The 71,552-nt window shown below is 39.9% G+C and overlaps 3 protein-coding genes across 6 annotated transcripts in view; 2 read left to right on the top strand and 1 right to left on the bottom strand.

Annotated features, from left to right (window-relative positions):
* Positions 1-12,588: 12,588 nt before the first annotated feature.
* On the top strand, positions 12,589-31,480 carry STX16 (syntaxin 16). 3 transcript variants are annotated; one of them, XM_027850608.1, is made up of 9 exons: positions 12,589-12,763; positions 16,928-16,939; positions 19,484-19,591; positions 21,687-21,827; positions 22,453-22,615; positions 23,759-23,850; positions 24,724-24,867; positions 25,792-25,872; positions 28,350-31,480. In XM_027850608.1, the coding sequence occupies exons 1-9, from the start codon at positions 12,683-12,685 to the stop codon at positions 28,452-28,454; spliced, it is 927 nt and encodes a 308-aa protein (XP_027706409.1). In that variant the 5' UTR covers positions 12,589-12,682; the 3' UTR covers positions 28,455-31,480. The 3 variants fall into 3 exon arrangements, with proteins under 3 accessions (XP_027706409.1, XP_027706401.1, XP_027706418.1); XM_027850600.1 differs by having other exon boundaries at positions 12,589-12,820; XM_027850617.1 differs by lacking the exon at positions 16,928-16,939.
* Positions 31,481-44,232: 12,752 nt separating this feature from the next.
* Positions 44,233-69,108, top strand: NPEPL1 (aminopeptidase like 1). Of its 2 annotated transcripts, none has more exons than XM_027850583.1 (12): positions 44,233-44,397; positions 45,914-46,099; positions 47,446-47,613; positions 49,293-49,382; positions 50,456-50,537; positions 52,007-52,149; positions 52,756-52,833; positions 63,939-64,039; positions 65,268-65,391; positions 65,751-65,927; positions 67,156-67,266; positions 68,218-69,108. In XM_027850583.1, the coding sequence occupies exons 1-12, from the start codon at positions 44,248-44,250 to the stop codon at positions 68,371-68,373; spliced, it is 1,566 nt and encodes a 521-aa protein (XP_027706384.1). In that variant the 5' UTR covers positions 44,233-44,247; the 3' UTR covers positions 68,374-69,108. The 2 variants fall into 2 exon arrangements, with proteins under 2 accessions (XP_027706384.1, XP_027706391.1); XM_027850590.1 differs by lacking the exon at positions 44,233-44,397 and adding an exon at positions 44,865-44,996.
* Positions 69,109-70,897: 1,789 nt separating this feature from the next.
* LOC114034761 (piezo-type mechanosensitive ion channel component 2-like) overlaps positions 70,898-71,552 on the bottom strand; it is a 161,539-nt gene continuing 160,884 nt past the window's right edge. Inside the window, exon 47 of the mRNA XM_027850563.1 lies at positions 70,898-71,552. This exon is cut by the window's right edge and continues 310 nt beyond it. The gene's annotated coding sequence lies outside the window, so the exon portion shown is untranslated.

Below are 71,552 nucleotides of genomic sequence, written 5' to 3'. Positions count from 1 at the left end.
AATTTCAGTTGAGCATAGAGGTCAGAAGTCAGATTTTAAAGGGTTGGGGAGTGAGATGGAAATGGAGGAAATGAATGTAGATAGCTTTTTTAGGAGTTTTGCTGAGAAAAAGGAGAGATATATGGTGATAGCTTAATGGGATAGGAGGATTTAGTAAAGTTTTGTTTAAGAATGGGAGAGACTTGGGCTTATTTGAAAGCAGTATGGAGAGAACCAATAGATAAGGAAAGGTTGGAGATTAGAAAGGAAAAAAATAGAGACAACTGAGGTTGCAATCTGCTAGAGAAGTAGGGAGAGGATGAAATCAAGGGCCCATGATGAGAGGCTGGTCTTGGCAAGAAGGGCCACTTCATTGTGAGATTCTGGGGGAAAAAAGGAGGAGAGAGTTGAAGATTATTTTATCTAGGGGTTTTGAGATAAGAAGAGGAGAAGGCAAGACATGATAAGAGCCTGAACTAAGGTGGTAGATGCATGAATGGAGAGGAGTTGGAAGAGAAACAAGTTGTGGAGATAGAAGTGGCAAGGTTTGGCAACTGTTTTGATATGTAGGGTGAGAGAGAGTGAAGAATCGAGGTTAATGTCAAGGTTATGAACTCGGGAACTGGAAAAATAGTGGGTTTTTAAAATAGAATTAGAGAAAATTGATTTGACAGGAAATAGGGAAGGTAGATTTTGGAGGAATGATAACGAATTCTGTTTTGGACATGTTGAGTTTGATATGTCTTTGGGACATTCAGTTTGAAACATTCAACAGTATACTGAATGGCCTCAATTTTGTCAAAGGCCATTCAGTAAGAGTTAAAGTGCTGAGGTTGGGGACACAGGGAGGGAGATACAGGGAAAGAAGCCTGAGGAAAGGAGATTCAGAAAACTTTTGTGGGGAGAAAGTCAGGGAACCAATTAAAGAAGAATAAAAAGAAAATGCTACAGTGCGGGCCTAGTTGAAGTTGGATAACATAAATTTATAATGTACCAAGTCAGCACAGATGTATAGTATCCTTCAGCTCTTTTTAGTAAGTCTACAAACTTTTTTAACTTAACATCACATCACTTTCAAGTAAAAAATTTTTGCATACCTACAGATATATATATGCATATGTATACTTATTTTCAAATTATATACATTATATATTGTTATATTTTAAATCATATATATTATATTACTGTACTAATAGCTGTATATCATAAAATGCATTCAAAATAGAAATTAGAAAGCAGGAGATGGAGGTGAAATAATATTTGATTCTAGAGTCAACAGAGATCCATTGGAGTTTATTGAGTAGGGTACTGAGATGGTCACTTTAGGAAAAATCATTTAGGAGCTGTATGGAAGACAGATTGGAGGTTGGAGAAACTTGGGCAGGGAAACCTATTAAAAGGCTGTTGGAAAGTCCAAATGAGAGAGGAGGAGGACTGGTACTAGAGTGATGGCTGTGGATGCAAATATTAGGGGGCAGATTAGAGAGATGTTGTGAAGGTAGAAATGGTAAGATGTGACAATTAATTAGATATGTGACATGAAGGAGAATGACAAATCAAGGATAATACCAAGGTTGAAAACTGGGTGGCTAGAAGAATGTCTATGACCATTTGGGGGGGGGGTTAGGCATTGGGGTTAAGCAACTTGCCCAGTGTCACACAGCTAGTAAGTATTATGTGTCTGAGGCTGAATCTGAACTCAGATCCTCCTGATTCCAAGGCCAGAGTTCTATCCACTGCGCCACCTAGCTGCACCTAGAAGGATGTCAGTAACTCAACTGAAATAGGGAGGTTTGGGATGTGGGTGGATTGGGTGATAGAGGACAGAAGATAATAAGTTCTGTTTTGCACTTGTGTTTGAGCTGCCTGCAGGACATCCCATTCTAAATATCTAATTGGCAGTTCATGATGTGGAACTATAGTTTGGGGAAGAGGCTGGACCTGAATAAGACAGATGTCTGCATGGAGATGATAATTAAATCTGTGGGAGATAATGAAATTACCAAGTGAGAGAGTGTAAAGAGAGAAGAGAGAGAATTTAGGACAGTAAGGATATAGACTATGATCCTACAAAGGACATTTATAAAGTGTGGCTAAACAGATATAAGAAATCAAGAGTGAACAGTGTAACAACAACACAAGGTGGACAGAATATCTGAGAGGATGGCCAACAATGTCAAATGCCACAGAAAGGTGAAGGAAGATTAAGATGAAGAAAACATTATCTTCTTCAGTAATTAAGATGTAGTGAATCTGTCGCCCACATGCAGCATGGGGGTGTCATCGTATGACTCAAAGGGAAGCAAAATAGACATCTTTAACCTCTTCTCCAAGACATCATTAGCCACTCTTCTTCAAGAGACACTTTAATTCCTTCCAGGAGAAAAAGCAGGAAGTTGGGGCCAGACTGTAACTCTGCTCTCCCCAGAGAAAGGGGTACCAGGCTAGAATGATATTTATCTACTCTCTTAAATGCTATTAGTCTAGAGGATAAAGTTTTCAAGGTCAAACTAAATTTCTAATTACTATTCATTAATGGGAAAAGAGACACCCTAAGTTCTATATACAAGGCTTGCCCTCCTTCCCACCAAATATCAGTTCTACAATGAACATACACATAGCAAATAACAAAGAAACCCATTTATCCAAGTTGATCACAAAAAATAAATCAAAAGAAGTATACACAGAAGAATATATACTAGACAATACAGTGTGAAGGAACTCTCCCATTGGGAACAAGGTAATTCAATTCAACCAAGAGGAAGTCTCAATTCTCATCCAACAGGAAATTCCCTGAAGTCTCTAGTGTAGTAAGCTGGGGAGAGGGACATGACAGAGACTATTAGCTCCTGTCATGTAAGCTTCTTCCCAGAATCTTATTCTCCCTTCAGCAACGTGAAGTGGGGTTGGCATTGTCCATCCTCTCTCTCTAAGCTGGCAGCCAAAAGAGCTCAAAGAGACTGAGGTTCTTCTTTCCCCTGTTCTCAATAACTCTGCCCCACCCCTACATGACAGAGCATTGGTTGCCACCAATGAAGACAGAACCCCTACCAACAGGCTTTGGAACTCACATTATAAAGTAATAATTGATAACTTTAAAGAAGGCAGTTCCAATTGAGTGAAGAGTCAAGGATAAGGAGGAACCTAGGAGACCAGCAGGCTGGTGGTACTCTCCATGAAAATAAGGAAGTTTGGAAGAGTGGCGGGTTTGGGTGCCACGTCTCACCAAGTTCTATCACCTATTCCTGGACTACCTTCCCACTATGGTGGAACAGACCACCCCACATACATGCCACCTAGCTTGGCGACTGGCAGGATCTGAGGAGTGCTAGCCATACCTGCAGATGCTGCTCCTCCTTCTCACTCCATCCAGAGTCTGCTCCTCAGGGGAGGGGCATCTATCCCCACCTCATTTCCCCATTCTTTTCTGCCCTTTGTTTCCACTGGATATCCAGGTCAAGGAAGTGTTGGCACATTCTCTCCTCTCCACTGCCACTTTCATACCTTCCCTCACTCAGCACTTAGATCTTTCACTCTAGATCAGAGGTAGGGAACCTGCTGCCTCAAGGCCACATATGGCCTTCTAGATCCTCAAGTGTGGCCTTTTGACTGAATCCAAACTTCACAGAACAAATCCCCTTAATAAAAGGATTTGTTCTGTAAAACTTGGACTCAGTCAAAGGGCCACACTAAAGGACCTAGAAGGCCAGAGGTTCCCCACCCCTGCTCTATATCCTTGTGTTTTTGGTCCTCTATGGGCTTTCTCTTGCCTAATAAGTTCAGTGCGTGGATCAATATTTTGTGTTCTAACTACTCTAATTAACTTCTGTAATAATAATAATAATAATAATAATAATACTGATAATAACAACTAGTATTTTAAATGACACTTTATGATTACAAAGTACTTTACAAATTATCTAATTTTATCCTCATAACAATACTGTTAGATGTTATTGTTATTATAATTTTATAGATATGGAAGCTGAGGCTAAGAGAGATTAAGTGACTTGCACAGACACAGTCACACAGCTACTAAATGTCTGAGACAGGATTTGAATTCAGATCTTTCCTGAATCCAGATCTACTCCTCTCTCCTCTGTACCACCTGACTGTGTAACTGCCCTTCTACCACTCTGGCCTCCCAGTTTCTCAACTTCCTCAGCTACCATAAGTGCTGACTCTAGTCTACCTCAACCCTGCACAGGAGTGGCAATACCAAGGACATCTCCTAACAGAATTTTGCCCAGATGCCAGAATTCCTAGTTATGGGGGCAGGGTAGTATAGAATATGGCACTGGACCTGGAGTCAGGAAGACCTGGGTTCAAATCTTACCTCAGAAACTTACCAGCTGTGTGATCCTGTGTAAGTCACTTCACTTTTCTTGGCCACAGTTTCCTCAACTGTAATGAAGGGATTGGGCTCCAAGGGCTTAAAGGCACTTGCCACTTTTATATCAATGATCCTATTATTTAGCTCTGAATCCAACTGCCTCCAGTTTCCAGATAAGGAAACTAAAACTCAGTAAAGAGAAAGGATTTACCCATTGTCACATAGCAAATTTGTAACAGATATGAGTTTTCAACCCAATTCTCCAAATTTTCAGTCCTAAGATCATAACATGACATAGATCATAGAGCTAAAAGGGACCACAGAGACTATATAGCCCAAACTCCTTGTCTTATAAATTAGGAACTGAGGCCATAGGGCAACTGAGTGGCACAGTGAATAAGGCACCAGGCTCAGAGTCAGGAAGACCTGAGTTCAAATCCAGTCTCAGATATTTACTACTCAGATATTCACCTGACCTCTGTTTGCCTCAGTTTCCTCATCTGTAAAATGGAGATAAAAATAGCACCTACCTCCCAGGATTGTTGTGAGGATCAAATGAGATAATATTTGTAAAGCACTTAGCACAGTACCTGGTACATAGTAAGCTCTATACAAATGTTAGCTATCACCATAATCGTCATCATTATCATCTAAGGTCACACAGGCATTAGGAGGCAGAGCTGGGATACAAACCCAGAGCTTCTGACTTGCTTTTTCCACTGCACCGTAAAAATTTCCTGATGATGTCACTGGTGACTATAGATAACAATAACAATGATGATGGAACAAATAGATCATCCCCAGATAATTTCATGTGTCAATGGGCAAAATGTTGGAAAGGGGACCACTGAAATACTTTAGACTTGAAGACTATGATGTTATACTCTCCCAGCCCCAAAATGAGTCACAATGAAATGGTTTAAATGTAAAACATATGCGGCTGCTATTTCAGTCTGATGGAAATATATATGTGGTCATGTGGGGCTGATTTTAAATCTTTAGGCTATGAGGAAATGTTGGGGATTTCCCCATCATTAATTAGGGACACGGACACAAAATTTGTTTATTTGTCACAAAGAAATGTCATTAATTTCCTAAATGTGGGAAAGAGATTGCACTGGGATTCCTATTTATTTTGACCTGCAAGAATGAAAATCGTTATAAAAAATACACTGAATCCCTTTTTCCCAAATGAGTCCATTCCTCACAGTTAGGGAGATCTAACCTACTCCTGTCCATACCCACACTTCCATCTCCCAGGCTCAGCCCTGTCCAGTCTCTGGGACTGACCAAGTCTTCCCCACAGGCCTACAGCTATGTTAGCCCAGCATTAATTGTTCTTGTTTCTAGTTTTGGTTCAATTAACCAATCAACAAACATTTATTAAATGACTATTAGGCGCTACGTACTGTATGAGGTGCTAGGGGTACAAGTGCAAAAAAAAAAGAAAGAAACAATCCCTACTCGAAATGAGACTACATGTTAATGGAGGAGGCAACAAGTGTGTATAAAAATACATACAGCATAAATACAATGTAGTGTGGAAGGGGGATGCACTAGCAGCTGGGGGTGATCAGGAAAGGCTTCTGCAGAAGGTGGTTCTTAAACTGTACCTTAAGGGAAGAGAGAGATTCCATGACAGGAAGGAGGGAGTGCATTCCTGGCATGGGTGGGGGAGAAGAAGAGGGGCAGCCAAGACAAAGGCACAGAGATGGAGATAAGGGTGTCATGTGTGAGGAAGAGAGAAAAGTTTGGCACAATTAGAAAGTGTGAGAGAGGAGTATCATCCAATGAGACTGGAAAGATGGGTTAGGGTCAGATTATAAAGGATGAAATGAAATGAAACAAAATGAAATGAAATGGAGGGATGTGAGGCTCTTATTCACCAGTCACTCTGCCAAAACCAGAGCCTACCAAGCTCTAGAGAGTTAGGTGATGCAGTGGAGAGATCACTGGGCCTGGAGTCAGCACTTAACCTTTGTCTGCCTCAGTTTGCCCCAATGTAAAATAGGAGTAATAACAGCACCTACCTCCCAGGGTGGTTGTAACAATCAAATGAGATAATATTTGTAAAGAGCTTAGCACAGTGCCTAGCACATTGTAGCTACTTAATAAATGCTTCTTTCCTTTCTTTCTTTCTCCCTTCCTTCTTTCCTTGGCCATAGGGTTACAGGGGTAGGGGAGGAAGACAAGTGATACATTACATCAAGAGCTTGATTTGTAGTCAAGAAGACACGAGTTCAAATCATGCCTCAATCTCTTATCAGTTATGTGACCTTGGGCAAGTCACCTAACCTCCGTCTACTTCAGTTTGGTTCTCTGTAAAACTGGAATAATAAGAGCAACTTCTGCCCAGGGTTATTGTGAGAATCAAATTACATATTTGTAAAGTGATTTGCAAACTTTACAGGGTTATGTAAATGCTAGCTATTCCATAAGTGCTAGCAATTATTATCAATACTTGGTTTCAATGGCTTTTACAGCTAAAGACAAAAAATACCTTACAAAGATAATGAAGATCCAAATGGAAGATGGACATGGTTGGCTATGCTTACTAAATCATATCAATCTTATTTCAATCCCATCCACCAATTATGAAAGATTTGCGTTGATATTTGATTAGCAAATTTCCACCTTCTACAATGTCAGTCAGTTGTTCTTACATGCTAATCACAAGATACTGTATTTTTATATACACTATTTAACAAATGGTTTTAAAATCCACTGAAACTTTTCATTTGGAAGATTTTGAAATAGGTTAAAAAATTCTGTCTTAAGTTTTTAAGTGTGCAGATAGGAAAGTTTTGATAAATTTAGCAGGGGTATAGGACCTTCCTCACTTTCTCCTAACACCATGAGGGTAGCTACCACTGGAACACTTTGGCTCTCAACCTGTCATCCAACCCTTGTTCTTGTCATATAAATAGCTCATCTTCTCTTTGTGTCATGTGATTTCTCAAGGACATCTTTGACTCCTATTCTTTTTCACAGTTCATCATTGGGTATATGGTAGAGCCTGACTACATCCACTGTACACGTCATCGCTGCCCTCTGTGCCATACTCTCATTTTTCAGCAAAGGCCATATTATTACCATGTTTCTCTGCCACATAACAACACTAGTAATATCTTGCAACACAATAAAATCTTAGGGCAAAGTTAATCATTAACTATAATGAATGTAAATCCATATTTCAAATTACTTGATAATTTGATTTCTTTGGGCTAACTTCTCAGATCATAATGGTTTTTACACATTAAATGGGTGACAAAGAGCTCATAGTAGGATTAAGCATCAGTTCTGCATTTTCTTTTTGTCCTCTTTTATTTGGATTATTAGCATTACTTTCTTTTAAAAGCAATTTTATTGCTACATTTTATTTTTACATTTTTCCCTCTATCCTCCTCTTCCCTCCCAGAGAGCAACCCCATATAACAAAGAATATTTTTAAAGAAAAGAAAAGGTATTATTTCAAACCATGGTTTCTTTGCAGGAATCTTTTTAAGCCACATGCCTATTTTGTGAGGGTTAGTATAGTTAAAAACAGATAACATAATACACAAATCCACTTAATCAGGAACATGTAAACTGGAATACATTGGAACATGCTGAAAGCAAACAAATAAGTGAAGGCAACATTATAAACCTCTTCTCCCATTCTCTCAGCTAAGTCTATTCAATAAGGGCTTCTTCTTCTCTCTTCTTCTTTAGATATCATCCTCCATTATTTACTCCTTTACTCCAGTCTTTGATGAAGAGATGGCCCTTCTCACAAAGGGGTATGCATACCCCGATCCCATTTCCTCCTGTCATCTCCAGCAAAGTGCCTTCATTATCCCATTTCCTCCTGTCATCTCCAGCAAAGTGCCTTCATTATCATCCCCTCTCTCACCATAAACTTCAATCCCAACCCCAACGTACTGGTTCCTTCCTGCTGCCTACAAGCACACCCAAGTCTCTCCTAACCTTTAAGCTCTCACTACCATCCCCAAAACTACTGTCCTTATTCCTCCTCTCTTTCTCATTCAAACTCTTTGAAAAAGCCAGCTACATGAACACCTCACAGCACATAACACAATTTACTGCAAATATAAAAGGTCATATCGTAAAGAAATCTGAAGAAAAGCCAAAACAAATAGGAATAAGGGGATTTATCAAGCAAGGTATAAAGAAAATAGATAAAATGGATAATATTGATTTATGAAATTGAAAAACAAACAAAATCAATGCATTTAGAATTAGAAGGGAAACAGTTAATTTGCAAAAAAATTGAAGCAAATTTCTATAATAAAGGTCTAATATACAACATATGAGATAAATACACACACACACACACACACACACACACACACACGAACCTTTTGTTCCCAAATGGTCAAATATGAAAATGCAGTTTTCAAAAGCAATTCAAGCTATCAACTATATAAAGACAATGCTTCAAATCACTAATAATAATAGAAATGCAAATCAAAACAAATAGCCATCTGATTAGTTATAATCAACAGAGCCCTAGCATTAGAATTGGGAAAGGTTTCTTGCAGAAGGAGAGGCTTTACAAGGCAGAGAGGTGGTACAGTGGACAGAGCACCTGCCCTAAAGTCAGAATGACCTGAGTTCAAATCCAGCCTCAGACCAAACACTTGACACTTATTAGCTGTGTGACCCTGGGCAAGTCACTTAACCACAACTGCCTTAAAAAAAAAAAAGTGAGACTTTAGCTGAGATTCAAAGGAAACCAGGGAAGCCAGAAGGCAGAGATGAGGAGGTAAAGAATTCCAGTTATGGAATAGCCAGTGAAAATAGAGTCAGAGGGTCTTCCAGTTCAAGTTCATCCTTTGGGCAGGATCACCTTTGTGGACCCTGTGAACTCATATTTTTTTTATTTTGGGGTGGGGTTAGGGAAAGTTATATCCTTTCTGATTGGTACAAGAAAACATCAAAGATGAGCTAGAATTCCAGGAGCTACTTAAACAACAGTCTAGCTAGAAACAGCTTGTCAGGCTGGGCATGAAGCATTCAGGTATACAATAAGGCTTACAGAAAAGGGTGGGAACGGAAAAAGAGAGAAAGGGGGTGATGGTAGTCTCAAATAAATACCTATTCTCTATTGGTGATACCTAAGGGCATTGAGGCAAAAATCATTGATATGGTTTCAGAAGCCAACCTGTTAGCAGCTAATTTTTCATTTTCCCTGCCCAGCTGCCTGCATTTGAACAGTTAATCATCTGAAATACTTTTGATGGATTCATCTGTGGATTTATCTGTGTGGGTTTCATTTCCAAACTCATTATGTGGATTTGATTTCCAAATTCTGGTTTTCTCAGATGGCACCATCCTAAGCTATTAGAAAGGGAGGGATCTAGGAAGAACCCTCACAAAATGGGGGTTCATCTGTCTTCTACTTGCTCCCCTCCAACCCCACCCATAGTCTGTCACTATGATATCCAACTCTTTTAGATGAAAACTTTATTTGAGGTTAATAAAGACTAGAGTTGATGGCAAACAGTTTTATGCTTCTAGTTTGTGTGTGGAAACTGGAGTCCCTAATATTGGGTGGAGCCAAAAGAGCTACATTCTAGATAAAAGGAGGAAAAAGTATTAGTGAAGTCTCACATTGCATAACCCTGCAGTGCCACCTACAGATAGTGTGTGTCAAAGAGAGGTGGGACTAAGGAGAAGGAGGAGGATTCCAATCTTGAGCCAGCACCTTAGAGGGTGGGAGGAAGGGTAGGCTAGGGAGATAAAGTAGGAGGAAAGGGGAGGTGTAAAAACATGGAGAATACCAATCTACCAGTGGTTTACTGGGTTTGGAGCAGGGGAATTTCTATAAATCATTTAATGGAAAATAAGAGTAGGACTGGTTCACACTGCTCAATTGATGTCAGTCCTTCCAAAGAACCATCTTTAAAGGGAAGGAGAAAGGACAAGAAATAGAGAAAGAGGAGGAGGAGAAGAGGAAGGAAAAGGAGAGGGAGAGAGAGGAGGGGAAAAAAAGGGCAGCATTATGTAACCACAAGGAATTGACTTTCTCTCTCCTACCCCTTACTGCCCCTCTTCCCTCCCAACCACATGATACTTTAGGCTACTATGACCCTTACTTCCATCCTAAAAGAAACTGTTATGAATCCAATGCTTGTCTGGGCTAATACCATAGACGTAAAGCAGCTATATGTTGTTTCTACAGGAGATAATATGGTAGGCATGTTATCTCATCTCCATGAAACTTAGATTCTTTATTGGTAAAATCAGGGAGTTGGAATAGGTGATCTCTAAGATTCCTATCAGTTCTAAAAGTCATTGAGGGCAGAGGCACTGTCTCATTTATTTCCCCTAGAAGAGAGACCCTTAACCTGGGGTCCATTAATTTAAAAGATGGATAGATAGATAGATAACCATATTTCAATATAATTGGCTTCCTTTGTGATTCTATGTATTTTATTTATGTATTTAACACTATTTTGAGGAGTCCATAAGCTTCACCAGACTGCCAAATGGGTTCATGATACAGATAGACTAAGAACTATTTTATTGTCTTGGAGTATAGGGAATTTTGGAAATGGAAGTGTCTGTGTCTCTGTCCACACCCAGAAGTGGCAAATCTGGATTTGCAGGATTAGTTGATGTCTTGGAACCCACCCAGGATTCCCATTCCTCTTGGCTCCCTCAGTGCTGTGTGTGTTTGGACTGACAACAAAAACACAACCCAAGACAGCTCTATAAATTACCACATAGCAAATGGTTCACAGAAAAAGCTAGAAGGAACCTTCCAAATCACCTAGTCCAATCCCTTGGAATAAAGAATCTCTTCCTAATTCCTGACAAATGCTCATGCAACCATGGTTTGAACACCCCTGTTTAGTTCTGGGAAGCTTTCTACTTTCAGAAGCAGCCAGTTTCACTGTTGATTTACTTAGCAATTGAGAAGACTCCGTTTGGGGTCAGTTGGACTAGGTGACCTCTGAGGTACTTTCCAACTCTGATATTTTGTGACTGGAGAATCCTACCGTTCTGTGACCTAGTAAGCTTGCCAGGCAGCGGAAAAGAGAACTGACCAGGAAGACCTAGGTTCAAATTCCACCTCCGAAGTATATCGTCTGTGTGACCCAGGGAAAGTTACTTAACCACTCAGTGATCAACTCCAAGTTGTCGAGAAGGAACCGTTAGCACTGGTAGAAGTTTCCTCAACCTGTGTATTTCCCATACCAATGAAATGACAAGGTGCAGTATCTACCCTTTAGGGCAGGGACTAAAGTGTTCGTTTTATTTTTGTGTCCCCACTGCTTAGAACACTCTTGTACGTAGTATAATACATGCTTGTTGACTACTAAGTAAGTCGTCTTAAGTTAAAAAGAAATATACCTACCTGACCTTTCCACTCATTGGTGGTCGATAACACCAAAATTTGAGGCTAATAAAGTGATGCAAAAAGCACTGGACCGTGGTGTAGTGGAAATGGTGCTGGATTTTGGGGTCAGCAGTCTCTGCCATTTCGGAAACCTCTGAGATCTGGGAAATTCCCTTAACTTGTACGAGCTTAATTTCCTCATTCATAAAATTAAGTCCAGCTCTATATCCTCTTTTCAGGAGGAGAAGGGACTCCCAGAGGAGGACCATAGGAGAAAGGGAGCAGCGTTTAAGAGTACGACCTCATCGGGAAAGCTCTGAGCGCAACCGACTAAGGGGGTGGGGAAAGGGAGGAAGGAGGACGGGACGGAAGAGCGCCTGGAACATTATGAGGCCGAGCCGCAGCGGGGGAGGGGGCACTTAAGAAGAACGGACCGGAAACGGGAAAGGGGAAGCTTGAGCCGACGGAACGCCAACACGGAAGTGGTCGGGCTGCTGCAGTCAGATCCGGGGATGGATGGAACCGAAGGCTGCAGCCGCAGCTGAGTAGAGGAATGAAGAGGCTGAGGATTGCGCTGCTTTCCCCCAGGGAGGCCCTGTAGCCGGAGTGGGGACGAGGCGCCGGGCGTGGGACTCTCCTGCTTCGGGCCCCTGGAGGGAGGAGGACGAAGACCCGGGACGTCGGGGCCGGGAGCCCGGCTGGGCTCTGACAGGCCCGTGGACGGGCTACGAACGATCTGGAGGGGCCAGGCCCGGACGGGGCTCCCTGAGGGGGACCCGGGACAGCCCCGAGAGGGGCGGGGGCTCGGCCAGAGACCCGGGGTTGGGTGGGAATTAGACCCTTAGAAATCCAAGCTAGGATTTGGGGAGAGTGGGCGGGGGACCTCCCCCTAGACCCCCTTCCCGCTCTGCCCCTGCCTCTTGAGGGGAAGGTGGGGAAGCTTGAGGGGAGGAGGCCCCGAGTTCTGAGGTTCAGGCCGAGGCTCTGAGTTGGGGTCCCCGACAGGGAGGCGTGCAGGGTTAAGCATGGCCACCCGGCGTTTAACCGACGCTTTCTTGTTGTTGCGGAACAATTCCATCCAAAACCGGCAGCTGTTAGCCGAGCAAGTGAGTAGTTACACCTCCTCCACCTCCAGCCCTCTGCATTCACGTAGCGTTGCTGCGGTGAGTCTCCTGCCGGCCTCCTCCACCTGCTCCCCGCGGCGCCCCGCGCTCTCTGTCTCTCTGTCTCTCTCTTTCTCTCTTTGTCTCTCTGTCTCTCTTGAAATGTCGTTCGTTGTCTTGTCGTTGTTAGGAGGCATCAGACTGTAGTGCTGGGTTTTGTTCTGAAACCTCTCCCTTCGCCATCTACCCCTCCTCTCTCCCTTCCTCCACGTCTCTCCCTCCTGGCTTGTCCTTCCAACTTTCGCAGGGCCGCCCTCGCTCCGGACTCGGACAAGTTCCTCCTCCTGGGTCCTGCTCAGCTTTGAAGCACCGTGTTGGATGCTTCTTGAAGCACTGTGTTTCACGCTTTCGTTGCTTCGTGTTTCTGCTTGTTACTTTCCACCCTCGCCCCCTCCTCCTCAGTTACCTAATCCGCTGCCTTTTCATTCTGATGCCTCCCCATGTTGTCCAACAGATCTTCTCTTTAAAATGACTCTGTGGAATGGAGTCCTTTTAGCCTCATTTTTTCCATTCCTGTGTGGCAGTCGAGTCTCTTATTGCTTTATGCTATTAATAATTTTTCTCTGTTTCCTGAAGAAGACAGTTTTGTGAAACTGTAAGGTGGGGGGTGAACTTCACTGCTTCCATTTTCCATTCAGGAAATGAGTCTTTCCTTTCATTCTGACTGCCATTCAGAATGCCACATGGTGTCTGTGTGGGAATTAATCTAATACTGGCACTTTTTTTTTTTAGGCCTGGACTATTAGCCTAGCAGTCCAGTAAATTTTCAAAAGTGAATCCTAGCTTATGAGTTTAGATTTATTGGTAGAAACAGTGTTTTTAAATTAAAATCTAGTAATGGTGTTGGTGGTAATGTTATGAGAAGACATGACTCAACTCAGACAAATACTTAGGAACTATAGTTTAAACTCACAGGCTTGGAAATGCCTCATTTGAGACTATTACTGAAAACTTGTTCCCCTTCAGAGACCCCTTAAATTTTACTGTGATCGCTACCAGTTTCTTCTGAAAATTTATTTTGTATTGGGGTTATTTACAAAGTGACTCCCTAAGGATATACTCAGGCCATTCTTTATTGGTTCATAGGCATAGAAAAAGAGATTTTTTTTGAGATGAAAAAGTATGGGTTTGTTTTATGAGGAGATAGATTTGAGATCAAATAGGCCCAAGTACCAAAACATGCATGACCTGCTATATTTGCATATACACATTTTGTCAGGAATCTAAAAGCTATGATTTTTGGAGATGGTGTTGTTGTCAGATCTGACTTGAAGTGACCCCATTTGGTGTTTGCTTATCAAAAATGCTGGAGTGGTTTGCCATTTCCTTCTCCTGCTCATTGTACAGATGAAGAAACTGAGGGAAACAGGGTTAAGTGACTTGACCAGGTCATACAACTAGTGTCTGAGGCTGGATTTGAACTCCTGAAGATGACTCTTCCAGATTCCAAGCCCAAATTTTAGAAGCATGCTGTACTAAATATCCTATTGGGCTTAGTTTTCCGGGGTCTGGCATTTATTAGCTTTATGACCCTAGGCAGGTTACTTAACTTTTAGTTACTTAAGACAAGCCTTAGGATAAATTTATTTGTAATCTGCATCGGTGGAGAGATCTTCCACATAATGGGTTATGTATGCCGAGGAAATCATATATCCTTCACCTGTATTGATGTGCTCAGAAAACAAATCTTATAAATTGTTTTAAAAATACAGTCTTGAAAAAGGCTAAAGATGTTTGATAGTATAGACATGGAATTATTCAAGCCTTAAATAGGGAAAGTTAGACTGGAATAACTCAGGAAACAGAAACAATATATCAGTTACCAATTTCTGTTTATACTTTATTAACAGAACAAATTGTTTAAAAGTTATTGTACCTTCATAATGGACTAGTAATAAAGTAAGGCTGTTTACACTTTGCAAGTACAGCCATTTCCCACCAGGAAGTCAGACTTTTAAAAGTGGTAATAGTACTTCTGATAAAAGCATAAAGCCCTAATAGAAAAAATAGCTTTGAGAATAGTAGTATGTACAAAATTCTCAATTTTCTCTAAATTTTTTTCTAAAGTTGGAAATGGAACTAGAGAGGAGGCATAGTAGGATAGAAAGAGCACAGTTGTTTAGGAGTCAGACAGGCTAAGCCCTAGACTTTACTCTGCCACTAACTTAGCACTGTGATCTTGGGCAAATCATCTCTCTGAGCTTCACTTTCCTTATCAGTGAAGTGAGGGATTAAGTTAAATTATTTCTGAGGTCTTTAAAAATCTAAAGTTCTTTGATACCAATATCTCTTCAACTCAGGATTTATGATAATCAAAATCATTACCATCTTCTGGGTTAATAGTCCTATTCTGAAGTGCCACATGTGATTTGCACCTTGATTTGTTGTATTCCTTTGTTTGAAGATCAAATATAGTTAAGTGGACACTCCAGAACAAGAAAATGTGCTGATTGAAATATGAAGTTAAGATTATTGGCTAAACTTGGCTTGGTCATGAATAGAAGGAAGGCTTCCTTCCTGACCAGCAGAATATCTTAAATGTTACTTTTTTACATAAAAAGTAATCAGATCTGATTATAGTGTGGCACTATATGCTCTAATATTGTAGAACTAATAATGTGTTTAGAATGTATATTAACTCTTGTTGATTATTTCCCCCAGCAATACAGATACAAGTATCACCTTCCTTCTTTCGTTCTCTCCCTCCCCATCACCAACCCCCATACACTTTCTGAATTACTTGGGTGAAAATTTTACGTGAAAGCCAACTTTTTAGTAGTGAGCCTCTCTAGCTAGTCTGGTCCTCAAAAGGAAGACAGAGACATAGTATATCACCAAACTCTTCTCATTTTTTTTTCCCAATTTGTTAAGAGTTGCCAGAACTTGCCCTCCAAAATCTGAGATTAACCTTCTTACAGGAATGAAATGTTGAAGTAGGACTTAAGGGGAGAAAAATGTACATTAAATTTTATTTTAATTGAATTTCTTTTTTTTTTCCTAAGAGTAAGTTGAAGAAGGAGAATTTTAGCTTTCTGTAATTTCATCTTAGCTTTCTTCAAAGTTCAATTGAATGCCCTTTCTAATGACTTCTCCTGGCCACTTCACTAATAGAACAATTTCCGAGAAACAGTGAATTTCAGAATGGTAAAGATTCCTTTCCCAAAATTAACAGCTAAGTATGAAAAATTCAACAAGGGTTAATTATTTCAATATTCCATTTATAGTTTCTGTGAACAGTACTGAAGAAGCTCTTTAAATTTGTTGAGATGTGTATTAGTGCAACAGACAGCTCTCTATGCTCATCTCAAAAAAGATGAGCAGTTCTAGATTAATATTCTATTAGGGCTGGGGTTTTTTTCCCTTTGCTTCTAAATATGTGCTCAGTGACCAAGGGCTCCCAACCCTAGTAGAATTGGTTTTCACTGTTTTTACCATATTATTTATGTCTTTGAGAAAGGGTTGGCTCTTAACATCCTCATTCTGTAAATAAGACTGTTTCATTTGATTTGTGTAGTGTCTTGCATATATAGACACTTAATAAATATTTGTTTTCCAGATTCTAGAACATTTTTGTGAGCTCTTACCTTCAAAAAATAAATATTTACAGGGATTATTTCCATGTTAAAATGTAAAATTGTTTTATTTCTGATGAGATCACATTTTGTCATTACTTCATTATAGGGAATTTTGCAGTGTAACCTTATCTAGCTGATATTTGAATATCAATGAATATGACAAATAAATTTTAATAAAATAAGTTTGGGGTTTTTTACCTTGTTTTTATATTCCATCTTTAGAACTGTTTGTTGTTGTTGCTATTTTTCCAATGACCAAAACAACCACCATAATCTATGTAAATGAAAATGTAGTTTTATAAAGTTTGACTATAGTTAAGTAATGTAGGATTTTTCTTTTTACTTATTTTTTAAATAAAAATGCCTTAGTTAGTGGAACTCTATTTTTGGTGAAATGAGTTAAATCTGAAGTTGTTTTTTTTTTTCCTTCAAAACTGACCATACTCTATCTGTCTGTCTCCATCCTTCTCTTTCTCCTGCTTTTTGCTTTCTCTAACTGGATGGGACTGATGGGAACAACAAATCACTTCAGGAGCTGGATGAGGTATTGTGTTTTGAATGTTTTTGAAAGGTGACTAATTTCAGTTTGTAAAAAATGTCCCTGTTGCTCTGTGTAGCCAGTGGAGCTGACATTTATCTTAATAGTCATACTATCTTTATTCTCAAAATATTCTGTCTTTTTGTTATATTCCATACTGTAGTACACATGGTAGATTCCCTCTTAAAGTCAAAAGAAATGGTATGCTTGATTTCATTTAGGGAGCATTTCTTTGTTATAATCAAAGTATATTACTCAGTTGATCAACAAGCATTTATTAAGTGCTACAGGGCTAACTCTGGGGGTATAAAGACAGAAGTGAAACAGTTGTTGGCCCCAAGGAGCTTATGTTCAGTTCTATTATAAGTGGGGCTAATTTTATGCTTCAAGTTTGAAAATTTGGAAAGATGTACAAGTATACCTCAATTTAAGAAATCTTTATTCAATAGTTAGAAAATTTGGATTTTCAAAACGTACATTAAGAAGTATTTATGAAGCTGATAGAAGGATTTGCTATTAATTACTAAGTTTCCCTAATGTATTCAAAATAGACATTTTACACAGATCTGATGTGAACAGTTTTTCAGAGGTTACTGTGTAAATCAAATTACATTTGTAGTTTTGGCAAACCAAATTAAAGGCTTTTTAAAAAAAAAAAAACAAAGACTATTTAACTCACTTGCTGTTTGTAGAGTAATAATAGCTTACGTTTACTTAACACATTTAAGATTTATCTTTCTTCATGGTAATACCATGAAGTAGTTGGCACTGTCTCTCTTTTCACATGAAGAATCTAATGATCAGAGAAGCAAGTAGCCTGCTCACGGTTGCACAGCAAGTAATTGTCACAGTAGAGACTTGAAATCACATCTAATGATTCTTAAATCAGACATTTTTAATGCTTCGCCATAAAGAGAAACTGTCCTGTTTTACTTGACCACAGTTAAGCTGTTCTCCCTAGTATGTACTCTGCAATCCAGTGATTCTAGCCATTTCACTTTTCCTCACATATAATACTCTATTTCTAGACTCCTTGCCTTTTCACCAGCTGTCCCTTCTTGCCTGGAATGCTCTCCCTCCTCACCTCCACTTCCTGGCTTCCCAGGCTTCCTTCAAGAATCACCTCAAATCTCCCCTTCTATAAGAGGTCTTTTTTGGCCCCCCTCCCCATTGCTAGTATCTTCCCTCTGATATTATCTCTCATGGACATTATCTTGTAGGTAAGTAGCTTTTTTCATGCTATCTCCCCCATTAGAATGTGAGTTTATTGATGGTGGAGACAGGTTTTGCCCATTTTTTTGTATCCCCAACACAGTGCCTGGCACATAGTAAGCAACTCAATAAAAACTTGTTGACTGAGATAGTATGAAAACATGGATTGCCCAGAAGGATCTTTTCAGCCCTCTCCCCTATGTATTTACTTTCAGTGTGACAATAAAATTTTATGGAAATTTTTAAATGAATACAAGGGCAACTAAAAGATACATTTTGCCAGAAGGCAAATATGCACAAAGATAAAAAGCTCTAGAAAATTTTTTAATAAAAATTTTCATGACTTCTTTAAGACTTGGAAATTGTCATTAAAAGATTTTTAATTATTATAGCACGTATAAAGGAATTTTGTGTCATTTGTTTCCCCTTTACTTCTTTTCCTGATTGCCAGAAAAGCAGTCCACATGCTTATTTGATCAGTTTTCCATTGTAACTTAAAAAATCTACAGACTGCTGTCTATAAGGGATATATTTTCCTCCTTTTGACTATCATTCAGGCTTTTTGAATATTACTTATACAGAAGAATCATAGATCAAGAAACATTCAATATGAGTCCTCTCATTTAAACAGAAGAGATGGTTGTCTGTCAATAAAGTTTTCTAAGAAGCATTATATTTTTTTTTAAATGCCAATAAGGAGTATTGGTAGCATTTCTAAAGTACTTAAAAATCAAATCAAAAGTGAAAATATTACATCTGGACATAAGGTAGAGGGTGGAAAATCACTTTAAATAGAGCAAAGATAATTCTTAAAATCTCTAAAGGTTCACAGTGTCAGATGTTAACAAGCTATAACCATATGATTTATAACTGAGATAACTAAGTTAGCCCTATTTTTTTTTAAATACCCCCTTTCTGTATCAAAGTCTTTTTTTTCCATTTGGTTTTTGTAGTTATATAAATTATTACAACCCATGGCACAATGGAAAGGCTTTCTGCTATGAAATAATTCTAATAGCTTGTTTTTTTGAAAAGCTCTTTATTAATTTTTTTTTGTCATGTACGCATAAGGAAACTAGAATCCTTTCTAATCCAGATGAAGTAAAATTTACATTCACCTATGTGTCTAAAGAGACCTACAACACATGTAACTCTAACAGAGGGAGAGAAATCATTCCAAATTAGTAATGTTTGTTCAAGTACACATTTCTTTGGTACATTCATTTTCTTCTAGTCTCCTGTGTCTTTTTAGGGCCAATATTTTAAAAAGAGTAAGCGTGTACTTAGAGACAAATTTTCATATGAGTTTTTTCTAAAATACGCGTTTTCTCTCCTTAGCTTGCTGATGATCGTATGGCACTGGTGTCGGGCATCAGCCTAGATCCAGAAGCAGCAATTGGTGTAACAAAACGATTACCTCCCAAATGGGTTGATGGAGTAGATGAAGTAAGTTGAAATTTTTTAAGTATTACATTTAGCATATTTAACACTAGTATCAAATTGCATGTCTAGATTTCAGCTGCAAATATATATTTGGGTGAATATGCTTCTTGTCTAAGAATGTTTAAAGTTGTTTCCAGGCTTCAAGAATAATATTTCTTATTTGTGGTAATTTGGACTTTATTTGTAAAACTAATGGTAAATTCCTGAATCATGATGAAGAAAGTTTTGTATGTAATGTAGAGAAAGTAGTATCAGTGTAACTTATCCCCAGAAATTGTTAGTGTGACCTATAACTTTAGTACACGTGCACAAGTGCCTATTATGTTACCTAAGCTGACATTCCCTTCTTTTAGTGATGGTGTATAAAACCAGCCCACAGTACATTCACAATGTGTTTACCATGTAAAGAAGCATTGTTTTTTCCAAAGATTTACCTTTGGATTGTCCATTTACTTCATAAAACATTCTTTGTTTTTCATACCTTCCTATCAATCAGTAAGCATTTATTACGTGCCTTCTGTAGTTCAGACACTGTGCTAGGTGCTGCAGACACCAGGAATGAAACAATCTCTATAAGGACCTTATATTCTAACTAGGAAACAAGTACATATATATATGTGTGTATGTATATATATGTATATATATGTATATATGTATATATATGTATATATATGTATATATATGTATGTATGTATACACAGAATAAATATAGAGAGAATAAATACAGATTGATTAGATACAACGTTGTTAGGAAGGGCAGGCATTAGCAGTTGGTATCAGGGAAGGCTTCATGGAAAAAGTTATGTTTGAGCCATATCTTAAAGGAATTGAGGGAGGCTGTGAGGTGGAGGTAAGGAGGGGGTGTATTCCAGGCACGAGGAACAGCCAGGGCATAGCCATGGAAAGAAGGGAGATAGAGTGTTGTCATATATGAAGAACAGAGAGGGGTCTCTGAGTATGAGAGGGACGTAATATACACTGAGATTGGAAAGCTAGGTTGAGAAGGGCTTTGAAAGATAAGCAGAGCCGTTTACCTTTGTTCTTAGAGACATTAGGGAGCCCCTGGAGTTGATTGAAGTCAGATCTGCACTTAAGGAAAACCACTTTGGCATTGTATGAAGGATGGACTGAAATAGAAAGAAACTTGAAAGAGGGAGACCAGTTAGGAGGCTGTAGCTGCAGTGATCTAAATGAGATGTGATGAGGACTGAACTAAGGTGGTCCTTGTGTGAGTGGAGTCAAGAGGTCAGATTTCATAAGCACGAAGGTAAAAACAAGCTACAGCAACACATTGGATATGGGGGGGCTCGGGAGAGTAAGGAGTGTGGGGTGAGGCCAAGGTTGCAAACCTGAGAGACTGTAAAAATGGTACCTTTTGAGAGAAGTAAGGAATTGTGGAAGAGTGGTAGGTTTGGGGTGAAAGACATAATTAGACATGTTGAGTTTGAGAGAACTCTAGGACATGAAAACCTAGAGTGCATACGTACCCTCCTTACCTCTGCAACAGAAAGTCCGTCTTGCCCTATCACTGTCTTCCACATGAAGCCTTACCTCATTTCCTCAACTGCTAGTGCCTTCTCTCTCAAACCACCTTGTTTTTAATTTTTATATACATTTGTTGTCTCCCTCACTAGTATGTAAACTCCTTGTGAGAAGGGATCATTTCATTCTTTATACTTGAATCCCTAGCATCTCTCTTGTAATTAAAAGGACTGTGATTGGATATAAAGATTGTGAGTTATCTGCATAGAGATGATAATTAAACTCATAGGAGTTGATGAGATCACTGAGAGAGAAGAAAAGAAGAAAACCCAGGAGAGAGCCTTGGGGAATACCCAAAAGTAGGGAAGGGGGAGGGAGAGATGGAGAAAAATTTGGAACTCAAAATTTTCCAAAAATTAATATTGAAAACTATCTTTACATGTAATTGATATAGATGATCTTTGTGTATCATAGCCACTGCTTTCAAGTGATTTAGGCAAGAATGCCTGAACTTTTCATTTTTTATGTAACTAATAGTCTAAAGATTTGTTGTATACAGTTGTCTGAGGAACTTTGTGACGTATTTCAATGGTGTTAATTGCCTCCTGTCATTTAGATACAATATGATGTTGGCAGAATTAAACAGAAGATGAAAGAATTAGCCAGTCTTCATGACAAGCATTTAAACAGGCCTACATTGGATGATAGCAGTGAAGAAGAACATGCCATTGAAATAACCACACAAGAAATCACACAGGTGAGGGTTCAAAAGATTACAGAAGAAATGTTTGTTTTTTAAAACTTAAGAAAAAAGGTACACTTTTAGAGTGACCTAGAGGTGGACGGTCTTCCTAAGAATGCACCGAATGCATCTCAGAATATCTCCTAGATTTGTCAAAGGATGCTATTAAATTTTATATGTAATGTACCAAACAAAATTGACCTCAATTCACTTTCCTTTAAAAAAAATTATATACATGTTTGAAACATATTTGGAAAGTCACATTGTGACAGAGTATCATAGATCTAAAAGGTTTGGGACTCACTCTCCAGAAATCTCTAATGTCCTAACATGATTTCTTAATGAAATTTCGTCTGGCTACTATTTTAACACTCAGTATTTAAAATGATTGTTTTTCATTTGTTAAAGCATATTCGATTCATTTAATTGTTAATTTAATCTCTATATTAAGGCTTAGATTATATTTCTCAAATTGACTGTTTAATACCAAGTAGTACAAATAAAACATCTTAGATATTTTTCAAGTGTGAAATTTCATGTCATATCAGTATTTCACATTAGTAATTGCCATTTGGAATTGTGAGTTTTTGAAAACCCTATTTAAATTGTTCCATTTAATCAGTGAAGATTCTGCTTCCAGCTCTTTCATAGATGTCAGAGAGCAGTGCAGGCCTTGCAAAGCAGAGCACGAAACTGTACTGAACAGGAAGAACGGGTCCTCCGAAATGTAGTATCCTCTTTAGCTCAGTCTCTTCAGGAATTATCCACTAATTTTAGACATGCACAATCTGGCTATCTCAAACGTAAGTATCATTTCAGATACAAGGACTTGGTCTCTATATTTTTCAGCAGTAAAATGATCTTGGCTATAAAACTACAAGAAGATATGTTCATTGGTTTTGTGGTTGTTATTTCTCTGTCTTCCCTGTTTATATTTATTAGTTTTGAGCATGTATGAAAGCTATGTCAAAAGAAATGTTGATCATTCTTTACTTGGAAAGAATCAAACAAAATGGCATTACTTATGACATCAAGAAAGATTACATAGCTATGTTGGCACTGTAATGGTAAAACCTCATTAGTATAATTTTAAGTTAAATCTAAAATGGAGGTGGGGAAAGGGCTGGGAATATAGTGGAGAAAAGCTAGAAGGAATTATCCGAAGTTGTTAGCCCACTTCTCAGTTGCTGTACTGAAAAGTAATGGTGTATTTCTTTTAAAAATCCAAATTTTACGTAATAGTTCAGTAACAGACATTTAAAGAGCACTTACCTCATGCATGCACAGATTCTAAAAAATATTACTACCTTGCTTTCATGCAGCTTATAGTCAAGAATGAATGAATAAAGCATAATAAATGAATAAATAATAATACATGAATAAAGCATAATAAATAAAATGAGCTAGAATGTAATAACTACAAAGTACAAGTTAAGTAGGCATGAGATTCAGGTAGCGGGGGAGCACTTTTACCGAAAGGGGAGGAACGAAGGAGAGCTGGTACAGACTTTAAAGAACAATAGTCACTTGTAGGAACAGTCTGTTCATGAATAAATAAGATTAACGTATCATTCTTTCAGTAGTTTAAATACCTCTTTTATGATCTTATTTATTTTTCCCATTTGCCTGGCAAAAAGTAAACCTCAGCTCAACTTCTCTAAATTATTGCATATTTCTACTTAGTAGGGTATTAATTAATGTGATTATTGATTTTATTGTTAGAAACTTTAACTGAACAGTGATACTTAACTTTTGGATTTATTTTGGTAATCTAAAAATTAGTAAATATTTCTTTTTGTCTCTTGATTTCCTGTTTGGAGGTAATTTTTTAAAATGCCCTCCCAAAAGTTCACATTGACATTATAGATTTATTCCATTGAAATGTAGAGTAATATTTTCAAAATGATGTTAAATATTTTAGTAAGGTAGCTTCATATCTCCAATAGGCATGAAGAATCGAGAGGAAAGATCCCAGCATTTTTTTGACACATCAGTACCACTCATGGATGATGGAGAGGATAACACTCTTTATGATCGGGTATGTTAAGGACCACAAGGTTAATAGTAATTCACTAGCACTTTTTCCTTTCTTTCTCTTTTTCAAGTAACTGATTTCTAATATGTTTAACATGATTGTACACGTATAACCTCTATCAGATTGCTTGCTGTCTTGGAGAGGGGGGAGGGAGAGGAAAAGATGAAGAAAAATTTGGAACTCAGAATCTTACAAAAATGAATATTGAAAACTATCTTTACATGTAATTGGAAAAAAATAAAATACTATTTTTAAAAAGAAGTTTGAGGTCTGTAAACAGAAGCTAGATAGCTATTTGTGGGTGAAAATAATAAAAATATTACACTACAAAACATTTTAAAATATCTGATTTCTATACAGTAAAAAACACATCAGTAATGTTACTATGCACTCATGAGGTAGTTTTTTACAATGTGCTGTAAGATAAATGGGGGGGGCGGCGGTGGTTGGGGCCAGAGAAAAGCTAGGTCTTTATTTTAAAGGCTGATGTGATGTTGTACTTTTGCTTTCCTGAAAGCTTTCCAGAAAATAGTCTACACTAATTTCTTGCTTATGAATAAAGCAAAGAAGCACAAGGTCATTCTTAGTCATTTATTTCAAAGTTGACTTTGCTTAGGGTAAGGCACACATGTAGGTGACTTGGATTTACTCTGATAATCCAAGTTACAATTCAGTACTCATTTGGAGCTAGTAATGCTTTGTCAATGTGGATCTTTTCCTAGTAAAGACTTGTACAATGAAATCCATATACTTACCTCAAAAGAATGTTTTAATTATGTACACCACTTACATAATGTAGGCATAATATAGTATCTTTCCTTTATTAAAGAGAAAATCCTAACTTAGAAGTCTCTGCCTTTTTTTTTCTTTCAACAGGGTTTTACAGATGACCAGTTAGTATTGGTAGAACAAAATACATTAATGGTTGAAGAGCGGGAACAAGAAATTCGCCAGATTGTACAGTCTATTTCCGACCTAAATGAAATATTTAGGGACTTAGGAGCAATGATTGTAGAACAAGTATGTGAATTTATCTTCTCGTTGTCTAATATTCCTTCTGTAATAGCAAACCTCTCTAGAGAACTGGCTGGTTCTGACGTCTTTCAGCTATTATTTTTGCCACTGTATGAGCTTTCTAGTTTTGGCAAGTTACTGCATAATGGATGCTGGAGCCACTACCATTCAAATATGATTAAAGTAATGATTCATCATTGATAAAATTCTTTAGGAAATGGTATTTAGGCCCTGATCCATTGTGAAGTCAACTGCTCAAAATAGAGATTTAGAGCTATAGAAGATCCAGGTACAGTAAGTATTTTAACAATTTCAAATAAACTGAGATAATTTCCAGTTAAAAAATGTTTCAATTAAGGGCCCTATTGTTATAGTACATCAGCTCCTTTCCCCCAATTTTTTCCAAAAATTGAGGCAGTTTTTGAAAGAAAATTAGGCTTTCTGAAGCAAAATAATTCATTTTTGTGATGGTGGTTGTGGCTTGAAATCTTTAGTTCTTATATATATGAAAACTGGGGTTTACATTTATTGCATTTGGTGGCGTTGTAATAACCATGTCTGGTTTCGCTGGTATTATCTGTTTAAGACCTTGTGAGCACTAATGCTCCTTTTCTAAGCCAGTTCCTACTCAATTGTATATTTGACAAAGCTTCAATAAGTTGCCATTATCTTTTAGGATTTAAATTTTTAAAAATTTGTTTGTCGTTGCTTATGAGCTATATGATTTTATTTTACCTAATAGAGTAAGCATGATTCTTTATGCTGATTGATAATGGTGATTTATCCATATTTCCCCCAAATCATACTGAAACATTCAGTTATTTTTTTAAACATAAGGAATTGGTACAGCTAACCTTGTTAATAATACCTGTGTTTTACAAATTTTATTTTGAAGTTCAGTTTTTAATCATTAACTGTTTTATTATTCAGGGGACAGTCCTTGATAGAATTGACTATAATGTTGAACAATCCTGTATCAAAACTGAAGACGGTTTGAAACAGCTTCAAAAGGTAAAGGGAGAGACTTTTAAAATAATGTTATTTTAGTGGTTGACACAGTTTTAAGAACTGTTACCAAATGAAATTATGTCAGCGGTTTTTTCAGCACTCATATTCTTGAAGTGTTTGGTGCCAACGTCTGTTATAGAAGCATCACGAAGTAAATCTAGAGAATTCTGACAAGTCTGTAGTCCAGGAAGCACTTTATTCAAAGCCAGCCCTGGGTCACTGTACTTTTTTTTGCCCTTAATGATCTCTGGTGAACCTCATGCTTAGATCTGAAATTACTGTGCACTTAGGAGCATGACAATAAAAATGCAAAAAGGTTGCAGTTCTTTCCCTTTAAAAATGCATTCCTTTTTAAGCCTAATTTTTTTTTTAAACAAGTTATTTCAACATTTGTTGAAGTCTCTTGAAAAATCTGTCTTCATTATTGCTGACTCAGACTTTTCTTGTCATGGAGCATTTCTGATGAATTGCTGGCAGAGAAACACTTCTGCAGAAGATCAGAATCTAGTTTTTCCCTTTTAATTGCCACAGCAGATTTCTGTATTAGCCTGAGAAAAGTAGGTTAAAGTGGAATACTGTTTGTTCTCTAATTTTTTTTTCATATAAGAGAGCAGTATGGTAGACTTTTTTGTATTTGTTTATTTTTCTTATAGATAGGGTGGGTCTCCTGCTCTGCTTCTAAATCTAATCAGTTATAGGAAACAGATGTGCATAAACTGCCAAGTAGATTTCATATTTAGTTGAATGTATTTTAAAAATAAAGTGTGTGACTATTCACAAGTAAAATTTATTCCTTCCATTTCCTTACGCACTATCTAGTTATATTTCCAGCCATAAAATAAGCCGCTTTTTTATTTTCAGTACCACTTGGTTGTATTTCTGAAGCCACTCATTTTTTAGAACAGAAAGGAGTCTTACTCATAGTAGTCTGAGCTTGTTCTGTTTGTTAAAAGTTTGCAACCCACTCAGAGCTCTTGTTACTATATGCTTGCAGAGAATGAGGCTGGTGAAAATATGTCTTTGTTGCTTATCTAGAAGATAATATCTTCCTTGGTATAATGCAAAGATCTATTGAGTTAGGTTAACTTGGCCATCAGCTATTATATAATAAAACAGTAAAAACTGGCTTTGGTTCCTCATATAATAACTAATTTTAGAAATTCTTCTGAATTTTGCAAGGCTTTAGAGGCATCTTATCTTGAATGGGACTAGCAAAATAGATTGTACAATATGAGTAGAGTAAAACACTAGGGCTTCTGAATTGGACTAGTTTTGAATCTATTTAATGTTGACTTCTTTAGCATTGCATTTTTTTCTTTTTATAATATAGAAACCATATGCATTTGATAACATATTACTATATTATATATATTACTGTTGTATATATGAGTGATTGGATACTAACTAAACTCACAGGAAACTGATTTATAAGGAATCACAGGACTGATTTATAAGTCAGAGTGCCATTTATCTTATAAGTTTAGTTTATTAGTTTATGCCATTTAGTTATATAAGTCGGAATGCCATTTAGTCTAACCAATTCTACTCTGGAGGGCAACTGCTTCTGTTTGTAGATCTCTCAGGAGGCCAGGTAACAGTTCTGATGATGTCTCAGTGGACATATAATTAAGAGGAGGCAGTTGGGTATTCAAAGATGTTTCCATCAAGCTTTTGTGCTTTGTGAATCCCCCTTTTCTAAGGTAGACCAGGACCATTCTCCTAGAAATTGGGGCATTCTAGTCCCTAATGTCCCAGGGTGCATTATTCCCATTTTTCTCTTTTTTTTTTCCACACAATGTTCCTTACCAAGTCTCATTACAGTATCAATCCTTGAAAGTTAATTAGATAACACTTTATCTTATCAGTTTATCTATCACATTTTAGATTGCAGTCTCCTTCTGAGATTTAGGAAATCTCTTTGATGAGCTTTAAGAGAGGCCCTAGTCTCATCAGCAAGATAGTTTAGAAAGCATTTCTCAGGGTGGCTTATTTCTGCAGCTGGCTAATCTCCATTTAATTCTTTTTAGCTTTAGCTCCCATTTCAGAGAAAAACATTTTGTGACCTCTGCTATATGTAGAGTAGGAGAGAATTTCATGATTTTGTGAAGTAGATGAAACTTTGAATATTCAAACATTAATCTAAAGAGTTATACAGTTTAAATTGTTATGCAAAAGGTTTTGTTAAAGTAGTGAATTGGTAAGTACAATGAAAACAGAAACCAAGAGCATCAGCATGACTTTCAATTTAGACTCTGAGCTTTAGGAAATTTAGGTTAAATAAAGTAGATTGTAGAATTAGTGAAGTGTTCCTTTTATAATATTACTTGGGTTAATTTCTGGAGTATAACCATATAGCCTGAAATCAAGATCTCTCATATTAAAAATAACTGGAATTTAAGAGCGCAAGAGTATTGATAGGTCAGCATTTATTTTGGCTCTTTTGAAAAGTCACTTACTAGATGTTTTTTCTTATTCTATAGGCAGAGCAGTATCAAAAGAAGAACCGGAAGATGCTTGTTATTTTAATTTTATTTGTAATAGTTATTGTCCTTATTGTTGTACTAGTTGGTGTAAAGTCACACTAGGTAACTCTCTGTGTGAGTGTGTGTGTATGTGTGTGTATGTGAATTTTCCCAGTGTGAATGAGTGGACCTTTATTTCTAAAAGCTGCCTTTGAATGTATAACCCTCAGTGGTACAAGTCTGTGCAATGTTTCCATAGATTCTTTTTCATGAATCATGTTTCAGTGATAGGAATGGTTTAGTTTTTTCCAACAGAGAATTTCAAGTCAAATGATGATGCTACCAAATAGAAATTGAGTTCCGTATCCAGACGTTTGCAGTATTTTTTTAAAATAGAAAATATGAGGGATTGAAAGTTTACAAGCACATGAAAAAGCTGTTAAAATATATGTATATGCTATTTTTAGCAGTCATATGTCTGAGTTGCATGTTGAAAATACATTTGGAAATTGAGGTTGGGAGGAGGTGATTTTTTTTTTTTAAAACAATGTGTTTTTAAAGTGATTTGGAACCAAAAAGTATGGTTGGAGGTCAAATGCCTTAAACAGTGGATTCTAAGTATTTAACATCCTTATTTTCCTCCACAGATTTTCCATATTAAAATAAATTAAGGCCTTTAAAAATTTAGAATTCATTCCCCTTTAATGTCATATAGTTTTCCAACATTGCTAATGATCAGATTAATAAAGTTTGGATACTAAGAAACAATCATGGATACAAATACATTTAGTTGCTGGTTAAACAGCTTCATGTATTTAAATGAATTAGTCTATGTGTGTCCTTCATTTTAGAATTTCTGCACTGTATTTTTTTACTGTAATCCACATGGTGTTACTATTTATAGCTACCCAAGCTGAAAATCTGATGATATGAATTAAAATCATAGTTAAAAGGAAGCTCCTCAGTTATTCTTATTCATTCCATTATTTAATATACCTATAGGATGACTTTCAAATCAGGATCTCTTTAATCAATTAGCAGTTTAGCCCTGTTGCGTTACCAAAGTACAATTCAACCATAGATCACTAACAGAACATATGCTATCAGTGGTTATTAACAGAGAGCTAGGTCCATTTTAAAGTACTATAAAAATCTTGACTAAGACACTTTCTTATCTATGTGTGGCAGATTTCTAAAGAAGGACTTCATAGTTGTACTTACTTTTGTTGATATGGTGCTGTCAAATACTACTGGAATCATAGAACAATGTGATGAGTGATGACTTTGGAGAATTAAATTCTTCGTGTTCTAATTGGTCCTGAAATGACTGTACAATTTTAAAGGTTTTCACCTAATGGAATATTTATATGACTCTTATTTATTCTGTACTTATTTTCTTAAAGGTTTAAAAACAGCATAATTCCAGTAGAGTTAGTTTTTTTTTTTAAACTAATAACATGAAATGTTCTCCATAGAATTGACTTTGAAGTTATTCCCAGAAATTTAAACTCAGGTTCAGAGTGTAGTAATATTATATGTGTGACTAAATCATAAAATTAGATCTTATATTTAACATTATAAACCTTTGCCCCATCCACTCCCATTTCACTCCTGAATTGTTTATGGTTATAGGCAACCACTCACTAGATTGCCTTTTGACTGAGATGACAATAGAACACATGTTGTACCTGACATTCCAGGAAATAGCATCTTTTGAAATGTGGCCATGATTCTTCCATAATTCTTCCTTGATAGATACCTTATTTTGTTATGGAAGAACTTTAGGGAACAATTACCATTATCCCAAAACTTGGGGCTTCTTTCAATTTCTAAAATAACTATTCTTTATACCAGATTGTTAGACATGGTGTTTAAGGTGACCATAGTTGAAAATTCTGCTTTTGGACATGAAACCAGTTTGATGGAAAATTCTTCTAAAAGATACAGACCATGAGAACAGTTTTGGGAATACTTGTGGAACTTGTATCTGTGTATTCATCTGTCTATAAAGTCAAATCACAGTAGTCTTTAAAGAAAATAGCTCATTTAAGAAATAAAAACCATTTATTTTCAGAGAGTAGGATTTTTCCCCCAATATGGATCCACTAAGTAATCAGGATTTCCCTTTTTTAAAATATGCCTGATGTGAGAGGGAGGGAAAGCCATTTCCTTCTATGAAACTAGGATGAAAAGTAAAGTGTCAACTGCTTGATTGCGTCTGGCTTCAGAAAGAGGTAAAATAGTCACGTAGCAGGGAATAAATTAGAATTTGGCCCCAAGAGCTACTGGGTTTCATTGTAGGCAAATGAAAATAAAATTTTTCCAGTATACCCTGGACATCAGAATACTTTATATACTACTAAGCCTGTACTTGAGGAAAAATTACTTACAATTTGGGCAGTAAAATAAAACTATCTTGTACTAGTGAATCAAAATAATATTTTTTCCTGCAAAACGAGATGGCATTAATCATCTTTATTACCTCTTGACAACCATTTTCTGTATTAAAATTAGCCTATCTAGTTTCTAGCTTCCATGTTGAAGTTGGGCACAATTGACTACCACAAAGAATAAGACATTCTTTTGCCTAGAATTGATTGATTTCTTTTGGTTGGGATTGATGACATAAAGGGTATGCTTATTCTGTCCTGTACCCAGCCTCAGGGTGAAAGCCTAATTCATTGCTTAGGGTAACTCATCAGTTTCATTGACTGGCACTTTGAAAGTTAAAGAAAAATTGCAGGGGGGGGACCCAAATGATGTTTTGTTTGACTCTTATGCAGTGTTGATACTGATACTTTCCAGGATTGTAAATGAAACTACTCTCCTTTTTGTGGTGTTACTGGTTACACCATGCAGTGTAAAGCAGTATGTTGCTCTGATTTAACCTATTTACATCTTTCTCTACTAATTGAGAGTCTTTATTTGTCTTGATACAAGTATTTTTGATGTTTTTATCCTGGCTAATGATTTCTTAAAGGTAATAAAACCCTTACAACTTGATTGGTCAGAGATGACTTTTTTTCCTTTATGCTAAAATAAAATAATTAATGAAGCACTTGATATTTCCAAGATTAAATTTTTGTCTATTTTTATGAATTTGCCATTCCTGAGAGAGATTTTGTACAATAAAGCAATCATAGAGATTATGGACCATTGTTTTGAAATCCTAGTATTAATTTTAAGGGTGGTGGGAGGGGAAGGGCGATGTGGATTTTGTAATCCTCAAGAATACCCAGGCTATGTTGTGACTAACACTACTTGTGATCAAGTATTATACAAAGGATCTGACTCCTGATGCATTGGAACAAACGTTACAAAGTAAATTCATTTAACTAAAGGTGGCATTCAAATATAATTCTCCATTTGATACAAAGGAGAGGAAATTACTTTTATACCAGAAAGTTGTTTTATGTAAAAGAATTTTATCAGGCTGAGAAATAATTGAAAAGCTTAATATAAAACTCTGCCATTGAGAATAGTGTTCAGAAGGGTTGAAAACAATTATACAACAGAGTTCATGAAATGTTTTGAGCAATGAAAGTATTATTAGAATAAATGTTTAGTCTTCCCGGGAACAAACTTTAAAGGGAACTATTAATTTAATATGTAGGCACCGATGATGTATTTATAAATAATTGATCATATACTTTGACCCCCAGGTATGACAGTATACTTAGTTTGCTCAGTCATATATACAAGAAAGTTTTTCAGAAGCTTTAATTAGTTCAGCATAAAATATAGACTTTCCAATTTTATATTCACTTGTTAAAATTCCCTTTGATTTAATAGACTTTTCAAGAGTTGGAAGAGGGACAGCTAGGTAGCGCAGTAGATATAGCACCGGCCCTGGAGTCAGGAGGACCTGAGTTCAAATCCAGGCTCAAACACTTGATGCTTACTAGCTGAGTGACCCTGGGCAAGTCACTTAACCCCATTGCCTAGCAAAAAAAAGTTGGAAGAAACCTAAGGGGTCAGCCTTCTTGCTCTATACTACTATGGAATGTAATTTTTTTTTTTTTACTACCAATCTGTGTAATTAAAAAAATCCTCTTGGTAAGCATAATCCACCGTTGCATTAATCATTGACAAAAATGTCAAACCAATTGCAAAATTCAGAGAAGGTGATATCATAGTCTTGATTGCAGATGGAGCAACTGGTACATAAAAACTTTAAGTGATATGCATTTCCCTGTTCAAACTGCTGTGTGCCTAGGCTAAGGGTCTAGTTAACCAGGTGACTGAACTAGAAAGCAACAGAATTTAAGTTATAAATATAGAATGTTAGAGGTGAATGGGACCTTAAAGATAATCTGATCCATGCCCCTATTTTGTAATTGAGGAAACTGAGGCCCTGGAAGGTCAGGTGATTTGTCCAAGGTCTTAATAGCTAACTGGCTTAGCTAATAGATTAGCGTTAGAATCTAAATTGAACCTAAATTGCCTGACTTTCAACATAGTAATCTTTCTTCTACATACTATTTGTAGCTGCCAGTAGATAAATTTTTGTCCATTTCATCTTTTTCTCAGAACTCCATGAAATTGTTAGAGAAAGTAATCCATTTCACTGATGAGGCAAATGAGACTCAGTGAAACCATCAGTGACATAAGCCACATAGTGAACTGCTAACAGAAACAGGACTAGGACAGGAGACTGACCAAGTGTCTTATGTCTCATCTCTAGGCTTCATGGACAGGTTTGCAAAAACTTTCTGATTCTAGACTAATTCTAAATATAGTGTATGTTGCATGCTGAAAATTCTAACTGTGTGAGACCATACTTTATGTTCAACATGTTTCTTTCACTGATTTCTGTCACATTTGAATTGTATTTTTGATCAATTGGAAGGTATTTCAGTCTGTCATAGTTTGGTTTACAAAAAGTAAAATGCCTTACCTAGCTTGGTATTAATTTAGTATAAGTTTTTATTAACATTTAGTATAATTGTGTCTTTCAAAATTGTTTTGATTTTTGATCATTGCCCATTCTGCCAAATAGCCCACGTGGGAGCCATGTGGAGAAAGGCCTGCCTAACATGAAATTTGAGAGGATTTGCTCATTAAACTGAGTGTCTAAACAGGTCGTCCGTATATTTTACCTGTTAATAATTCCTGATTGTTATTACTAATTTAATTATTGCAAATATTAAAAACAATGTTACCCTTTTTTAATATTAAGAAAACAAAACACCCATTGCAGACTTTCTTAAAATATTGAGAGCAGCTAGATGGCGCAGTGGGTAGAGCACCAGCCCTGGAGTCAGGAGGACCCGAGTTCAAATGAGGCCTCAGACGCATAACACTCATTAGCTGGGTGACTCTAGGCAAGTCACATAACCCCAGTTGCCTCAGGGAAAAAAAATATATATATATAGAAAGCTTTGAAGTAATCAATATGGGGACTTGTTTCAGAGTAACATTGAATGCTAAGACTTTTTTTCAGTTCAATTAATAATAAAGTTATTTGAGGTCCAGGAAGAAATGGAATCACTGGTAGGCTGAATCTCCTAACTTGGCTTGAAAATTCGGGGAAGTCGTTCAACTGGTCTTTGACTAGATTTCCTTAGAATACTAAAGGAAATTCTAAAGGGTCAGATAACTGGAGGTGGTGTAATTATCTGGATAATGTAAGCTAAAGAAAATAGTTTGCCCAGTTCACTAAATTGGCTTTCTAAGCTGCCCTGAACTCCTTGGATAATGTAGTGGGATAGTATAACACACTTCAGCTACATAATTGGGCCAAAGTGAACTATTTCAATAAAGCCTTGTTTAAAGCAATGTGGGTTTGAATTGGGTTAATTTAAAATGTCACTCCATATAGCACTTTCTTTTTCACTGGGTATTTCACATTTGGTTTTTAGCCATTTGTCTGAATACTGCTATGAGTTATTAACTGTTCATTTATCCACCATTCTTTGTCACAAGATGCAGAGTTTAAGAAATAAAGACTTTCTTTAACTGTATGCCCTTTGTCCCCAAAATATGTTACTTCAGAATAAACCTCATTTGTTTCTGGCATACCATTTTAATTGTTGAAATTCACTAAAAATTAAATCCCTCTTATTCCCTTCCATATGGGCCTCTCCACCCCCCACCCCAAACAAACAAAGATTATTATACAAGGTATGTAACCTAGAAAAAATCCTCAAGATGTTTTTCTTACTGCAAGCAAGTTTGTAAAGCCATCGTTCAGGCCTGCTACTCCTTTTGTTTTTTTTTAAGATGAAACTGATAGAGCAAAAATGACAGTGACTGTCATTCCCACTTATATTTTTCATGTAATTATGGTGCATGACTGCTGCTGATGTCTTTGCAGACATCAAAAAATGGTCCTCTGGTGAATGTGTGTATGTGTTCATGTGTCTAAAAGGCTTATATGTATGTATATACATAACATCTTACCTGAATTGATAATGTTATAGATTTAAGATTGTGAATAATAAAAATTTGTTCTATGTAACCAGTTTTACTTTTGTCTGATGTAGCATTCAGTTCATCACTTTGAGATCTATAAATTGTGATATGTTTTGTTTTTACCCTTGTATTTTTCCCAGTACTTAGTATAGCACTTTACACTTTGGTGCTTAATAAATATTTTTTTAATACTGAGGCCTAAGTCAGTGGAAAATAAAGGTTAAAATCATGGTTTTATGGAGCTATGTACAGTGGAGGTCTTTAATCAGTCACTGAGAATCTTGAAGCCTGTCCTGATCAATCTCAAATTCACCACTGTCCTACTTTTCCCCCTCCACTTCTAGTCCCCAGAATTTTGTCTAGCTTCTCATCACAGTAGGGAAATAGAGTTATATCTGCATCTTACCAATCCCTGCCCCACCCCAACTCCTTTTTACAGTTCAAGGCCTTTAATGATATGTATGCTCTTATGGTAGCAGGGAGAGATAATATAATCTTAGGCCTTTAGGAAAAGGGAGATGGTGCCTCTTTTTTTTTTTAATTGGAGATCCCTGGTGTACAATATATGTCTTTAATTATCTGCGTATTGTCTTTTACAAGATGTTCTAAAATACATGGGTATCTAAATATATAACAAAAACAAAATATAGATTGTTATAGTTTATTCTGTGGATTAAGTTATAGTTTATTCTGTTTATAACTTGTAAAAAGAGATGCTTTAAGATGTCTTTACTTAATGATTCTTTGAAAGTGTTAGTGTATTGCTAAAAGTATAGAGTATTAAGTAAAACTATGATAGTATTGCTAAAAACTTTAAATTTTCTATTATACTATCACCCTAAAGTTAGTTGAAATGGTTTTTGTAAATCATTTAGTAGAGACATAATAGTTGACGGTAGCATAGCATTTTACAGGCACACCCTTCATAGGATTAGCCCCACCAAGGTCTTCACAATAATATTATTAATGTTTATGTTTCAGTATTTCAGGTATCCATGATTTCATTGAGCCAGTTACTCCATCCACCAGTACAGTTCATAGTCTCTCCATGCCTTAGTTTTGTGAATAGCTCTCTAAGTTAACTTAAATGGTCCATTGTTTACTGGTCCCATACAAGTTAACAAGCCCTCCCAGCTTGGTAGGCCCTCCACTGACATAGCTTTTCAGAATTCAGTATCACCTCTACACCAAAAGGAGGGGCATTAGAGAAGAACCATTAATAAATTATATCAAAATCTTGCCATTTACATTGTTGTAAAGTCACTGTAATATCATCTGACCTGTCTTCCATTTATACATTGTTATGGAACTGTCCCCTGTATTGTTATTTTGCCTAATGTATTTTCTGGTGGTTTTTTTTTTAACTTTGTTTTTAATTAACAGTTTTAAGCAGAGCACATTTATTAACATTTATGATCCTCACAACCATCCTGTAAGGTAAGTAATACAAGTAACGGAATCTTGAAAGCACCTGGGTTCTAATTGTTCAGACATTTAATATGTGACCCTGGTCGAATGCATTTCTGGGCCTTAGTTTCTTCATCTGTAAAGTGACGTAATTGAACTCGGTGACTTTTAAGGGTCCATCCGTCTTTGAATCTATGATCCTATGATTCCCATTTTGCCAGAGAGTGAAGTGACTTACCCAGTGCTCCACAACTAATAAGCTGCCAATCTGAGATGTGAATGCAGGTCTTCCAGTATGGTACCTACTAAGCCACCTTCCTTTCAAGGCCGGATGATGTCCAGTATTGGACTCGGGTCAGAACCTGGCATTTTCACTAGTATTGCAGTATAAGTGGTTTTGGAGTATAGTTGTTGAATGTGACCTATGTGTGTGTATGTGTATATATATACATATATACATACACACACACACACACACACACACACACATATACACACACATATATACACACACACATAAATATGTACGCAGCTCAAAGATACAGCTTTCCAGATTCCTTGATCACAAAGTAGGGAAGTATTTTCTCATTCTGCTGAAACAGGGTAGGGGTAGGCCAGGGGCCAATGTAAAGGATAGATTTAGAATCAGATGACCTAGTTTTGAATCTTAGCACTAACTACTACTGTGTGACCTTAGTCCAAGCTCTTCTCTGGGCCTCCGTTTCTCATCTGTAAAATGAAAGAAGTAAGACTTCATGAAAGGTCCTTTCTAGCTCTAAATCCTATGATAGTATACTAAAAAATCCCCAGATTGTCCATACCCTTTGTCACAGCAGTACCACTAGGAGACCTATATACCAGGATGGTCAAACATGGAGAAAGACCCCATATGTTGTACACACATTTCATACACATGTAGCAGCACTTTTTGTAGTCAGCAAAGTCCTGGAAGGAAAAAAAGTGCACAATAATTGGGAAATGGTCAAGCCTATAGTGGTTTGTGAAAGCAATGGAATATTGTACCATAAGAAATTTTTTAAAAAATGAAGAATTTTGAGAGCCTTGGGAAGACCTGTGTGAACTTCTGTGGAGAGAAACAAACAGAAGCAAGAGAATAATTTAAATGACCATGGTAATGTGAAAAAAATCACATTTAATGGCTTAAGAATTCTGATCAGGCTGGTGACTGGTTATGACCTAAGAGAACTTGACAGTGAAGTCTTTGGCACCTCAGCAGAGATATAGGAATCCGAGATCTAGAAAAAGAAAGGACTTTGTAGGGTATCTAGTGCATACCCATCTTAGAAGTGAGAAAGCTGCAACCAAAGGTAGCTAAGTAATTTGGCCAAAATCACATAGCTTGTGTCAGGGGCAGGATTTGAACTCAGATTCCCTCACTCGTGTCAGTGTTTTTTCTACTGATGGTGAGCTATAGGTACATAAATTTTTCAGACGTAGCCAGTATTGATTTGTTTTGCTTAATTGTTCTTGTTTGTTACAAAAGAGGATTCGGTGAGGACATAAGGAATCACTGGCAAGTGATAGTGATGTAAAAAATATCCATTAAATATTAAAAAGAAATCCTAATGTCATAGTTATGTTTATGTCATGGAACTAGTCGTTTGAGACAAGTTGTCTCTCACGTGTGGATAATGAGATATACTGAGAGAGAACGCAGAAAATTTCCACATCAGGAATTGCTCACACCGATGAAATGAGAGGAGTCTCCTCTCCCTGTAAGGTTACCTAAAAGTGTGTTAGATATTGGAGATTCAGAGACAAAAAGGAAAACTGTCCCTGGCCCCAAGGCCCATCCATTCTACTGGAAGGTGTGTTCACAGGTAAGTAAATTCAAGGTAATTTGAAGACAGAGAACACAGGTCAGGAACTGCTTTCCCAAAGGAAGTTTCCCATTCTGTGAGGCTGAGGTAGGGAGGCAGTACATTCCAGGCAAGGCAGACAGAGAGACTGCCTGTGGGAAAGCAGGGAGATGAAGGGATGGGATGTCGAGGTCTGGAAACAGCCACTTTTGCTTGAACGTGAGTCCACGAAGGAGAGTAATGTGAAATAAATCTGGAAAGATAGATTGAAGCCAGATTGTGGTGGGCTGAAGACTTTCTATTCTGGCTTAAAGGCAACTGGGAGCATGTTGAAGAGGCTGCAGAAAAACATTTGTGGACTATTCCTGCAGGATTCTAGGCTAAACTAAAGTCAGGAAGACCTGAGTTAAAATCCAACCTCAGACATTTACTTGCTGTGTAACCGTGAGCAAGTAACAACCCCTGTCTGCCTCAGTTTCCTCAAATGTAAAATGGATATAAACATTTCAGGGGTGTTGTAAGGAGAAAAGATTTTATTTGTAAAGTGCTTTGCAAACATTAAAGTGCTATATAAATGATGATGATGGTGATAATGATGATGATTATAACTGTAAATTGGTCCAGCCATTCTGGAACATAATTTGGAATTGTACCCCAAAAGTCACTAAACTGTATACATACTCTTTGACCCATTAATATCACTACTAGGCCTATATTCAAGGAAACCAAAGAAAGAGGAAAATAACCTATGTGTACAAAAGTTTTTATAGTAAATCTCTTTGTAATGTCTAAGAACTGAAAATTAAGGAGTTACCCATTAATTAGGGAATGGCTAGACAAATTATGGCATATGTATTTAATAGAGCACCAGTGCTATAAGAAATGACAAAAGGAATGATTTCAAAGAAACCTAGGAAGATTCATATGAACTGACCCAGACTGAAATGAGCAGGAGAATTTATGCAATAACAGTATAACATTATAAAGGCATGCAACTTTGAAAGACTTAAGAATGCTAATCAATGCAATGTCTGTCTGCAATTCCAGAAAACCAGTAATGGAGTATGATATCCCACCTGACACAGAGGTGATGGACAAAGATGCAAAATGAAACACATTTTTGTGAAACTCTTTTTTTCCTACACCTTGGAATCTAAAGCACAGATAGGACCATGGCACTCCCCTACTAAAGAAACTCCAAGGATTCGCTATTGGTTTTAGGATCAGATATAAATTGTTTTGCTTTTAGAGCCCTTAATAATCTGACTGCAATCCACTTTTCCCACCTTGTAGTTCCCTGTCCTCCCATAATGTACCAAGGTGGGGAACCTTTGGCCTCAAGGCCACATGTGGCCTTCTAGTCCTTGGGTGTGGCCTTTTGACTTAGTCCCAGTTTTACAGAACAAATCCTTTTGTTATGGGGATTTGTTCTGTGAAGTTTGGATTCAGTCAAAGGGCTGCACTTGAGGACCAAGACATGTGGCCACCTCTGAAGCCAAGCTGGCCACCTTTTTGTTCCTCACACATGGTACTTGATATTCCATCTACATGATTTTGTACCAGCTCAGCCCCGTGCCTGGAATTCACTCCCTCCTCTCTTCTGACTCCAGCATTTATAATCCTTCTTTCCTTTAAGACTCAGCGCAGGTGCTACCTTCTTCATGAAGCCTTTCATGATTCCCTGCAACTGCTAGTATCCCGTCCTCCCCCATCCCCAATTACCTTGTATTTATTCCGTATGTACCAAATTTTGTCTTCCTTGATAGAATGTAAACTTCTTGAGGACAACAAAGATTGTTTTATTTTTGTCATCGTCTTCCCAAGCCCTAACTTAGTAGAAGCTGAGCAAATGCTTTTTGTTTGATTGATTATTGGACATTAGAAAGTAAAAATTATGTAATCTAGATGAAATTACAGAATATAAATAAAAGTTAGCTCTTTTACAAAATTGCAGTAAATATTAAAAGCCAACTATGTATGAGGTACTGAGAGGGATCAATCAAAGGAGATAAAAATCTGAGAACAGACTACAAATTAATAGTAAGGGTGGCTGGTCACCTAGGCTTCTCAATTGAGTCGATCAGAAGTATGAAACAGGGATGAACAAGGCATAGTCATCCTAACTGAATCAATCACCCCCAGTGACCACCTCTACCCAGTGAGAAAATCTCTCTTCAGTCCCTCAAGGGTATTAAAAACATTTAGGAAATCCTCAAAGGCCATTGGATGAAATGGAATAATTGAGGTAAGTTCTTCTGGTTGAGGTCATGCCCTGAGGGTCTTCTATAGTAGGCCAGGTTGGGATCCAAAGATTCAAGCACCTGACAGCATAGAGGAAAGAACAATACAGCGAAAACCTTGTGAGGAAAACATTTAGGAGTCAAAAGTTTCCTTCTCATCCTTTCTCTCTCCTTCCTTGCCCCCAGTCAGAGGAAGACCTTGTGACCTTCAGAAAATCAGAGGATTTGGACTTCTCATGGTGTTCTAGCAGAACTCTGCAGAACAGCAGTGAATGGTGGTAGTATCTCTATTTCCATTAGGAAATGATGACAGACTAAACATGGAGGAAAGGCAGTTTCAACAAAGAGGAAAGGAAACAAGCACTTATTTTTTAAGTGCTTACTCTGTACCAGGCACTGTGCTAATCATTTTACAAATATCTCATTTGATCCTTACAACAACCCTAAGAGGCAGATGTTATTATCTCTTTTTACAGTAGAGGAAACGGAGGCATACAATTGCCCAGGTGTGCACAGTTAATATTTGGGGATTGATCTTAAGTTGGGTCTTCCTGACTCCAGGTCAAGTACTCTGTCCCCTGTGCAACCTAGCTGAGTCCACAAGGAGTCAAGTAAAAAGGTCCCCGATATCTGAAAGGAATGTCTTGAGGCCAGCAAAAGGACTTCCTGGAGCTGGGAGTTATTATTCCTTGCCCACTTCTTTTGGACTCTTTATTTGTGGGAGAGTATGCCCCTGGTCTAGGGGGATGTTTTGTATCAAATGTTCTTAATACTACTTTAGTAAATAACAGTTTTCTAAAAGCTAATTAAGTCTGGCTGACTGAAATCAACTAATAAAACCATCGGGGTAGCATGCCTGTGGGCTTGTGAGCCATAGCATTAGACAGCCTCCAGGCCCTAGAACTCTGTGGGAAGATGTAGCAGCTGTCCTCTTGAGGACCCAGCTGGCCAATCTGGGTGTGAGTTGGGAGAGTGAGTTCCAGAGCTTGGTACCCAAGATAGAAATATATATTACAAAAAGAGTAAATGGAAGTGTTAATCCTCTGGAGCTATCTAGGAAACAACCTTAAGGCAGTGTTTTTCCTTGCTACTAATGCTGAGAGAGCAGTCACCTACTGTGCCAATTAGTTGGCAGTTAGTTTAGAAAATATTTAGAAAAAATAATGCTCCCTGTGACAAGGGCAGAGTAATGAAACTAAGAAATGTGGCCAAGGCAGATGAATAGTACTCCATTTTAGAAGAGAATGTTTGAATGCTTAATACAACCCAATGCCATGTTACATTCTGAGTATTTAGCTTATTCTTTGGGTACATGTGAAATGAACGCGGAAGTCAGTCATGGACTATAAAGTTCCACAATATTCACTTCAATGAAGTTATTAAGTAAGTTACACAAGTTCAGGTAAGAGTCTGGTGACAAGTCTCATAAACATGTCAAATGACCATTGTGTTGGCATAAATGTGTCCCAAGTTTCACTGGATAACAGGAAACAAAGATTCCAGTTGCCGTTTATCTCAGCAGCCTTGGTGTCTGTGCTTGGGTCAAGTTGGGCAAGTCTTGAGCATGGTGGCCAAGACTAGGCCTCTCCTCAAGGGATTCTGGAGTAGTTCTGGTGCCAGACTCTGCTCTCCCCCTTGGCGTGGGGCTCCTGGGCTTATCCTATCTCCCTTCCCCACCCACCCTCATCCCTTAGACTTTCTCTGAGGCCTCTCCTTGCTGTCGAGTTCCAGGACCATCCTGGGGATTGTCTTGGGATAGTCTTTACCTAAATCTGCTACCACTGGGCTTGGGCTGCTTGGCTCAGGGCCAGGTTGGACTAGAAAGCACTTGTCCTGGGGTTGCTTTAAACTTGCTTCCCCTCTATTCCTGCTTCCTTACTTCAGGATTTCTGCAGAATTCCACCAATCCTATGCATTCAAGGGCTGGGGAGAAGAACCCACAGATGATTCTTCTTACTTCTTTTTAACCGGCGCATTTTTAAGCTTTTTAAGAATCCTTTCAAGGACGGATCCTAGCATTCCACCTCAGTTCTTGCCCACTGTGTATAAAAAGTACCATCACCAAAGTTATATTTGTAAACTCCTTGAGGTCATATGATCAATAGACTTAGAGCTGAAAGGGACCTTAGAGGCCACCTAGTCCAATCCCCTCAAAACTGAGGCCTAGCACCTAGGATCATATTTAGAATGCTCTTTTCTCCTGTACCCAGATGCCTTAAGGACCACGGGACTTAGAGAGACCTTAGAGAATATCTAACCTAATCCCTTTCGTTTTATGGTCCAAAGAGGTTAAATAACTAACTTTCAGGAAATCAAGCAGATACTACATAGCAGAGTCAGATACCCCCAATAATAAGGACAAGGCGTTTTACTTTATACATTTTAAGTGAATATTGGTTCAAAAGTTCATTGAAACGGGGTTGTGATTTTAATTTTGTAAGGTTTATTCAATGCCACAGTCAGTATGGTTTTAAGGGCATAGAAATGAAACTTTAATCCTTCCTGCAAGGTAGTTAATTAACAAACCTAAACAGGGAAGAACACATTTGAAAAGGATTGTGTATAGATGGGTCCCCCCCCCCCCCCCGCCCCCGACCTATAATGTATGGTAACAGTGAAGGGGAAACCTATATATATAATCGGAAGCACTGACAGGTAATTATTAAACTCCTACTACATACAGAGCTCTAGGGATACACAGTTAATGGGAGGAAACAACATGCCCACATAAGTACCCACAGTTAGTGTGTTTTAGAGGTAGATGTCTGGTTCTGACTCCAAGGACGGGACCCCTATCCACTCTCCCAGATTGCCTTTTTCCAACACCAGCCTTCTGTGGCTTTTACTCACTTGTAAAAACATCCAGCTTCCACTCCTGCTTATGGCAATGTAGTTTACTTTTATCTAGGGAAAACCAGGTGCTTTGAAGCTTTGAAAAGCGAGGCTATAGAATGTGATAGGTGGAGGCAACTGGAGGCAAAGGAACAAAAAAAAGAGTAGCAGCTAGGGATGTGGGGCAAGGTAATGTGCAAGGAAAGTAAAGGGGAAGAGGGGGGGATCTTTTTACCCACCTCTTCATTTACTCTAGATCAGGATCTGTTTCAATCTGTCCACCTCTCCACCTCAAAAAGTGAACTATGGGAGTAAACTTGGGAGGTCAGGAATTGGGGCTGCCTTTGGAAAAAACACGAGGCTACAAGTTTCCCCAAATATTCCGAGGGGTCAGGAGTGGGGCGGGGGAGTCCACATCTGGGTTTGAAGACTAAAGAGGGGGGGCTTATTCCCTCTAGTCTCTGTCCTTTTCTGACTCCCGGAGTTGGTGCCTTGGGGGTGAGGGGAAGTGGGTACTAAGAGCCCAACCGTAGACACCCCCAGACACCGAGGCTGCTTTTCAGACACTTTCCTTCTCTCAGCTCAAACTAAAAATACTCAATAAAGCAAGTCAGCAGGGTGCATTTCGCGTCCTCCCTCGAAGAAATCCCCGCCCCCAAAAGTCCTGCAGCCCTGGATGTAGTTGCAAAAGCCACCAGAGCATGCCTAGCTTACGAAAGTCCTGGCGTTGCTTCATCCCCACCCCCTCCCCGCAGAGCCCGCCTCAGGTCCCACCTCCCAAGACAGAGCCCTCCCTGGTCGCTTTACACCCTGGCCTCCTGGATCCCTTCTCTGCCCTCGCAGAGCTGGAGCTTCCCCGCTCCCCTGGGCAGACGACGCTCGAAACTCTTCCTTCGCCACGCCCCTTATCCAGGCGGAGCCCTCCCCATTCTTTCGCCCCGCCCCTTCCCCAGGCGGAGCCCTCACCATTCCTTCGCCCCGCCCCTTCTCCAGGCGGAGCCCTCCCTGTTCCTTCGCCCCGCCCCCCAGGCAGAGCCCACCCCACCCGGTCCCCTTCCTCACCGGCCGGGGCCCGAGTTCTCGCGAGCGTGAGAACCCTGGCCGGTGGGGGAGCCAGGGGGAGGCGGAGTGCGGCCGGCGGGCACCTAGGGACGGGGCGGCGCTGGAGCCGCGGCGGGGCCCGGGCGGGCCGGGGCTCCGAAGATGGCGAACGTGGGGCTGCAGTTCATGGCGAGTGCTGGGGACGGCGACCCGCAGAGCCGGCCGGTCCTGCTGCTGGGCCAGCTGCAGAACCTGCACCGCGTGCCCTGGAGCCACCTCCGCGGGAAGCTGCAGCCCCGTGTCACCGAGGAGGTGAGCTGGAGCCCGGGGCCAGGCCGGGCCGGGCGGGGCTGCGGGCCGCCTCCCTCGGACCGTGCACGAAGTTCCCCCTCCCACTGCCGCCCTCCCCCCCGCGTCTCATCCCTGGGCCCAGGGACTCCCCGCCTTCCATCTGGAGCCGCCGGGGAGACGCTGTCACGATAGCTAAGGGCCACCCTGCACTCCTCCCCGTCTTACAGACCCACCGACCCTGGGGCCAGAGCGGCCCCCTCCCACACCCACTCTCCCCCCACTCCTGTACACACCCTGCCCAGGCGGGGGTCTGGACTGCCGGGGGCTGGGGGTGCAAGGGAAGGCCCAGGCCCGACGAGGAGGAGGGAGGGCCGTGATGTGGCCGGTGTAAGTGGCCCCTCCTAACACCAGCCCTCTCTGACCATTAGGATTTGTCTGCTGCCCTCATTCCAGGGCTGGGGTCCTAGCCAGGCAGTGCCCCCTGCTCCGGCTCCAGAGAGGGGATGGGAGATGGGGGTCGGGGTGAAGTGGTTTGGAAGAAACGTTCAGTCCCGGAAACCCTGGAGCCCCTTATCTTTGTATATATCCAGCTTTGGAGTCCTCCTTTCGAGATACGTGAGGTACGGAGGGCACAAAGTCTTATCTTCCTTTTACAGATGAAGAAACTGAGGCCAGAGAGACCTAGGCCCGTAACCCATATTTTCTGTTTCTTTGCCCTGTGTTCTTTCCACTCACCACCCTGACCTTTTACATAAGGGGCCATTTCCCTTTTTTTTTTTTTTTTTTTTAAGCTCAGCTCCCACCCGCTGTTACATCTCAGTGGAATGCTGAGTTGGGTGGTCAGAATAGGATAACATTGAACTCAAAACATAGCTTCCCCTCCCCCTTTCATTTCTGGTTTTGCCTTCTGCTTGGAAAAGCTGCTCTCCAGGGTATCTGGAGCCTAGAGGTTCTTTGAGGATGTGAGTGATGTCACCCAGACCCGACTCCTCCTCTCCTTCCTCTTTTAAGGCCACTTGGAAAAAAGGAGGGAGAAAAAAGCCAAAGATTTTTGAGTCTCTCTAGGAAACTAATTTCTAAGGGGGTTGGATTTTCCTATTCCTGTTACCCGAGGCCCAGCTTTGAAGTTTTCTGCTATCTGATTTTGCATTTTGGAATCCTCAGGGTTTGGCTTTCTACTTGTAATTTTGGAATGGAGCCATTGGCCCTTTCCTTCCAAGGACATCAGTTAATGTGACTCAAACCATTTGTAATTTAGAAAAATTTAGAAACTAGGCCCCAGCTTGGCCTTTTAATTTTGACCAGAGGCATCTGCTTAAATCCTATGATAGGGAAAAGGTTGAGGGGGAACGAAACTTAACTCCAGCAAGATGTGACACATCTCTCTAATTGCCAAGTAGTGGCTGCCATGGGGAAACTGTGAAAATGCATGGCCTTTTAGATGAGCACAAGCTCACATACAGGAATGTCTCTTACTGCTGTCATTCTGATTTTTCATGTCTGTGCTCTCTCTTTCTCTGTCCCACCCTCCTATCAGATTTGGCAGACTGCATTAGGCACACTCAATCCTAACCCTACAGACAGCTGTCCTCTCTACTTGAACTATGCCACAGTGGCAGCACTTCCTTCCCGAGTGAGTCGGCACAACAGTCCCTCTGCAGCCCAGTTCATCACCCGCCTTGTAAGAAATTGCCTTCCAGGGGGAACCAACAGATGTATTTTGGTAAGTGGGCCCTGGGAAATTGAATGGAATAAGTGGGGGGAGGGCAGATTTTCATTTTTTGCTTTTTTTTTCCTTTGAGAAGTTTTACATGGTTTTTTTTTGGTTTTTATTATGTTCAATCATTAATAATCAGTATCAAACACAAACATTTCCAATGTACAAAGAACAAAAAAAGGATTGTATATGAAACTGAACGCATGTTACATAGTTTGTTTTTTTTACACTATATATTAAATTTGACAAGAGAGTAACAAAATTGCCCTGTTTGTCACCTTCTAGACTTTAAAAAAATTTTCCCTTGGTTTTTTTTAATGTTTGACATTCTTTTCTTTCTGTTTTTATGACACTTTGAATTACTGCCCCCTCCTCTTGTAACAAAATAGTCAAGCAAAATAAATCAGCAGATTGCCCATGCCTGTAAATACATATCTCATTCTGCATCTCATCCTTCAACTCTCAGCCAAGAGGGAAGAGCCATACTTCATCATCAGTCCTCTGAAACTGATTGGTCAAAGCATTGATCAGAGTTCTGTAGTCTTTCAAAGTTGTTTTCCTTTACATCATCATGGTCATCCTGTAAGTTATTAGATTATACTTAACGTTTATTAGTGCTTAATATTTATGTGCCCGGCACCCTGCTTCTGCTTATTTCTTGTTGCTGGTCAATCAGTTGAACTAGATGTCTACCAGGGTCCAAAATGTTGTAATTCTGTGATTTATTCTTCATGTCACTTTTTTTCAGAAAGAAAAAAAATAAATGAAACTTCTCCATTCATTCTCCAACAAGGGAGTACTGGCTAGAGGGTTCACTTTTAGTAGGGAATGTTGCATTTTCCTGTGTTCTGGATTTTCTTTTTTCATCTGGTTCTGGACCCCAGGCATGGATTGTAGTAGCTGGCTTTGGTTTTCTTCATCACAATTAACAAAATTCACCTACACTCCTATATTAGAAATTCTTGTCAGGCCTACACTCTCACACTTTAAATGAAGATTTCCCCCTTTTATTTCAGCAAACATCTATTAAGTTCCTGCTTTGTTCCAATTCATCGTTCTAAATACTGAGCAAAATAAAAAGGTGAAGATCACTCTGCCTTACTTTGCTATTTGTATCCCTAGCACATAGCATAATGCTATGCACAGAGTATGTGCTTAATAAATCCTTTATTCACTTAAAAAAAATAACATAGTCCTTGGCTTCAAGGAGCTTTGGCTGGTAGGGTGGGAATATGATACATACATAAAAGCCATAATTCCAAAAAATCTTAGATTCATCAACCCTGGAATTGGTCGATCACATTCTGACTTCTTCCCTCCTTCCCTCTCACTTCCACATTTTTGTGTTGCAGATGGTCTGTGAACGATCAGAAGTATTTGCTTCTGCATGTGCCCTGGCCCGAGCTTTCCCCCTTTTCACGCACCGATCTAGTGCCTCAAGACGCACAGAGAAGACTGTCACTGTGGAGTTCTTCCTGGTCGGACAGAACAATGGACCTGTGGAAGTGACTACTCTAAAAGTGGGTGTTGGATTCAAACTATTTCACGCTGACCTCAGTGCAGGCACAGACAATCCTAGGGCTCTCATAGGACTTTTCATGGGTTGGGAGTGTTACTCTCCTCATTTTCTCTAGGAAAAGCTAAGAAAGTCAGAAAGGCCTTTTCTGAGTCCAGCTTCCTGGACTTTTTCTGACACTTGGTTTTCTAATACGAAAAGAATCCTCACATCTGCTCTTTTCTGGGTGGAGTGTTACAACCAGTGCCCTTTGGAGAGAAAATGTCTCTTGTTACCTTTGAGATGACTTCTGTGGTGTTAGTGCACTGTGGGTTTGATATAGCAGGGTCAGATGAGTAATGAGCCAGGATAGTTCTGATAGTAACATCTCTGATTTCGGCATGTAGTTAGCTTTCAGTATCTACCATACAGTAAGGGAACTCGCTCATTTTCCCTGACAAGTGTTTGAATCAAAAGATAGTGTGTAATCTTCGCAGGGCTGAAAAGGTTACATAGACATATTTCATATCTAAGTTGTCAAATGTAAATAAGCCTCTTTTTTAACTCAGTATAGCCTGGGACTGTCTCCGAAAATTTGATAGTAAATTGGAGAACAAGCATGGGGTTGGGCTTTCAATCCTCTGCCATGCTTGCCATGATGAAGCCAGAGAAGATGATGGGAGACTCACCAATTTCCTCCTATCCTTCACCAGGAGTCACACATAGTCATTCCACTTTTCTTTTAACATTGACTTCTTCCAAATCAGATTCTTTCCCCCTTTTTGCATCTAGGCTTTTAAAGATGGGAAATTAAGCTAAACCAACAGGTTAGATTTTCACTGCCTTAGACTATGAAAGTAGTAATGGAATGAGGAATAGAGAAAATTGTGTAAATCAGTTCAGGGCAAGACACTTAAGCACACATAGGGTGGTGATATAAGGATGGGCAGAAACCAGCATTAAGATTTAGGCTGTTTTTGATGAGGTCAGTTTACCTGCAAAGTTCTCTCTGAGGAAGATCAGGAGTTCAGGAGCTAGCTGGAGCAACTGATTAGTTACAAGAAAGAGAGAGAGAGTGAGTGAGTGAGTGAGTGTGTGTGTGTGTGTGTGTGTGTGTGTGTGTGTGTGTGTGTGTGTGTGTGTGTGTGTTTGTGTGTGTACCTCTTGCTATAGGTTTCTTCCTGATTGGCAATTCTTAAATCTCACATCAGTCTCCTTCTTTGCCTACAATTCAACTACCCAGTTAAATTGCCATCAATAATAGAAAATTGTATAAATGGTGGGTGATAATTTGTTTCCTTTCCCTCTTTCTTTAAGAAAAGGTGATTGTAAAAAGAAAAAAAAGTCATTGTTCCTCTTTACGATACCAGATGTACTATTCCACTAAATTCCATCTTCTGCAGAACACATATCTTTGCTCCATTTTTTAAGTTGTGTTAACAACTCAGTATGCTATAGCCAGCTTAATATGGGGGTCTTAAGGAAATGGGAATCTAGTGTGGGTGGGGAGGATTTGGAGCACCTATCTCCATCCTCAAGGAGTCTACTTTGTCAGTAAATTCACAGCCTGTAGTGTGACATATTCACTCTGATGGAGGTTTGCACCTCAGCTGTTGTGTGTGTTTAGTTAATAGATACTTGATTCACACCTTCAGCACCCCTATCCCCTTGTTGACTATTCCTTTGGCTTTTCTGTGTTTCCAGTGTTTGACCAGTGCAACTGAAGGTGTGAGGCTGGCTGCCCGAATTGTTGACACACCCTGTAATGAGATGAATACAGATAACTTTCTTGAGGTTTGTGACGCCCTCCTGGCATATTGGGCTGCAGAGAGGGAGGAGGGCATTCTGATGGAGTGAGAGTAACAGAATGATGTCTTGGTAACTTTGCCAAAGTTTCCTGGCTGACTAAAGTTTTTTCATCCTCAAAGTAATCATCGTAACCATCAGCCAATGGTTATTAAGCAACTCCTATGCGCAAGGAATTATGTTTAGTTACTGGGAAGACACAGGATATTCTAGTGTGGGTACTTGGGGACCATGGTGCTAGTTCTGGCCCAGCTGACATGGTGCAATGGGAAGAGAGCTAGATTGGGAATCAGTGAACCTGGGATCAAATCCCAGTTTAGCATTTACTAGCTGTAAGACCTTGGAGAAGTAATATACACTCTCTGAGCCTTAGTTTCCTCATCTATAAAGTGAAGGGGTTCAGATTAGATGACCTTTATGGGATCTCTTCCAGCTCTTCAATCCATGAGTCTATGAAGACAGTTTTCTGTATCCTTGGGCAAGTCATTTTCCAGGAGGTGACTTCTTAGGTCCCTTCTACCTCTAACATCCATATATGTAGAAGACATAGGTCCTGCTCTTGGAGGGCTTACTCTCTGGTTGGGAATTGGGGTATCTAACACATAGGAAGATAACTGAAATCAGGGTGGCACAGGTGAGACTCTTCAGGGGGGCAAAAAGGAAGATTGAGAAGGCAGGGAGAATCAGCATTCTCATCTAGGTAAACCTGCAGAGGAAATGGTTTATTCCAAAGCAAAGGTTTGTGGGGGCCATGGGACATATAGAGGTGGTAGTCATCCTCATAAGCCCTCATGATCCCATGGTAGAGATAAAAGCATCATGCTCTTCCTCTGCTGTTTAATCTTGGCCCAACCCAAAGAAATGAGGAGCCTCATTTTTGAGGCCACCTTACTGTGCGTGCCCATGGATTCAGTGCAGCTGTCAGTGGCTGGTGGCGAGGCAGGAAAGAACAGGTGCTCTCAACCATTCAAAAAACACTTAAGGGTTCATCATCATCAGAGAAGTAGGTTTGAATCCATTTTCAGCTTGTTTTTTGTTTTTTCCCTTACATAACCTTCCAGGAAATTAAAAAAGTTGGAAAAGACCTGGGGATAGTTCCAACCATTATCCGGGATGAGGAACTAAAGCAGAGAGGATTTGGAGGTAGGTCCCATGACGCGGTTTTTTTTTTGTCCCTTTTTAGGCAATTGGGGTTAAGTGACCTGCCCAGGGTCACACAGCTAGTAAGTGTCAAGTATTTGGTCTGAGGCCCGATTTGAACTCGGGTCCTCCTGACTTCAGGGCCAGTGCTCTATCCACTGCACTACCTAGCTGCCCCCTCATGATGAATTTTTGCCAAGGACCGGTCTCAGCACATCCAGCTGCAGCTCTGTGCTTAGTTGGGCATGTTGACCACACAGTCAGATTGTCACAGAGGCAATGTTATTCATCCCTTTGCATCAGATCAGAAGGAAATATATGCCTGTCTCTGGTATCTGAGCCTATGAGCCAGAGCAGAATCTGTAAGAGGAGGGAAGCAGTCACTCACTTTCTGAAGGTTTGTTTGTTCCATTGAACATTAAAATCCTCTTCACATCTCCACTTTCCATGTCATTTTGGGAGGGGGAAGAGCAAAGATGGAGATAATTTATTCACCCCAGCTATTTTTTGTTGAGTTTCTATAGGGCTCTCACTGTAGCATGGGAGAAATTTTTTTTTAATGTACTATATGGCTTATTCCCTCAAGAAATATGTCTCTTTAGGGGAGATGGCAGAGTATAACTCAATGGTACTAACTAGAAAAGCTAGGATAGAGGGCAGTAGTCAGGGATTGACTTTCTGATGAGAGCAAGATTTGGGCATTACACTGAAGTATTTTACTTCAGAAGAGAATATGATTGCCTTTTACCTGCAGCAGATTTGGCCCCAGGAAATACTTTGCTTAGGATGACATTAAAATGAGACATGGATCAAGTGACTCAGTGTTAGAGCTATCCAAAAGGGGAGTCCCTAGGAAGTAATGGATTCCACTTCACTTGAGGTCTTAAGTAAAATCCAGCCCAGTGATGTCAAACTCAAATAGAAATAAATCATTTTGAGCCCTTGTTGACTTAGAAAATCTCAAATGAAAATTATTTATGTTGTGTTGTATTTTTATTTATTTTGTTAAACATTTCCCAATTATATTTTAACCTGGTTCTGAGCAGGTTGGAAGTTTGACACCTCTGGTGTAGAATGCTGTTTTGGGATATGTTATACAGGTGGAGGTGGCCTCAGTTTCCCTCTGTGATTCTGTGAGTTAGTTTGTATCCCTTGTACCACTGTGAGTTTGCTGAACAGTGGAGTCCAAGGGTCCTGAGAGGTAGCTCCTCATCCCAGATGACCTGAGAGAATTTTTTTAGGCCCTGTTTGGATCAAACAGTGAACAAGTACTTATTAAACACTAATAGTTTGACAGCCAGGCACTGTGCTAGGTACTGGGGTTACAAAGCTGCCCTCAAGGAACTTGCAGTCTATTGGGGGAAGTGATGTGTACGGACCTAATTATATACAAATATAAGCCAGTGACCATGGTCAGGTTTGTGTTGAGATTGGTGGTGGCTTCACAAATGGATCTCTCTTCTACCCAATAGGTATTTATGGAGTTGGCAAAGCTGCTGTTCATCCCCCTGCACTGGCGGTTCTCAGTCATACGCCTGAGGGTGCCACCCAGACCATCGCCTGGGTTGGTAAAGGCATTGTGTATGACACCGGGGGGCTCAGCATTAAAGGGAAGGTGAGATCCCATGGCTGGCCTTGAGGGCTGTACTAAAGGGTGATTGGGGCCAGAGTCACCCGGCCAGATTTCTCTGAGGTACCCCTGCTTCTAGAGCCTGAGGAGTCTGAGACATGCTTTTGAGGAGCTGGATTGGGAAAAGAATAGAAGGGGCATCAGCGTTTTAATGATGTTTTCTGTCTCTGGCACAGTAGTCTCATAGCTTGGGAAAGGTCTTCTTTGAGGGCCCCCCAACTAAAACCTCTTTATAGCCCAGGACTCTGAGCATACCAAGTGCCCCAAAGCCCAGGCAGAAGTGTCACTAGTGATGAGCTCAAGATAATGAAGGAGCTATTTTAGAACAGTATTCTCCCCTTTCCTTTTACTAGTTCTGTTCCCAGTTTTATTTGGTATCTCAGGTTGCTGCTGCCATCCATACCTAGGGTTCTATAGGTCATTAGAGGGGAGGGTGGTTTTGGGATCACAGACTATTCCATGGAAGCCGAGGTAAATGGGAAGCACCCTGTGAGGATGAGACCACACCTGTGACTATGTGTTTGAGGTACTGGGTGGGCTGTGGATCTGTGTCTGGCTTTTCACCTATTCTCCTTGTCTCTGTGCTAACAGACCACCATGCCTGGCATGAAGCGTGACTGTGGGGGAGCAGCAGCTGTCCTGGGAGCCTTCAGAGCTGCCGTCAGACAGGTAAGTAAAGTCCAGATATCTTCATCCTGTAGTGAGGAAGCTTTCTGGGCACCTCTGCTGATGCCTATCCAGGCAGCTAAGCCTGACCTGGTGACAATGATCAGAAGTGATGACAAAGGCCCCAATTTGGGCCTTCAGAGCTGGAAGAGACTTTGGAAAGGCATCTCATTCAGAGGGAGGTGAGGTCAGGTAGGTGCAACAATCCCCCATGACATGTAACTAGCAGCCATGGTGCTGGTCCCACATGACCATGCCACAGTCCGGGTCTTTGCAGTTATACCCTGGGCTGCTGCTCATGTTTTTGTTCCATATTTTTTTATGTAACCAAGTTATAGTCCTTCAGTTTGGAAGGAAGCTGCCCTGGGTTCAGATCCTCAGGTCTGTGACTTACTGGCAAGTCACTTCCCTTTTCTGGAGTGCAGTCCTTTATAGCCTCAGAATGAAGCATTTGGACCAGATGATTTCCAATTTTCATTTATTTCTTAAGCCAAGGAACTATCCCTGTTCCAAACACCTATACATCACTTCCTCTTTTTCTTGGCTTTGTCAGAATCAAACTAAACCCTTCAGGGTTTGTAAAGTGCTTACCTTTTAATAAACACTATGAGGGAAATGGTGTAAGGGTTAGTTCAGTTTTATAGAAGTAAAATGATTTGACCATTCATGGTCACATAACTAAGAAGTGTCAGAGCTGGGGTGTTTGTAGCTCCTAGCCTCAGAAGTAGACCTTAGATTGTGTCAAGGTGGTGAATAGCAATAATAACATATATTTTGTGTCTGCATCAGTAGTAGGAGATTGGGTTGTGGATCCCATGATAGGTGAGTATTTGGCTCAACAGAAAGAAAGTTTACTCCTGCAGATGAGAGGAATTGAAAGCCTGAGGAGGTTATTCTGGTTAAAATTCTAATACTGAAAGCCCAGGAAACATTTGAACTTATAACTTGACAGTAGTTCCAGAAAAGAGCAAACCTGTGAATGTAAACCAAGCATAGACCAGCTCATTAATGGTTGTGGTACCTGAGTTTGAGGGCTAATTAATAATGGAGAATTTTTGTCTAGGTGTCACTCACCATAGTTTTCCGCTGTCCTCTCATATCAACCACTAGCCCTTCTCATCAGTCACAATTCTTTATTAGAGCACAGCATGGAAAGGGCTTAGATGCTATCTTGTTGAGAAGCCAGCTCTGCCTGGCCTTATTTTCTGAGGTTCCAGTAGGGGTGTGGCTGGACTGAAGTTGCAGGAACCTTGGGAGCTTATGGTTTTTGTCATCAGTTTTTACAGTGGTTTTCTCCCAGGGTCAAAAGGACATCAGGATACTTGATTCCAAGTTAACCAGGTAGAGAGAAGTTACTTAAAACTTCATTCTTCAGAGTGATTCTTCTGTTGTCTGGAGGACTTTAGGTTGAACCCTGTCCTTCTTTTCGACCAAAATAGACTGCTACCTTAAATCCTGGCATTTATTTAAACTAAAAATAATAGCCATATGTAGACTATTGGATTCAAATGGGAACGGGGCTTTTAGAAGTAGATAATGATCTTGTCTGAGAAACTGGATTGGCCTACAGGCTAGGAACTTCTATGCCAGTACTTCATAGTTCAGCAGAGCGTTGACTATCAGTTTCTTCCCCTGGCCAGATGGAAGGAGATCAACATAAAGCTGGTGCTAGAAATAGCAATTGTGAACCACTCTGAAGGAAAACATTCAGATGCAGCCAAAGGGGCCCTTATCTCCCTTATAAATCAGAGATAACAGACTCAATGAACAGTGGTTTCCCTCCAAGAAGCATTGGAGGCTCAAAAGAGCCTTCATCCTTCTGGATTAATATGGAAGGATGTGGCCAGATTCCAAATTCCAGTTCCTCAACCCTGAATTACCCTTTTCACTTTGTATTGAAGCCATAGCAGACCCATTTGAAGTTAGAGAAATGTAAACCTTGCGGATTAATCATTAGAGACCTACAACTGAAACCAGATTGGAGAAGGCTGGAGTGCATCTTAGTTCAGTTGCTAGTGTGATAGAATTTCCCATCGCCAGTGGCTGCAAATCACATGTAGAGTTCCCAGCACCAAGAGGCTGCTGCATTTTAAGTGAATTGTGAACATGAATAGTTGTGCTTCCCCTGACACTTTCGTGGGCTTGGAAGTGTCCTTTCCTAGGAAAACTTTTAAAAACATTTTTTAAAACACCAGAAAAATTCTGTTAACTGGGCCAACTAAGTAATTGGAAAAGAGTGAATTCCCAGCCAGGGGTCAGTGGGAGGGTTGATGTGATGAGAAGCAACATGATGAAGTGGAAAAGATGCTGGAGTCAAAGGACCCACGCATGAATCCTGGCTCTGCTATTTATTGCCACTTTGAATCAGAGCAAGTCACTTAACCTCTCTTGGCCTCAGTGTCCACTCTGTAAAATGAAGAGATTAGATTAGTCAGCCTCTGTGGTCCCTTTCAGCTCTAAATCTATAAAACTATGATCTCCAGTTCTAATATTGAGTAAGAGTCAGAGAATTTGAGTTGTAGATGCTACTGCAGGGTGGGAGGTAATAAATGAGGGGGTAATGAGACATACAATTAGATCTCATTAATTCTGTGGTTAGGAATTTAGAGTTTGTGATGATTTAGAAATGGGCCTGATGTATGTAGTAATTTTGGCTAAGTGACTTCCCCTCTTTGGAATTCAGTTTTCCTATCCATTAAATCAGGGATTGGACTGGCTGATCTCAAAGGTCTCATCCAGTTCATGCATTCTTCTACCTTTGTGTCATCTGAAAAATGAATTTCCCAAACAAATGGATAATATACACAAAATTGTAAAAAGGGCAGTGCTTTATCTGCCTGAGAGAAACTAATTTCAGGCATCTAAGGAAGTACCTGAGACAAACCTGTAAAGGATGGAGCCTTGACAGTTTTTTTTTTCCTTCCTTCTTTCCTTCTGTTACATTTCAGTGAATTTCCCAGTGGTTTGGGGGAGGTTCTTTGGTTTAGTCAGCTTATCAAAAAGTTTCTCAATAAAATAAGGCCTACTGTTAGAATGGGCTCTGCTTACTGAGATGCTTTTTTGGAATATAGTAGCTTTGGTTTTCTGATATTGTAGCCAAGTTGAGGAACTTAGAAGGAGACATTGATTCATCTGTATCAGTTCTGTGGAAGTTCTTTGACGATAACCCATCTGGTAGATCACAGTAACGGGTAGCCATTTAGCTTGGATTTTCCTTTCTTATAGAAATCAGGATTATTGGGATTTAGCATCAATAAAATGTGGAAATCTGGAAAAGTTCTCTCATGCTGGTTCCTAAAAGTCCACTATTAGTGATTCATTCCTTTGGTCTGAACCATTGTTATCAATCAACAAGCGTCTATTAAGGGCCTACTATGCTAAGCCCTGGAGATACAAAGACAAAAATAAAAAAGTTCCTGCTCTCAAAGAGCTTACGTTCTATCCCGTTGTCTCTTTTACATATACAATAATCTCTGAGACATGTAACACATTAAGACATTATTTATAGTATGAATGAATTTATCGGATCATTTTGTTCCTTGGCTGGACATTGGGGGACAGAATCAGGATAGAAACCAAGTATATGGGTATCAGGGCCTTTTTTTGATTTTTTATCCACCTCATCGCTCATATCCAATCGGTTGCCAAATCCTCTTGCTTCTGAAGTATCTCACACACCCATGCCCTCCTCTATATTTCCATTGCTACCACTCTCTGGATTCTTGAAATAACTTCTTCATAGGCCTCCTCTATTCTCTTTCCTTTTCCAATCCATTCTCTTTACCAAAGTCAGATAATCTTATGTATGGATCTGGTCATGTCACTCCTCCGTTGAAAAATCTTCAGTGGCATTCTTACTACCTACCAAGGAAAATTCAAATTACTCTTCATTCAAAATCCTCTACAATCTTTGGCCAGCCCACCTTTTTTTCAACTTTTTCTCACTTATCTTCCCCACCAGGATTTCTGTACATTAGCTAAGATGGATTACTCTGTGCCCCTGAACATCCCTGCTCCTTCCTATATTTTCCCTTTGCTCACAATACTCCATTTGCCTGACCTTTGGATTGCCTCCTCTCCCTCTACCCCAGCTTTGAATTTCTCCTAGTCTATTGGCTCCTTCCCTGCTGAAGATGCCAGGGCCACCTTCATCCTTAAAAAAAACTTAACCTGACCTTATATCAACTCAAGCCATTTGTCCTCTCTCCTCTCTTTTAAAGGGAAAAACAAAACAAAACTCTACACTAATTGTTGTTATTTGCTTTCCTCTCACACCTTAGTTCCCTTCCAATCTGACATCTGACTGCTCCCTTCAAAGTTACCAGTGATCTGTTGACTGCAAAACCATGTGGCCTGGTCTAAACCCTCATCCTCCTTGACCTCTCTGCCCTATTTGACACTGTTGATAACTCCCTCCTTTAAGTCTTTCTACTTGGTTTTTCACGAAACTGCTTTTTCCTGCCTGTCTGATCACTTAGTCTCCTTTGCTGGATCATCATCCATGTCCTGCCCCCTAACTTGAAGTGTACTCTCAAGTCTCTGTCCTGGGCCCTCTTGTCCTTGCTCAGTGATCTCATCATTCATAGGTTCAATTGTCACCTTTATGCAGATGACTCTCAGTTCTACCTGTCTCTTTTAAGTTAACTATAAAATAGAACCAAATTAGATGGTTATTTCAAAGTTTAAAGATTTTGAAAGTAATTCAAACTATATTCCCCAAAAGTTATTTTACAGAAATAAAAAAAAAAATCTAAAATGCTTAGGAATCATGAACAGGATTATGAAATGAATGACAATATTATCACCACGCTTTTAATAACTAGTTAATGCTGTTACAGTCATCTTCAACTCTTCGCTCTCCCTATCCCCTCTAGCCAATTAATTTGTTCCCAAGATTTGTTTATTGTGTCACCACAACATCACCTCTTCCCATGTTTTTCTGAAAACAGCCCCCTTGTCACAATCATATGCCACAACTTGTTTAACCATTCCCCAACTGATGAGGATCCCCTTGATTTTCAGTTCTTTGCCACCACAAAAAGAGCTGCTACAAATATTTTTGTACATATAGGTCCTTTTCCTTTTTCTTTGATCTCTTTAGGGTACAGACCTAGTAATAGTATTATTGGGCATGCATAGTTTTATAGCCCTTTGGGTATAGTTCCAAATTGTTCTCCGGAATGGTTGGACCTATGCACTACTCCACCAGTAGCTCATTGATGTACCTATCTGTCCCTCATCTCTTCTAGTGTTTGTTGTTTCTGATAGGTGTGAGGTGGTATGTCAGAGTTATTTCAATTTGCCTTTCTCTAATCGGTAGTGATTTAGATAATTTTTTTATATGATGATAGATTTGATTCCTTCTGAAAATTGCCTGTTTATATCCTTTAACCATTTATTAATTGGAGAATGGCTTTTATTTTTATAAATTTGACTCAGTTCTGTATTCAGTATAAATTTAAGAAAGAAGGTCTTTGTCAAAGAAACTTGCTATAAAAATATAGGCATTATTTCATTGTCTATGGTACCTTTTTAGCAAAATGTAGTTTCTCTAATTATCCTTTTTAATTAGGTCTATTTTTGCTTTTGCTTTGTCTGAGATCACAATTGCTACCCCTGCCTTTTTTTACTTTAGCTGAAGCATATTATATTCTGCTCCAGCCCTTTATTTTAACTCTATGTGTATCTTTCTTTTTCAACCATGTCCCTTGTAAACGACATATTGTTGGATTCTGGTTTCTAATCCATTCTATTGGCTTTCATTTTATGGGTGAGCTCATCCCATTCATATTCACAGTTATGATAATTAACTGTGTATTTCCTTCCATCCCATTTTCTGTTCCTTTTTATCCTAGTCATCCTCAAAAGTCTGTTTTGCTTCTGACCACTGCTTGCCTTAATCCTTCTTCCCTTTTATCATCCCTCCTTCCTTTCCCTTATCCCCTCCCCTCCTATTTCCCTATTGGGTAAGTAACATTTCTATATACAGCTGAGAGAGAGAGAGAGAAAGAGAGAGAGAGTGTGTGTGTGTGTGTGTATTTTTCCCTTTTTGAACCAATTCCAATGAGAGTGAGGTTCAAGCATGCCAACTCCACCCCCCATTTTCCCCTCCTTTGTAAAAACTCTTTTTTGTGTACCTCTTTTATATGAGAAAAAAATTTCCCATTCCACCTCTCCTTTCCCCCTTCTCCCAGTGCATCATTCTTTTTAACCCTCTTTTTTTTTTTGAGATCATTTCAACATAATCAAGTCATACCCGTGCCCTCTGTGTGAACTCCTTTTAACTACCCTAATAATGATAAAGTTCTTAGGAGTAACATGTATCATCTTCCCATATAGGAATGTAAACAGTTCAATTTTATTGAGTCCCTTATGATTATTCTTTCATGTTTACCTTTTTATGCTTCCCTTGAGTCTTCTATTTGAATGTCAGATTTTCTATTCAGCTCTGGTCTTTTGATCAGGAATGCTTGAAAGTCCTCTGTTTCATTAAATATCTATTTTTTCCCGTGAAAGATTACACTCAGTTTTGCTGGGTAGGCTATTCTTGGTTGTAATTTTAGCTCCTTTGCCTCCTGGAATATTCCAAGCCCTCCACTTCTTTAATGTGGAAGCTGCTAAATTTTATGAGATCCTGACTGTAGCTCCACAATATTTGAACTGTTTCTTTCTGGTTGCTTGAAGTATTTTCTCTTTGACCTGAGAGCTCTGGAATTTTACTGGGAATTTTCATTTTGGGAACTCTGTCAGGAGGCGATAGGTAGATTCTTTCAATTTCTATTTTACCCTCTGGTTCTAGAATATCAAGGTACTTTTCCTTGATAATTTCTTGAAATATGATGTCTAGGCTCTTTCTTTGATCATGGCTTTCAGGTAATCCAATAATTTTTAAGTTATCTCTCCTCAATCTATTTTTCAGGGTAGTTGTTTTTCCAATAAGATATCTCACATTTTCTTCTATTTTTTTTTCATTCTTTTGATTTTATTTCATTGTTTCTTGATATCTCATGAAGTCAATAGCTTCCATTAGCCCAATTCTAATTTTTAAGGAATTATTTTCTTCAATGAGATTTTGTATCACTTCCACTTGGCCAATTCTTGTTTTTTAAGGAGTTCTTTTCTTCAGTGAATTTTTGTGTCCTCTTTACCATTTGTCAAGTTCTGCTTTTAAGGAGTTCTCTCCTGTGCATTTTTGTGCCTCTTTTACCATTTGGCTAGTTCTGTTTTTTAAGGTGTTATTTTCTTCAGTATTTTTTATGCCTCTTTTTTTTTTTTTTTAACCAAGCTGTTAATTCTCTTTTCCTAATTTTCTTGCATCACTCTCATTTCTTTTCCCAATTTTTCCTCTCCAACACTTATCTCTTTAACTCTTCTAGGAATTCTTGTTGGGTTTGGGTCTGATTAGCATTTTTCTTTGAGGCTTTGCTTGTAATTCTTTTCATATTATTATCTTCTCAGATTATACCTTCCCTCCCACCATAGCAGTTTTTTTTTTACGGTCAGATTCCTTTTTTTTTTTCTTTTTTTTATACTCATTTTTTCAAGCATATTTCTTGACTTTGTACTTTATGTTCAGGTTGGGCCCTACTCACTTGGGGTGGGAAGCACTGTCCCAAGCTTCACGCTTTTTTTGTGCTGCTATTTTCAGAGTTAGTTCTAGGGTCTATAAGTTTTTGGTGCTTCCAAGGTGGTGTATTCCTGAGAGAAGTGTGGTCACTGCTTTCCTGGTCTGTGCTCTGGTCTTTACCTAGGAAGAGACTCTGGTCCCCTGGAGTCGCAAGCGCTAGCACTCATCTTTGCTTTGGAACTGTGACCAGGGCCTCTGTTACCTTGTGACCAACCCCCCAGTGCTCCTCTCCACCCTGGAACTGCCACCCAGAACTTTGTATGGGTAGATATTTTGGGCGATACAGTGCCAGCTGTACCCATTGCCAGCAAAGAGTCCCCTGTAAACTCTTTCTGACCAGTTGTCTCACTCCCTTACCATTTCTGAGCTGAGAGTTCCTGAAACTTCTGTTACTACTGTACCTGCTATTGCTGCCACCATGCGTGTGAGCTCCGGAAATGCTTCCACCCTGGTGGAGACTTCTGTCAACCTCTTAAGTTTTCTTAGTCTGGCAAAATGTCTCACTGGACCTTTTGTGGACTCTGCCACTCCAAAATTTGATTTGAGATGTTACTTTAAAGTTGTTTGGAGAGGAAAGTTGGGAAAGGTCAGCTGGGTGTTGGTCCTTAAGCTGCCATCTTGACTCCCCCAGCGTGACTTTAGTCTGCATCCCAGGGATTCCAGCCCAATTCAGCCACATTCTACATTCTAGCCAAATTAGCCTCCTTGCTTTCCCCAGAACTCTGCATTCCATTCCCTACCTCTGCCTGGACAGTCCTCTTCCTCACTTTCCCTCTTGAAATGTTTGACTTCCTTCAAGACCCAATTCTTGTGCTGCTTCCTCTGCAAAGCCTTTCCTGTTCTCTTAGTTGTTTTTACCCTCTACCTTTTGTTGAAATTATCATGTGTGTGCTTTTCTGTTTACCTCTAGTCCTTAGGATCAGAGATTGTTTTTTGTTTTACCTTTGTGCCAATGTCACATAGGAGACACTTAATAAGTACCCTTTGGATTGAATTCGAATGTTTAAATTCATCCTCTAAAACCCAACCCAAAAACCACCTGCTCCAAGAAGTACATCAGTACTTTGTTTCTTTCATTGGTGATCTTTCCTGGCATATTTTACACACACTTCATTTTGGACCTCTTTAATGTATTTATGTTTTACCCTTTGTGTTTTATCTTAGCACTCTCCCCCTCTGTTTGCACACACACACACACACACACACACATGCACACATATACAACTATACATCTATACATTTCATGAAGGCAGAGATGATGTCTTATGTAAGCTTTGTTTCTCTGCCTAGCAGAATGTTCGGCATACAGTTGACACTTAATCAGTGTTTATTAAATTTGTCTGTTGAAAGCCTCAGATCAAGCTTCTCTGTAATGAATAACAAAGATGCCTTATGATATTAGGCAGGCCTGTGGCATGGAGGAAAACCTCCCATTGTGGCATTTATTGTATCTTAAAAGGAAATTATTCCACTTGTTTTTTGCCCAGTGCAGTGATACTTATCAGCACATGCCGGGATAGTCACATATCCAAAAACAATGTACAGAACTGTTGGCTCCTTCCTGCCTCCTTCTAAAGGGAAGGGAGACATCTAGGTCTTCTTATAGGATACGTTGGAGTCAGTTTTAATTTTATGTGGTGTCTTGTTTTTACATTGTTTTTTATTTCCCGCTGTATTCTTCCTAACTCTCCCACTCAGAGAGGTACCCCTTGGAACGAGATGGGAAAAGCTATTAAAGAAAACTAATCAATGCATCGTTCAGATCTGACAGTGTATACTGTGTCCCACTCCCATAGTTCCCCATCGCTGCATAGGAGGGACAAAGGTACATTTTACCTATCTTCTTCAGGAATCAAGCTCAGTCATATGATTTTCCAACATTCAGTTTTGACTTTTGTGGCTGCTGCTTCCATTTACATTGTGTGCATTGTTTTCCTGATTCTTCTTTCTTCACATTCTATCAGTTCGTAAGTTTTCCCATATAATCTTCATATTCGTTCCTTATGGTACAATATTGTTCCATGATGTTAGTGTGCCCTCATTTATTTTGTTTAGGAACTTTCCAATCAATAGATACCCATTTTTTTCTTCAGTTCTTTGGTACTCTAAAAAGTGCTGCTGTAAATATTTTGGTGTATATGGAATTTTTCTTTGTGTCTCTGACCTTGGGCTTTGCACACCGAATAGTGGGATCAAAAGGCATGAATATTTTAGTCATTTTTTCCAGATTGCTTTCCAGAATGTCTATACCAATTTGCAATTCCACCAGCACTGATTTGTATGCCTCTCTTTCCACAACCAAAAGACTTTCTTATCTTTTGTCATCTTTGCTAATTTGCAGTTGTTGGGTATAAGGTGAAACCTTAGTTGTTTAGATTTGCATTTCTCTTATAAGTGATTTGGAGCAATTTTTATATGGTTCTTAATAGTTTGTAGTTCTTTTTTGAAGAACTGTTTGTTCATATTTTTTGGTCACTTATCCATTGGGGTCTGGGACAAGTTTTTAAAAGCATTTTGCCTTTGCTGGTTCCTTGGGCTACATTCCCAGAGCCCTGGACTTCAGTGTAGAAAACTTTGATTCTAGTTTCAGCTGTGCAGTTTGCTAGCTTTGTGGCATTATTAGGCCAGTTACTTTAACTTATGAGCCTCAGTTTCTCCATCTATAAAATGGATATGTTCTGCCTGCATCTCACAATGGTTTGGGGCAGCAAAGGATTCATGTGAGATCAGCAGCTTTCATACCTGCAGTTGAGCAATCAGCCATCCCAATGTTCAAGGAGGAAGTTTTGATCTGATACTAGCATCTATCATAGAGCCTTTTGAAGCTGGCAGAGAGAAGGAACCTTGCTTAGGGAGAGGTACCCTGGGCTTTGGGGAGGGCATGGAGGATAGAGGTTGCTCCTGGTTCTGTATGAGAGAGGGAAATGAAGGGTAGTTGGGTGGGCCTTTTCCAGGGTGTACTAGCACAGATTTTTTTTTTTAAGCATTTTGCCTTTGTCAGGGCCTAGACAATGTCTTAAGAGAACGGTCTTAGTAAGATTGTAGACCAATCTAGTTCTTACTTCCTCTTCTCTTAGTCTAATTTCTTTGCCTTACTGAGGAAAGCAAAGTCTAGTAAGGGAAAGTGACTTGCCCAGGGTCACGGGGGAGTGAGAGGCAAAGCCAGGCTAAAAGTCCATGTCTCTTCACTCCTAGCCCTTGTTTCAGTTTCAAAAAAACTGTGTGGCTTTAGATGATTCATCTTCCATGTAGTCAGCTTTCTTTGGAAGTTCTCTCTCCAAACACAGATGTTTGGACTTTAAAAATCCCATTTGATTTTCACACCCACTGCCTTGCCTCCTACATAGTCCCCTGCAAGACTGAGGAGGCCAGCAGAAAAATAGGGCATGGGTATGATGTGGGGTTGTTCTAACCAAGTCCTGGCAGGATGTAACTGATTCCACTCTGGTTACTCCCAGCCATCACATTTACCTTCTTTCAGGGCTTCAAAGACAATCTCCATGCTGTGTTTTGCTTGGCGGAGAACTCTGTGGGGCCGAATGCAACGAGACCTGATGACATTCACCTGCTGTACTCAGGAAAGTAAGGTTGTCTCCATACTTTCCTTGAATGCACCTTTCCCATACAACTTTGTATTCATCATTCAACCTTTTTTTTTTCCTCCCCATTTCATCCAGTGCATATTTTCATCACTAGTTTCTGTCAGATGTACCATAAGCATTGTAATCTTTTGTATTTCCATAGCACAATGTCTTGCAATCTTATTTGACAGTGGGATACTTTGGATCATGTCTATTGACTGAATTCACAGGTGCTATTAGGATCACAGGCCTGGTTGGGACCTTAGAGATCCTGAAGCCCCGACCCCAACATTTTACAGAAGAGGAAATTGAAGCATAGAGAGTTTCAGTGGCTGTCCAATGATCACAGAGTTGGCTTTATGGAATATTCTGGTGATAAAGTGTGGTCAAAGAAATTGTGAAATTAAATAATGGAGGTTAAGCCTGCCTATGGAAACATTGAAACACACAATAAGCATTTTTTTATTGATTCATAATTAGACTGTTAATATTTTAGAAGGGAATAACCATTAGAACTGACATTCTCCTGACAGAATCCCCTAGTCACATCACCCAGAATATCAGGATTCTGTAGGTTGAAGTTTAAGAAATGCCGATCTGGCATTTTTATTGCCAAAGCGTTTCCTTGTCAGCTTACTTTTCCCCTAGAATATAGGTAAGGACAGGTGGTATACTCTCACTCTAGTGGGAAACAGGTAGTAAAGCAGCTAAGCAGTTTGCCCCAGGGTCCCAGAACAAGTCACTGGCAGGCCCAAGCCTAGAAACCAGGTCTCTGGATTCAGGAGTCTTTCTAGATCATGCTGCTACTGTGTGTGTTTGTGAGCTTTCCATCAAACAGAACTTTGACTATAAACAGCTCTGACAGACTTGTTCAGGGGCAGGCAGCAGTGAGGCTAGCTGAGAACATTTTGGCTTGATGTCTTTTTGAGGCAGGAGGACCCTTCTTAGGTAATACTTTGAGTCTTCTGTTAAGCTGAATAGAAGCAGTGTGGTACTGTGGACACAGCACTGTGCTAGGATTCAGAGACCTAGTTTCCCCATTTGTAAAATGGGCATGCAATATCTACTCACTGGGGATGGTTGTGTAGATCATATTATATCCTGTTATTAAGATCTACTATAAAGTTCCATGCAACTAGAGGGAATTATAATTGGGCACTTCATTCCCAGGGAACCTGTAAATGACATAGAATCCTATTACAGAATTGGAATGAGCTTTGTTTCCCCAGGACTGTGGAAATCAACAACACAGATGCCGAAGGCAGACTGGTGCTTGCTGATGGAGTGTCCTATGCCTGCAAGGACCTAGGGGCTGACATCATTCTAGATATGGCTACACTCACTGGAGCTCAGGTATGGGAGGCAGGGCAGGGGTCTCCAGAGGGCTCTGGCCCCATGTTCCTAATCCTTGGATTGCTGATCACTTCTTCCCCATGTCCCAAAGGGGCATCCCTTTGTTTGAAAGTAGAATTTCTTGAGGTCTGGTGGGGAGGGAAGCTGCTGTCTCTTCTGTCTCTCACATCTTACCAGCCTGGGGCTGAGGTAGGCAAGATATATATCAAACTGTTGTTTGATATATAGGCAAGTGAGGCCATTTTCTTTTTCTTTCTTTCTTTCTATCCCTGTGTCCCTCTCTGTATTTCTTTGTTGTTTTTTTTTTTTGTCCCTGTCTTTCTCTTACTATCTTCCTATTTTACCCCTCCCTATTCTAGGGAATTGCCACAGGGAAGTACCACGCCGCTGTCCTCACCAATAGTGAAGAGTGGGAGGCAGCATGTGTGAAAGCTGGAAGGAACTGTGGGGACTTGGTGCACCCCCTGGTCTATTGCCCAGAACTTCACTTCAGTGAATTTACCTCGGCTGTTGCAGATATGAAGAACTCAGTGGCGGTAGGTTCACTTTCAGAATCTTAATCAAATTAGCAACATTGATTGAGACTTAAGCAAGGCTACCACAGTGTCTGAGCTAAGTAAGATAAAAGGGGATAGATGCACAGAAAAGGGAAGCCACTGCTTCCACTCTTGAGGAGTGCGAGTACACAACTGTACGTCCATGTGTTCCTGAAAAAGACATGAGAACACTTAGAAGACAGAGAAGACAGCAAGTTAGATTGAGTGTGTAAAGGATGGTGCACTGAAGAGAAACTGGTTCTGTGCGTGAATAAATGAATGAACACTTTTAAGTGCTTCCTGTGTGCTAAGCACTACACAAAGTGCTGAAGATACAAACACAAAAGGAAAAACAGTCCCTGCTCTCAAGGAGTTTACATTCTAATGGGGGAGACAACACAAGGAGAGTAGTTGTCAGGGGGAGACACCCTGGCCAGGAAAGTTACAGGAACAGGAACTGGAGCTATAGGGAAGTAAATTGACCCATCCTGTCTGGAATCAGCAGAGGTGATTTGATCATGGTTCCAAGAACTAGTAGGGGAACAGGAGTTGGGCATGGGCGGATGGGGGGCTTTGGGCGTTGCTTGGCAGCAGGGATGGCCAGAGAGTGGGCAGGAAGCATAGTGACTGGGGTTAAGGCACCTTGTTTTGAATGATAAGTGGGGGGAAGATACTCCAGATTCAGGGAAGGGTCAGAAGCAAAGAGAAATGGGAGTGTGGGAAATAGGGATTCTGATGTGACCACAGTGAACAGCAAAGCTGGAATTTTCACACACTACCATGTGGTATGTCTTGGATTAAAGATTTGTGTGTCTTTGCATATGTGTCTTGTCTCTCCAGCCAGACCATGTACTCAAGGGTAGGGACTCTGTGTTGGGATTGTTTGTATTCTCCCCTCTCCCCACTCCCCAGCCTGGTGCTCTGCACATTGTAAGTGATCAGTAAAACTGTTTTTAATGCATAGGAGCTTTGTGTTCCTGGAGACCCAACCTTTTGATTCTTTGGTTACTGTGGCATGAATTTACCAAGACAATAGTACCCATGCCCCCTGAAAGTGAGCAAGGCAGCTTTCAGCTCTGGAGCTATAGAACAGGTCCAGAAAGCTGTCACTCTCACTTTCTGCAGCTGATCAGGTTTAAGAATAATGAGGCCTTTTGTAAATTCTCACCTCCCTTCTGCAGACCAGTAAGACCTCTCTGCAAAGTGTAACATCTTAAACTCTTCCCAGGACCGAGACAACAGCCCCAGCTCCTGTGCTGGCCTCTTCATTGCCTCCCATATTGGCTTTGACTGGCCTGGTGTATGGGTCCACCTGGATATTGCTTCCCCAGTGCATGCAGTGAGTATCTGGAAATTCTCTTCCTATCCTGCTCTCCTAGAGTCCAGGGGTGGGAAACCTGCAACCTCAAGGCCACATGTGGCTCTCTAGGTCCTCAAGTACAGCCCTTTCACAATCCAAACTTCACGGAACAAATCCCCTTAATAAAAGGATTTGTTCTGTGAAGTTTAGATTCAGGCAAAGGGCCGCACTTGAAGACCTAGAGGGCTTCATATGACCTCAAGGCCACAGGTTCCCCATCCCTGTCTTAGGCCCTTTCTCCCTAAATTACTCCTCATTGTTATATGTTTGTCATTGCTTTCTCTTCCTGCCTCTTGATTGATTTTTAAAGATGTTTCTTCAACTCTCCTACATTTACATTTCAGGCAAAACCCATATTGCTTTCAGCCAAGACTTTTTTCTTCCATACTCTTGGGGTGTTTTCTGGCTCTTTGGCTGTGGTTCAGGTTAACCAGAAGCATGTTGTGCCCTTAGACTCACTCAGAGTGGCTCAAACTGTCATTGTGGGTGGTTTGCACCAGAATTGAGTCTCCCTAGAACAGAACAATTGGCATATGATCTGTGTCCCTACCCTGGGACATCTCAGTTGTGTGATCCTCAATGTGTTAGGGGGCCCCTAACATCATTCCCCCCCCCCCCCAATATTCCCAGCCCAGCAGAATGCTAGGGATAGGAAGTGATGTGGACACAAGTGAGTTCAATTTTCTTTGCCCAGTAGAGGATGGTAATGCTTGAAGGAAGCCTTTTGCCATAAACCTACTATAGCCAACTCTGGATTTTCGTGCCCGTAGAAAAATAGTTGTAGATAATCCAAAGAAAACTTAAAATTGGTTTATGCTTACATTGTGACTTGATTCTCAACAGCAGCAGCAGAATCACTGCCTTCCTCATGATACTTATAGAAAAATGCTCCTTTGTGTTCTATTCAGTTGTGTCATGGTTTGCTTCTAGGGGGAGCGAGCTACAGGCTATGGTGTGGCCCTCTTGCTATCTCTCTTTGGTGGAGCCTCTGAAGATCCACTGCTGAACATGGTGTCTCCTTTGGGTGAAGATGCAGACCCTCAGGGAGACATGGAAAGAGACTGCAAAAGGCGGCGCCTAGTGTGATCCTCTTCCACCTTAGCCCACCCCCAGGGCCCACACACCTGTAGGGTCTTTTACCTCACTTTGCACTGATTAATTTTAAGCAACTGCAAGATTTCGCATTAGAAATTGGAATTTTTTTACTGTCATGATGATGAAATTGCTCCTTCCTACTTTTTAAGAGGTTTGGGGGTTAGGAGGGAGGGAAGGGAGGGTCAGGGGTTGTTTGGGCTTGTTTTTTTGTGAGATGCTGGTTCGCACAGTTACCTAACAATTCGGCTCCCTTGGCTTTTGCAAACTTCACTAAATCCCAAGAACAGAAGAAGAGCATGACCTTCACTGTGACCTCACAGCATCACTTCAGCCTGTCTGTGGTCCTATAAAGCAGAGGATTATTCACTGTACTGCCATGAGGTCATCTGACTCAGGTTCTTGAGGAAGCTTCTGCTTCTCAAAATGCAGGCAGGAAGAAGGAGCTACCCTGGCTGCATCTCTGTAGCATCAGCAGTCCCAACGCCCAGCACATCATAGCCTCCACTGCTGGCTGCAGGTCTCTCACCTTCCTGCTGCCCAGAGAAAAGGTGCACAGACCCTAGGCCAGGCCACGTCTTCAGCTAGTGCTTCCCTTTGGAAGGACAGAAAATATTAACTATGATGGATCCAGACTTGAGAATCAATTTCATCTACAGAGTGAAAGGATTCTTTTGCTCTGGCTACTTATAATTTACTTAAGATTTTATTAAATCCAAGTGCATCATCCCTCTCTGAGTGATTTTTTAATTTTTTTTCTTTTTGTCTTTTTATCATATTGCTGTAGGGGTGACCCTGGGCTCTCCAGGACTATATGTCATCAGAGAACAAGCTCTGGTAGGTACTAGCAAAATGGAAAAGCTTAGTATATGGGTATGGTGAATGGAGCGTCTGCACTCCAAAGACCAGTCCTACTAAGAATCTCCACCAGGGATATACTTTTTGTCCAAAGTAGCTCTGCTAGCCAAACCATTTACTAACTATGGATGGGCTATATACCTCTGCATGAATGGAGGACTCATATGGATGGACTTACATATGATGGAAGTGTTAAGAATCCTAGAAGAATTGGGTCCTCTTGGAAAATGAGACTCTGAAAATACCATTGACTACAAAGAGTAGGTGCTCAGAACTGATTTGTGTCTTCTACCAGCCCCCTCATTCCTTTCTGAGAATTATGGGATGTCAGACTTAGACTGACTAGCCCCTCACCTGCATTTTACAGCCAAGGACACAGGCCTGGGGCACAGAGGAGTGGCTTACAGCATTGTCTCGTGGCAAAGCCAGTACTGAAACCTAAGTCTTGGTTCCTGGTACAGTACTTTCTTTGATTTTTCCTTATTGGTCTGAGTATGGAAAACACAAACATGAAAGTTCAGGGCTAGTCTGTTTAGCTTCATTTCTCAACACGAACTTCAGTTACTGGTTTAGAGAGAATCTGTAGAGCAGGTTACAAGATGTATGTTCATGGTAAAGTTTGCTAGAGGATGTGATCTGCTCATTTTAAGTTCTTACAACTTTCTTCCTTTGGAGACTAGGTAGTTAGGATTACAGATATAAAAGAAAACCACTGGGCCCAAAAGGTCGAGCTCAGTTAACCCTTTGAAGATTCAATAATTCTGCCAGTATTAGTCAGTTCCTGCCAGAAGTTAGTTCAGATCTGCTGTTTGAGGCTTCTTATTGTGCCCCAAATCTGCCTGATTTCTGAGAAGCAGCATAGCATAGGAGAGAGTTTCCTGAACTTGAAGCCAGGAAGACCTGAGTTTGAATCATGCCTACATACTAGCTGTGTGAACTTGGACATCAAGAGAGGGTGTGGTACAGTAGAAAGAGCTTTGGGGTTTGGAGTCAGAAGACTTGGGTTCCAATCCCATTCTGCCACTTATTGTGACTTTTCAAGTCATTTAACATCTCCATGCCTTGATTTCTTCATCTGTAAAATAAAGGACAAGATGGCTTCTAAGAACTCTTCCAGCTCTGAATCTATGGCCCTGAGATAACTCTGAGCCTTCTTTTCCTCATCTATAAGAAGGGGATAATAGCATCTAATACATAGATTTCTTGTGAGGGTCAAATGAAAGGTAGGTAAATAGAGACATTATCTATCTATCTATAGCACTTAGCACACCTTAAATCCCCATGTAAATATGAGCTGTTAATTATTTTGCCCCTAGTGGGGAAAAAGCCTTCTCAGCCTCATTTGGGCTTAGATGACACAGTCTTCAGTAATATGGAGTTCCCTCTGCTTCTGGAAGCCATGGTCCTACTACCTAGTCAGCCTCGCTGCTAATCATAGAGCTACCTGAGGAAGGTCAGTAAAGGAGAGCTCAGTTTGGATGTGGAGAGGCTGGCATCCCATGGGAGTAGCCTTTCTCTTCAAGGAGCTGAGGCAGACATGGAATTGTACCAATAGCCCTTCTGCTGGATGCTGATAAAGCTTGAATCTGACCTGGCTCACTGAGGGAGGGAAGAGGAGAGGCCAGGTTTCCTTTACAGCCTGAGATTTGAATGGTGGGCCTCTTCTTATGTGTATCTTGTAGACAAGGGGTATGGTCACTGCGCAGAGTATGTCCCTTCTGAAACTCTTGGTGTTTCCCTTTTATGAGAGAGAAAAGTGACTCTTCCTTTGTTCATCAACACAATTTATTGAACAACTGGTTTCTCAGTTGTACTATAATGTAGTTTAAAAAAACTTCCTGCCCCTCATAGAGCTTACAGTCTAATTGAGCTAGCACCCACATGAGGAGTTAAATAACAGTAGGAAAGATTTCAAGACCACCTGATTAGCCGCCATGCCCAAGAGTGGGGACCTGCAAGTCTGTGTCCCAAGAGAGGAGTGATTGCTGCCAGTCACTCAGGCTGTGCGGTCTGTCAGACTGTCCCGGGCCATCCACTGGCACATGCAGCAATAGCCAGACTTTCCTCTAGTAACAAAAACCATTGAAAGACAAAATGCTCCTACATGTCACCTTCGCCTGCTGCCCATGTTAGTAACAGTTACAGCATCAGAGGAGCGCTTTCCTTGCTTCAGCTTTGGCCGAGGCTACCTGCCAGCAGGGCAGGGCCACAGGGCTAGGCAGACTGCTGGGTGATCAGCGATGAGGGATTTGTTCTTTGTGCACTGAGAGCTAGGCTTTAGCAAGGAATGCAGGTGAGTGTGGGGGAGGGTATCT

The sequence above is a fragment of the Vombatus ursinus genome, unplaced genomic scaffold, assembly GCF_900497805.2.
Source record: "Vombatus ursinus unplaced genomic scaffold, bare-nosed wombat genome assembly UNPS02000580.1, whole genome shotgun sequence".
Lineage (NCBI taxonomy): Eukaryota > Metazoa > Chordata > Mammalia > Diprotodontia > Vombatidae > Vombatus > Vombatus ursinus.
This window is presented reverse-complemented; position numbering and strand designations above follow the sequence as displayed.

Coding starts and splice junctions, on each gene's coding strand:
- STX16 (XM_027850600.1), top strand. CDS start 12,683: ATGGCCACCCGGCGTTTAACCGACGCTTTCTTGTTGTTGCGGAACAAT. Junction 19,592..21,686: donor GGGTTGATGGAGTAGATGAA/GTAAGTTGAAAT, acceptor CCTGTCATTTAG/ATACAATATGATGTTGGCAG. Junction 25,873..28,349: donor GTTTGAAACAGCTTCAAAAG/GTAAAGGGAGAG, acceptor CTTATTCTATAG/GCAGAGCAGTATCAAAAGAA.
- NPEPL1 (XM_027850583.1), top strand. CDS start 44,248: ATGGCGAACGTGGGGCTGCAGTTCATGGCGAGTGCTGGGGACGGCGAC. Junction 50,538..52,006: donor AAAGCAGAGAGGATTTGGAG/GTAGGTCCCATG, acceptor TCTACCCAATAG/GTATTTATGGAGTTGGCAAA. Junction 64,040..65,267: donor CACCTGCTGTACTCAGGAAA/GTAAGGTTGTCT, acceptor TTGTTTCCCCAG/GACTGTGGAAATCAACAACA.